We start from the raw sequence: 72,089 nt of genomic DNA on the forward strand, positions 1-72,089 counted from the left end.
CAAACAAAATTGCTACGTTCTCGACAAGATATTACGCGTTAGTAATCAACATAAGGTGAAACAGCTCATAAAAAGAGAAGGTCAATTTCCACAACGCCTGGTTAAAAATGAACATGCTCCCAGGGCTTGTCAGGAGATGTAATTGGGATCAAGCAAAATAGCCCCTTTTTCTTTGTTTTTGTCCATAGTTTTGGTAATGACGTGGTTCCATCTTGTTAATCCTTGTAAAGGCTTTGTTTAAAAAGTTGCTGACCCTGTCATTCAAGAGACATCAGTGAAAATCAAGACGGGAAAATTCATATTCATAACATATGAAGCTGGTAAAAAGGTAACGTTTAAAGTATATGGATTCAGAGAATTGAAATAGTGCATAGCTACTGAAAATAAAGCTTTAAACCCATCATTATGATAAGACAGAACTGAGTTGATTAAACTAGTCTTGTTTCCGATCAAGAGAATGGCTGTAGTTTATGACAATTTACTTCTTCGTAATTTTTGTTGCATATTATCAAGTACAGTTTCTTGTTGTCTCTTAACCTTTTCTCCCGTTTTTCCTCTTTGGAATTCACCCCTAAGGGTGAGAGGTTTAAAGGCAATACGAGTGTTAAGCTTGTTAAAACATCCTATACATGTATTAACAGCAAGAGTAGTATACAAACTGGGGGTTCTGTCTGGACGTACACCACTAGCAAGTGAATTGTAAATCAGGACCAAAATGTATATATTGGCAATAAAACAACACTTTATCCATGAGAATGTTATAATGTTGACGAACCGAACTCAGCATTACTGTCGAAACTATATACAGAATAATAATGATCGCGAAACAATGTTGAAAGACAAAGCCACTGTCCCTGTAACGTTAAAATTTACCACAAACGAGAAAATAAGTTTTTAAACAGACTTTTAGCAAAGCATGGGTTTATCGTCATTCAACTTCATGGCTGATATCAGTTTATTTACCTACGTAAAGTTTTGGCTTACATCATTCTTTCTGCATGAGAGAGTTATTTATATTTTTTATTAGTCACCCAACAGGCGAACCCTATTACGAAAAATGTTAGTTTGTTGTCAAAAATCCGCATTTTGATATTTTTTTTAATATAAAAAGTTATGGAAACCGGTTAATACAGATTAATGCAATGTACCTTAAAGTGCTTAGGGGTCTAGACATAGGCCTACTCATGCTTTGCAACCTGAAAATTCTTTTGAATTGTACATGGACGAAAACCTACATCAGATTACATCTGGTGCATTATTGAATTATGTATCCGACATAAATTGGTGAAAGTTTTGAGTCCGTAAACAGTCAGCGCGAGAGTCTTCTCTCTAGAGCAACACGAGTTTTTTCTTAAAAAAAAAAAACAAGTGCAGGTACAGACAGAAACCCTATGACTTAAACATCATCACAACACTTTTCTGGGGGTCTGCTTGTACGCGTGAGTACTCATTTTTGGAGCATGTAGACTAAATCAAGTTTACGCCTAGGCGCTGTCTTATTTTTGTGAAAAAGCGATAATTTTTCTCCGGACCCCTGCACGGTTATAATATGGTCCGGTGGCCATTTTGAATTTTAAATATGGGTAAATCTATTTGTTTCTCTAAAACCAAAATTTGCGAGGTAACTCCCGATTTTTATTCATGAAGTTTTGAAAGAGAATGGTAGATTCCTTATGGGAAGTTTGAGCAAAAGTTTGCGTCTTTCACTTTCGAGGCGCATAATGACTTAAGGTAAAGGGCGACGAATTCGGACGCGCACACGCTTTAGAACGTTTCTGCGCAGATTTAACTCCAGCCTGCCGCAAATGGGTTATTTTGTAGCGCATGTATTTAACACCACCTGTCATTGTTGAAATTGAGCTTTTTACCAAATTTTTTGACCCAGTGTCTTAGAATACATGTACCTATAACCTTGTCATATTTTGACCCCTAGGAAGCTGGTTTTTATTCAATATGAGCGAAAAATTAACATTTCTCTCCCATTTATATGGCGCAAATTACCCATTCACCTGGAGATATTGTAAAAAGTAGCGTGGTGACACCCTTTTATTAAAAGTGTAAACTAAATGGGTATTATGTCAGGAGTTTATTCGCCAAGTTTGGTCAAAATGACACCATTCAAAGCGACAGGAAGAAAGTTCGAAAATTATGTAGTGATATAATTTCGATATCGTCATTTTGTAATCGATACTTATGTTAAAATTTCTTCACAAACATCATGAAAACTATACATTCGATAGATATGGATCTTAAGTCTTGGTATTTATTAAAATTAACTCATTTGCTAAGCGTTTTATAATTGCTTTCTTTAGTTTAAGTGAATTATATCATTTTTATTTATTTCTAACGACGCCATTTTAACGTCCGTTTCCATGGAAACAAGCTTGGTGACCCCCATTTTTTATTTCATTTTTGCACTTGCACAACTTCCAAGAATATTTGTGCAAAGTTTCAAGAAAATGACACCACAACTTAATTTTGACGTAATTCGTAGTACTTCACCTTAAGGTTACATTTATGATAACAAAAGCTAAGGTGGACAATCATCAAACGTAACGCTTCTTGAATCAAGTAGGGAGACTGTCAAGCCATGGTGGTATTTACATCATTTGACGCCTGCTCACAGTAAGTCTATGGTAAAAACCGTTACCTTTCACGACATTGTGCAATATATGCAAAGAGTAGTCCGCATTACATGTGCAATATGTACATGCAATGCGGACTACAGGCCTACTTTTCAACAATAGCAATCGATTTGCGCTCTGAAACAAGGACACTATCATTATTTGGCCCAATGCATTTATCTCCCAAAGTTCCTAGACTTGCATTATTAGGTCAAATAATGTGTCTTTGTAGTGTTTCTTATAACATCAATATTACTTTTGAAACAACAACAACACAATAGTTATGTTCGTTGAATTTTATTGGTCAACAACAACAAGACTAATATAAAAGTACACAATACTGTAAAAAACAACAACAACAACAACAACAACAACAACAACAACAACATCAGTGGGTTACGTGTGCTGAGAATAAGCTTACGCTTATAAGCTTAGGCCTTAGCACAGTTACTTGTGATCGGTCTATTCCGCTCGGCGTCTATGCACCCATAAACGTGTGTACACACGCCTTTCTCAAGCATATGTACACACGTCTATGGGGGCATAGACGCCGAGCGGGATAGACCGACCACAAGTGACCGTGCATTGTCGTATATCCTTACCCCACGACAGGCGGTAGTGAACCTCAGCCACCGGGCTGTACACTGTGAACTTGTTGATGTATTGTAGGTACGCGTGGCAAAATTGACGCGTTATTTCGTTCATGACACAACTTCTCACCCTTTTCAGGGTGAAATCAAGAACGTGTCACTGCGCAAGCGCATTAGGCATTTAAACATGGCGGACGGCAGGAGTCAGCTTTCGGTGAGTAAAAAGAAATTTGGTGTTTTGGGGCAAAAATATCCAACTAACATATTGTCGCCCTGTGACCAGGCTGGTATAAGTGCTCTGGCTGCTATATATCAAATATATGACACATTTTATGTTTAACAGAAGAGAATTTCATCATACATGACGTAAGGCCGTGGACATATGTGTCACAGTCATGTAGATGAACTCGTACAATACAGGAAGTTGTGTACTACAATTATAATGTGTGTCTGTGTGGACATCATAGCGAACGGTATGTTTTCGCTAGACTTTGTGTGATCGTTGGAATTCTGACTGTAACGGCATGCTGCATTCAAGAGAAATTATGTCTTTCTGTTACCGGTTCGATCAGATCATGGATGTACAAAAATCCACGATCAAATCATTGATCAAAAGCAACCGCTTGTGTATGTTGTTGAAAAATTGTAGCTCTACGGTGAGGCGGTCGGTGAGTTTTGGTTTTTGCGACATCGCTCACCAGTAGAGCTACAATGCCGAAGCCCCTGTAGCATACAAAATAAGCACGCTGCACATGGCACGGCATTTTGATGTAAAATCCCATATATTTACTGCATTTGGTCGTACCGATTTATCACTACTGAAGACTAAACACTATACTACACTAACCTTGTCGTTTATGGGGTTTGGTATTTGTTCAAATACGTCGATCGCGTTCCAAAACATTTCTTGGAGCCGCCATTACCAACTTCCGGTAATGGCGGCTCCCAGAAACACGCTCAATGTTTATGGAACGCGATCGACGTGTTCGCGCTAATACCAAACCCCATAAACGACAAGGTTAGTGTAGTATAGTGTTTAGTCTTCAGTAGTGATAAATCGGTACGACCAAATGCAGTTAATATGCGGGATTTTACATGAAAATGCCGCGCCATGTGTGGCGCGCTTATTTTGTATGCTACAGGGCCTTCGGCATTGTAGCTCTACTGGTGAGCGATGTCGAAAAAAACAAAACTCACCGACCGCCGCACCGTAGCGCTACAATTTTGCAGCAACCGCTTGTGTATGTTGATACACAGTCCCTCTATCCTGGATAGAGGGACCGTGGTTGATAGCTTCATGCTGGTGTTGAGAGCTACGCCTTGATTAGCAGCAGTACTATAGCAAACCGTCTGACCCAAATACCCAGGCAACCCCTCCACCTACAGCACCGCAGCTAGGCGTTGACATGCATGATCATGCATGGACGTAATTTCGTAAGTAATAATTCTGATATGATAATACCCCTGGAGGTAAACCCCGGATCGATTGGCAGAACCACAGTCCTTCCACAAATGTGGAAGGACTGTGACGGAACATTGGGCAGGCTGAAGCGTCCAGGTGTAACAGCAGCCCTCCCCACATGTACTGCCAATGGGTTTAATTAGGCATAACTTGAACTTGAGGTTGCCTATAGGCCGACTGCGACCTCTGTCTGTGCATGGAGGTAGCTCCATGGTCTGTGGTAGTTTACTTCAGCAAATCATATCATGGAACCCTGAAGGTATTACCAAGGGTATGATCTCCACGATCGAGCTAAATAAGAGAGCTCCGGAGTCACACTATCTATTCTCTTTCTCTCTCCGACAGGTTGACTCCGGCATTAGTCGAGTCCTAAGAGAGACCATGGAACACACAGACTTCAACTCAGCTACAGACAACTGCTCTCAGCCGATTCAAAAGTACTTCCACCAATGTGTGGAGACATCAGTGCAATATGCTGGATTTTACACAGGAATAATTTCTGTATTTATATGGTTGATGGCACATATAATGTGAGTCATAGGTTACGTATATACTATGCAGTAGTTGCTTATTTCCTTCCTCAAGGAAAATCAGGAATTGGCATTTGAGTGATTCCAGCAAGCCAGTGTTGTATCAATGCTATGTGTGTTGCATGGGAAATGTGTACCTCAGAATTCTCCTTGACGTTTGTGACAAACCTTCATCAGGTTGTAATAGTTCATGTGTGACCTCTCCCTGTATTGAATGTGATTATGTGATGTTTATCACTTTTCAAGAAGTCATAAGAGTAAAGAGGCCCTGAAAACTGAGCTCGCTAAAGTAGTTCTACAGAACAGCACCCTCAGTGTTCACTTTGGAAAGGGTGAATGTGGTTTTCCATGTCATTGAATAATTCAATTTTCTTGATATAAGCAGTGTCTTGACAGCTTCGCAGAATGGTATCCTTTCATACAGGTGAAAATGTCTCAGACGTCAAAATTGTGAAATTTGAGAAGGTGAAACTAATTTCCCGCTAAAATTAGTGATTTTCTAGCACTACCTTTTGTTATGGCCTTATATGTCCAACATTAAAATTTCAATAATTCTGCACACAAGCTTAAACCCCAATAGCCCCAACATTTGTTGTTGTAATCTTTTTTCTCTGTCACATGATTAGTTTTTTGAAAACGGCGAGCAGAAATCAAAAATGATGTAAAAATATTGGAATTTACATGACACTTTCGACATTTATGATAGTGCTATACACTTTTTCAGTCTTTAATGTGTCTTATTCAAAGAAAACTCTTGGAAAAGTGAGGGTATTGGAGATAAGTTTACTACACATTCACAGCATTTGTGGCTTTAACATTTATATCAAGGGCTGAACAAAAGGACATCTCATTCTTTCCTGATATTACTGTTGCCATATATGATGTTTCTTTGCTCCTTTTATGCTTTCAGATTATTCAGAATACGCCAGAGCGATGCAAACACAAGTGCAAAATCTTTTCTTTATCTTGTACATATGACTGTGGCAGACATATGTAATTTGATGGGTGCTATTTACACAAAACAGCTGGGTTCACAAGTGAGTATTGCTGAGATCGACAAGTGTACTGTGTACACTTCTCTCTGTCGCAGTGTTCGTGCTGGCATTTGCCACACTCGCAAAATGCGAATAAAACTGTCATTTGGTGAAAATTTCCTGAAGGTCATAGACCACACTTGCGAATTGATTTTTCAACCTGAAAGTGATTTGGACGTATCGTCGGATCAATTTACCTCAGATATGAAACTAAAAGTTGGAAAAAACCTGTGTATTTTCTGTATTTGGTGCATTACTCACCAAACACTACTACTATTGTGAATATAAAGTTGCTATAGACAGAGGTAAACTGGAGATGCATTTTGTGTAAATGGATCAAAAGACTGCTATGATTTGATTGAAAACTCAACTGCTAAACTTTTGCAACATGCACTGTAGCTTTCACTACCGTTATAAACAAAATATCTTTAAGGTTGCTTGCACCTTGAAATAGAAAGATTTGATAATGTTTGCTCAAATTTTCAATAAGAAAACTTCAAATGATCTCTTTTTCAAATGAAGAATTGCAATGTTCACTGACTCTTGAAAGTCAAAATGGCTGTCATCAGTTTGTTAGCTCAAGGTAGAAACACTAAATTTTCAATTTTCACAGAAACAAGCCAATGAAAGTTTTCATTTTATTCCGTGGACACCAAAATGAGCTCCCATGAGTGGTAGACTCAAATAGTATTGTTACAATGAAAGTTTGAGAGTCTGAATATCTGCCCCCCCAAGATGCATTCAACCTAAATCCTTTGAGTGCCAAAGTCAATTTTTGTCACCTTTCAAAAATATAATGCAGACAATTTTTTCCAGATCAAGACAATTTTTTCCAGATTTTTCCTACCATTTTGATCATGAATTGTAGACAATGAAAAGTTATGTCCATTTGCTCCAAAATTATCATAATAATTGTGAAAAAAAATTGGCACTAGAATTTTTTGGGGAAAAATTACAGTACTCAAAGAGTTAATACAAAAAGCAGCCATGTTGTCAAAACTATTCGAGCCAGATCCCCTCACCCCTCATGCAATTTCATTTGCTAAGAGCAGATATTACTAGTCTAAGTGTGGCCTTTGCAATCCTGTTTTTCTCAGCACTGATATGAAGGGGAGGACAGAGTTTGCCTATGGCACAAAAGAAAAAAACCTTGGTAAGAGATCACATACGAAACATGTTAATCCTGTACTCATTAAAAATCAACACATCAAGAGGAGACATTGATATTGGATTAAGCTAGGATTTTATCATGGCTTTCTAGAACAGGCTTTGCCTAGGCTGAATAATTGAAAAGCTGACATTTTTGTAATCTCTCTCACTCTTCTTTGTTTCCGACAGATTTTTACAGCCGGTTATTTTATATTTATGGACGCAGTTTTCTTTCTCCAGTATTTTTGCGTGAAGTGTGGCTGCTACAATCGCTACTTCAACACATGCAAGGACTCATGCGGTGAGCAAAAGACTTACAGGGACATAGTCCTTCATTTTAGCATAAGTTAATTACATTATGATAATATATTCTGCTGAATGAAACATGTATCTTCTCCAAAATCAGTGATTGCCTCGAGTACTGTACATGTAGGTGTAGAGATAAAAAACGAAGTGTTCTTCCTAAGGTTTGGGAATTTGTGGTAAATGGTTTCAGGAATCTTAGTGACAATTTTGTCATTCCCTTAAACGGGACTGAATTGATACACAAGTTTAGGATCCTCCGTAACATGACTTCTAAACCATGGTAAAGATTGCAGGGAGAGTTGACTGTACCCTTAAAGCTCAGTTAGCTGTGACTTGTGATTCACTTTCTATTATTTTTGTTGTGTGTGTAAAAAATTACATCGTCTTGTTCTAAACTCCCAGTCATCATGAAAATCATAGCCTTGAACTTGTCAACACAGCCTCTACAGGTATCTGTGAAATGTTCAATGTTATATTTTGGCAGCTGGATTCTAGTCCAGACAGCAATTCATTTGTTAGCGGTAACATGTCGCTCATCAATGATAACACTGTGTACATGGTGTTTTCAAGACCGCGTTTTAGCTCTGTCTAAGAGACAAGTAAAAAAAGCAAGCTGGTTTTCAGGAACAAACGTATTAAAAATATCGTCAACAGTAAGAGCTATTTTTCCTGGAATGAAAAAAAACATACTAGCGCCAGTATGTTTCAAATGAAACTTAATGTGACAGCGCCATAAACTTAAGTTGTACAGTGTGTGTAGATATTATCGCAGGATATATTTCAGCGTGGACATACATGTACCAGAAGACAGTGAGAAAAGCCGTAGGGAGGTTTTGTTCAGTCTTAGCTTGACGTGAAAACATTAACATCATATGCCAGGTGTGATTTGTTGTGTCATATTACTCTCAACATCTTTCAAACATACACATGTACGTGTATAGCCAGAGTGACTGCTCATGTAACAGAAACCTGACCAATATATTCCCAATTATGACTTTCTCCCGTTTGTTGACCAATGTATACACAAGTTAATGTTGTCGCCTGGATTTGTCTGATTGAGTGAAAAATCATGTGAGCAGCCAGAGAGGTGTGTTGTGGAATGGATTAAATAACAGCATATATGCCAGTAGCATCTTTTCCAATGCCTCTCGGTCTGCAATTTTTATGCGGACTGCATGTGATGTCTCTTCCACTGTGTTTGATTGCTGATTTTTTGGAGCTATTCCCCGATGAAAGTTTTCACTACGTAGTATCACTTAACACTCTGAGTCTGTAAAAACTTTAGAAATTGGAGCATGCATCGTGCCATGCTGCAAGTGAGAAACAGCGCCCTCTGAGGTAGACTTGGGCATGTACCACTACAAGCCAGCAAGCATCCTGTCTGATCCAATACATGTAGCAACACAGTTTGTAGCATACTCCCTTCAGTGTTCATGGTAGATCAAAAATATTGCGGAAATGACCATTAATCTTCTCTTAAGGTACATGTATTAAAAGACAACAATGATTTTGTTTAAACAATCAAAGTATAGATATTCTCAATAGATTTTAGTTCTGTGACTTTTACCAATAGCAGAGCATATCAGAAATAGTACATGTACCTTAAACCTTTCACATTCATGGTTTGGCCTAAACTAATTGTTTTGACTGTAATGTCTACACTAGGTGACTGGGTGGCATACGTTGTGAGTTCAAATCCAATCAAAAATTTACTGAACTGATATGTTGACCTATGTGTAGGGAATTGGATAGCAGCTTTGCTTTGCATTCTGGTAATAAACTAATATGTATTAGTTAAAATCATAACAGGAAAAATCCATTTTGTCCAGAGATCAAAAACGAAATCATGTGTTTGCCATTCAGCAATGGGGTAATTTTTAACATGTTTGCAGTTATGTTCTGTCTTCATTTTGTACACTGAATTTACGCAAGTACACGTATTCCCTGTTTTCTTAATATTACAGAAAGGTGACAAATTTTTCACCACCTTTAAGCATGTTAATTGCTAGTTCTTGGTTTACACGTGGTCCCCATAGAAGCATCCCACTTTTCAGGATGTCAACAGCGTCTGCACAGTTATGTTAAACGCTGAGACGTTCTTCACTTTTTCTAGTCCAAACCAAAACTCACTTGTCAACAATAAAAATGCAGTCTACACATGTACAGGTTATTGTATCTCAAAATGCTCCACAAAGTAGAGTACACTTGTACAGGTTATTGCATCTCAAAATGCTCCGTGTCAACTGTAGTTTACAAACAAAACAGAAAATAATGAAAGCAATCATGAAAAGTTATGGCTACTGGCTGTTTAACCCTTTGAGTGCTTTAAAAAATTTTAGTGTGACATTTTACAAATTTTTATGAAGTTCTGTGTAATTTTTTTGATAATTTTGAATTAATTGGACATCACATTTCATCAGCTACAGTTTTTTACCAAACTTTTGGCAAAAATCTGAAAAAATTTGTCTGATGTATATTTTATAAAGGCGACAAAATTTTATAAAGGCGACAAAAATTGACTTTGGCGCTCAGATAGTTAAGGTAGTTCGCACCTCGAAAATGACAGACAAATAAACTTTTGCTCAAAATTTTCGTTTTAAAGCAAATTGTCAACCATTTTCTTTCAAAATCATTAATAAAAATCAGGGGTCACACACAAATTTTGGTTCTAGCGAAAAATATTTTACTGATTTGAAAATCAAAATGGCGGTCATCCCTGGGTTATCTTATGGGGGAAAAATGAAATTTCCCATTTTTACAAAACTAAGCATCCAAGCGAAAGCTTTGTTTACTCAATAAGCATCAAAATGAGCCCAGGCAAGTGGTAGACCTAAAGAGTATTGTGAAAAGTTTGAAAAGTTTGAAAGTCTGAATATCTGTCCCCGAGGCACATTCTACCTCAACGACAAAGCAAGACAATGTTTGCCTGGGATATGAGTTCAAAGCTATATGCATTTCTTCAAAGTGCATGCGTACAGTACTTAGACTGAAGCAAGCTTTTATCTTTGCATCCTGACAGCTACAAGCCTATGGAAGCGAAAACGACGGCAGCAGAGCGAACAGGTGTACTGTTTTATTATTCCCTGGATAGTTTCCGGGATTTACTTAAGCAACACCATCTTCCAGGATTATAGTATGGGTAATCAGCGTGTCCTTAAAACAGGGCGGGTTTTGTTGTCCCTTCCAGAGGTAAGGATCATAATTTCAAAGTATCTATTATTCATTGATCCAGCTTCTCTACTTTGTGCATGCATATGACATTTTAAAGAATGAAAATTTGGCTTGAAAATTAGGACATATGTGTACTATGATAACTTGCCGCTGAAAATTGTCATCTTGCGCTCATACCAGTACTTTGCTCAAGGATACATTTAAATTAGCTTCTTTCCTAATCAAGGATAACAAGCAGGACTCATCATGATGAGCTCCAGATTGAGGAAGTCAATAAGCTCAAATTTTCACCAATATTCTAAATTCAAAATGGTAACTATTCTGTTTTAGCTGGAAGAGAAAAAGATTAAATTTTTAATTTTCCATGTAAACGATATAGCAAACACTCAAGTTTCATGCCAGCTGTCAAATCCAGTCCACTCAAACTGCCGACTATTTGTACAAAAGAACTCTAGAAAGTTTAAGATCCAACAATCGCATTTTGCCAGAAATGTATCGGCTTGCAGAAAGTACAATAAAGTTATGGGAGAAAAGCAGTGACTTCATAAAGTTTCATTTAACCCACATGGTCATGAAATCACCATACGGAATTTAGAACACCTTATTCCGTTTCTGTTGCAGGGAGAAAATGTGAAAATTGGGTACGTTCTAGGAGCTATTGCTGCCATGTTCTATTGGTTGTCACGGCTACCAACGATATGCGAAATTGTGAGTGTCGGGCAATTGTGTTGTTTGTGTGATGCCTGCTTTGTCACCCAGAATGATCAGGTTGCAATTTGCGCCCACTTGAAAGTTTGAACGTACATGTATACTGTAGCGCACAGTCAGTGAACATGTAACTGTTGTAATGACTCTCAGGTTGTGTATTTCGCCGGCACCTTTCTAAGTACAGTGTTCAAAAAATACTAAATGATGTGCAGATACAAGAGAAGTACAACACTGTACATGTACACGACAATTTAAACATCAGACCCTGTGACACCTCACACCTGCCAGCCACGATACCTTGTAAATTCATTGTCTCTTCTATAACTTTTTTTTTTCCAGTATGCCGCTTCTACTATACCAACCTGGAGCAGAATATTTTTTCATTTACTGTGCATGGTAGGGGGTGTGACATACAGCGTAGCAGTCGTCACGCAAAGTCTAGCGCTTGATTTTGTACTGAATGCATTGCCATGGTTACTCGGCTTGTAAGTAGACCGTTGTATTACATTCATGGCTTGTTAAGTACTTGAATATTTGCAAATTGAAGCTCTATGCAAAACCTACACCAGTCGCCAAAGCTGGACTCTTTTTCTCTCAATGTAATTTAGCTCAACAGTGTACAATAGAACACTGATTATCCGGGAAATAATTACCCAATATGTTCTGTCATCCAACTATGTCTTCCGGCATTTATTCCTTTGATCTGGAAATTCCTAACAGATACATGTACAATGATCATAGATCCAATTAGTTATGATAAGAACTAAACAAGTGACCTTTGCTGAAAAAGTTAAATCATATTGAAATATCAAGTCACTGACTCCATTCCATGCCAGACTTAAGGTAGCATGCACCTCGAAAATAAAAATTTATTCCTTTTGTTCAGACTTTCCTCAATGTAACCTTTTTCTCACCGAATCAAGAATAAAAGGGATCACCATACAAATTTTGGTAATAGAGAAACAAATAACGTGTAACTTACGGATATCTGAAATTCAAAATGACTGCCGTCCCTGCATTAACTCTACAGAAGAGTTTTAAAAATTTCGATTTTCAAAAAACTAAGACAGTGAAAGTTTTATTTCTTCAAGTGCTTTAATATGAGCCCCTACAAATGGCAGATCGGAAGATAATTGTAAAAGTTTGAGAGAACGAATACCTGTCCCCAAGGTGCATTCTGCCTTAACGTTGCTTGCATTGTTTACCTTTTCAGACTTTGTTTAGCTGGTCTTGATCTTGGTGTATCCTTTATTTTGTTGTCAACAACTCTGTGCTATGTTGTAAGCCCTGTACAACATTTGCAGTAGATCCAGTATCCAAGCTATGAGGTACATGGAAGAAAGTGCCTCTGGATTTTGTCCGATCTACGTTTAGGGTTCAAACAATTAACAATTCACCACCATGCTACCATAGGGATCTGTTGTTTAGGGATTCTCTTTGTGGACAAGGTGGCCAGGGCTCGATGCAAGGTCAAATCATCCACTAGCCCGAAGGACTAGTAGCAGTTCATTTTTAGTAGTCCTAAATGAAATCTACTAGTCCTGCTCAAGCAAAGCCAAATGTTGCTCTCATGTTGGAAAGAGGTGTATATGACCATTCTATATTTTTTTTCACAAAGGTTTTTAAACCCAATAACCAGAGGTCCATGTATCTTTCTTTCACGAATGTGACTTTGTTTGTGTACCGTCTATTTACTGTCTGTTCTGTGCTGTTTTGTGTCTATGTTTACAACTATTGTCTTACAAATTCTGACCTAGTGTTATTGGATTATGGATTGGTATGATTGCGATTATTTTTTCATGCAAGACTAGCACATTTGCTTACTGCAAAATGTTTAACTTTGAATCATATATAAAGCACTAAAATGACCTGAATAAAATATCTAGTGTAGTAGGAAAGGTCATGAAAATAGCCTATTGCCATTAAGAATAAAATAAGACGTAGGGATTAATTTGTTGGAAAATTCTTCATAGCTCAGGTAGTGCACCACTAATTGGCAAAGAACATGTTTGTTCATGGTGAGGACAGATTTGTTTCACCAGAACTGAAATTCGTACAGCCATTCACAAATGTTCCTGTGGAGTGCCTTCATATTTTTGACATATATCACATTTTAAAATTGACCAGCTTGTGGGGAGGACCTCTCATTTGTAATAATGGTTTGTGAAAAATTTAGTTTTTAATTGTAAAAATGTTGCATTTTACCATTTCATGTGCTTGTGTCTTTCATGAGTTTTTGCCAGTTACTGGTAACAAAATGTGATTAGCAATAACCAATGACTCCCAGAAGTCTGATACACCCATTTCATACGTTGTTTTTTCACTACTGTTATAAGGTTCACTTCACTATTATTGCCCCAATAATTTACACTTTTCCACTAAAATGGCAAAACAATAAGTTGCTTGCACCAAGTTAGTATCTGAGAGGAATTCCCTCACCTGTACAAGCAGTAGCAACTTGCCATAGCACTGTTTTGGCAAGCTAGATGGCTCTTTTTAAGATCAGCTTCAATCAAGCTAGGGGGTCTTGACTATATATGGAGGTCAGCATGTGGAGACATTCCAAAGCGGGGTCAAGCTGGCTACGAACGATCGGAGGTTGTTTGGGAATGCCCCTGAAGAAATCTTGAGACAAATCTTCTTTGAAAGGCAAGGATGCAGTGTTTGAGCAAAATTGTGGGGTTGCTCATGTTTTTAGGCGAAGTGATGAGCTTCAAGCAAACCAAAATGCACGACGTGCAGACAATTCTGTTTGATGCACAGCGTTGAGCCATGTTTCCCGGGACCATGTTACTGGCATGTACCGTACAATTTGATTCTACGTAGCAGGTAAACTGTTTCATTTTAGTGTTGGTGATCAATAAAGTTTGCTTCACTGTTTCACTGTCCAATTTGTTTGGGTAAAAGTTAGTTTATTTTTAAAATGATTGAGGCTTGGTTCATTCTTATCGAATGAGTGGCCCGGCGTCCCATGAGTTTTGTAGCGATAAACTTTCCTGGACTGCTATTGAAAAATTGCACTAGTCCGCAGGACTACCTCCGACGACATTTTTACTAGTCCTCTTAAAAATTTACTAGCCTCGGGCTAGTGGGCTAGCGCTTATGTCGAGCCCTGGTGGCTGTTTGGAGGACACATAAATCAGGGCACTAATTAATGTCTTGTCCCTATAACTGGAAGGGTTGTCGAAACTTTGTTCAAAGGTCTGAGGGACCCCTGTATGACTAACGTAAACACCGTATCCTAGGTACATTGGCAATTGATTAAAGTTAAAACATGTTTGTCATAATGTGCGTGGTAAAATTTAAACGATGCAGCTAAGTTGACTCAATGCATCTTAGATATTGTGCATGCAATATGTTGTTTGTAAACAGGAAGGTTGCCCAGGTGCACTTCTGACGCCCCCTTCCCTTTAACCTTTATTGTGCCAAGTTCATAGATGTATGTCACCATCGAGTCAAGTTGGTTCAAATCAGTGAGGCATAGCATGTCCCATACATGTATGTTGCATTTTAAAAGAGACTTGAGTATTTAAAGACCCATGAATACAGAGATACCCTAGACACAATTTTTACTGAATAAGCCTGATACAACATACCATAATGAGTAGGTGAAAATGCATAATCTGATAAAATAGCACTTTTTACTGAGCAGCCACATAAGAAAGTAACAGACCTGACAAGATTAGGGTTATAAAAGTATTTTATCATAGCAGTGATTAAAGGTATACAGTCACCTGTAATCTAAAGATGCCCATATATGGTCAAAGGGGCGTTCCTTGGTATTCAAAATGCCCATTTGAGGGCGATGTTTTTAAAAAGCCGCCATCCTCTTAAAATCTGTCATTGGTTAGATTTTCTCTTTCCATGGTACCTGTAGCAAAATTGGAACAGGTGACAGTGTACCTTTAATGTGATTGGTTCTCCGAAAACAACATGAAAACCACACATGCAGTGAACCTTGACTCTCGCAACTCAGATCGCTATCCAAATGATCGTAAACAGGACAACCGACAACAAGAACACGGTCAGTAACGTCATGTCGCTGCTGAGGGACGACGACGACACCGAGAGTGGCGCCGGCGTCGAGGAAGTGAACGCGGAGTGGATCGCAGTCAAACCAATGAGCAGCAAGTACCTGAAGAAAAGCCGGAAGTCTGAAAACTTTGAAATGGAAGAGTTGGAAACGCTGCGGAAAAAGACGAGAGATAAGAAGGTAGGCAAGCTTTCAAGTGTCAGTGTGATTTTGACATTTTATTTATTTATTTGTTTATTTATTTGTTAAGATTTATCCGACGTAAACTAAATAAAAAGGTCTACATAGGATTGGGTGACCAAAACAGGTGCAAAACACCTATACAAAGTCAGTCCCCCATAACACAATACACAAAGAGCAAAAGAAAAAGAGACGTATGACCTTGCATCCTGGTATGTGGAATTAATGGACTAGCTTGATCTGATACTCCCACACCAAGAACTCCAGAAATTTAGATTTTGTAGAATTATGAAGAATTATTCAAATTGGCTTTGATTATACAGTTTTTTGTAGCAACATCGCACCACACAGAAATGCTCAGGATGAAGTTAATAATTACCTATGCTCTTTACATATAATGTAAGAATTTGTGCTATTGATGTGTAAAGCTCACAATGGTAAGGATGTCACCAACCAAATCTGGAGTATGCAACCACTGACTTCAATGAAAACAGCCACAAGTTAACTGTAATGAAAGTTTACATGATTTAAAAAAGAGAAACATATAGCATTTAATTATGTACTTATATATTTGTTCACTTATTTATAATAATTAATTTATTAATTTATATGATTTATTTATTTATTATGAACACCAACACAGATGTGATACAGTTAGAACATAATCAACAATCACATTAATAAGGGTTTAAGTAAATCAGAAAAAAAAACAGTGTGACAACGTAGCTAGATAAAACAAGTGTAAAATAGCCTGGACAAAACATATGGAATATATATGATCTAAAAGTGAATTGGCGGTAATTTTAACTCAATCCCACATGCTTCACAAAATGTTCTGTTTGGTCAAGTTGACCACCTAGGAATAAATTGAAAACAGATTTGTCAATCAAGAACAATGTTAAGTTGGTACGTCAGGGATGCAGCCAAAATGTTAAAGCCTGAAAGGCTTAGAACAACGAAATGCACAGTATCGTGGCTGCCGAATTTCAAAGGCTTCATCTGTGCATGTTTACTAATAAGTCTCCCCACAGCCATGACAGAAGGGATATTTGTGTCAGGGCGCCCAGAAAATGGAATGAAAATGTCGACCAAAAACAGTGTTGCTGGCTTTGAAAAGAGATACACATGCTGCTCATCCGTCAATCTCATTTTCAGACAAGATACATGGGCTTCAGAAGGAAAAACGTTTTCATGGACATAGTTCACACTCTTGACAGTGTTAAAGTTTTTTGCCGTCAGAAATAAATTAATTAATCATGGCACAGGATTGAGAAAACAAAAGAGATAGCTTCTTTATCAGTTCAAGTAAGAATTACCTTTTAATCCTGATGCAATAGGCAAAATAGCATTTTAATATAATCCCACATTTAAGGATTACAAAAGATTAATATGCTTCTAGATTTTGGAAAGCAAAGATGTGTGTGAATGTTTGATGAGATATCATTAATCAATATTTATTAATCAATATTTATCTTCATGTTCTTACATTTGGGGATTAAGAGAGATTACATCCTGATAGTTTTTATGTCAGCAAAGATTTATGTGAATATTTAATGAGTTGGTTACTGGGTCCTACATATACCTTCAGAAAGTACTTCAAATGGATTCTACGACGGATGTAGGAAGCGAGTAAGAATACAACCAAATGCATTAAAGTGTATCGAAAAACTGATAAGAACAACAGTAAAATCAAAGCAGTACAACACTTAAATCAATGTGGTCAATGATTTTTTAATTGCATTTTATGAGGAACGACTGTATCATACACATGTTTTACACTGTCAGGTGCAGTTAACAGCTAAGCGGTAATAGAGGAATCTGCAAAAGTTGAAAAATTGTTCAGTAGGAGGTCAGATTAAGTGAAAACAAGACCATCAGATCAACAAACACCGACACTGGCGTCTGACCTCCTGATAGACAGTGTTTCAACTTTTGCAGATGGAGATGATTAAATTATAATTTAAAATATCGTTTATTACATCAATTTTGGTGTTTTACCACATTGATTTTGTTCTCCTTACCATTTTATCGATACACTTAAATGCATTTGGTTGTAACGTTTACAGTCTGATATCTGATTTTTTGACAGACTGGCCTGCTGATTGACATTAGCCATGATGACGGCTATGTGGCAGAGCGGGAGGACTCGGAAGACGACGAGACCGTCCTCCTGCAGGTGGACCGGGAGCCCAGTGACGTTGAACCAAGGGTAATGGTCACAGATTATGTGTATAACTCTGATTCTACCGATAAGTCACAAGACAATACCGACCTGGAGGTTTGTACTGCTGTGTTGTAGACTTTGCAAGAATCATTCCATCATACTCAACAACCAAAACAAAACAAAACACAAAACAAGTACACTATATATCCTTAAAAAAAAAGAATACACAATGCTTACATTCCATGTAGTCTAGAATGCTCTTTGAGACCATCTTCCACGAAAACGCTCAAAATTATACATAAAATATCGTCAATGTTATAGTCTCACGCTAAATTAAAATAAAAACACATGAAAATTGTGAAAATGTGGAATAGTGCGTTGCATAGTTTACATGGCATAGCAGCAAAGCAGAGTTCCAAGTTGGCTCTTTTTTAAGGGGACTATCTCAAGTGCTTGGTAAGAATACATTGACTATGGGTGTAGCAAGCATATATAAATGGTGCATGTGTGTTGTCTGTAAGGTGAAATTACCCTTGCTGTGTTGTATGTGTGTTTATAGAGAAAAAGGAAATTTTTCGATCGACAAACAGTGATTATTTTTGTTGTTTGTTTTATTTTCCTTTTCACACTCCATTGCTGTGTTTCTCTTAAATTTGAGCTTCGCTGTCCAGCGTATGCAGAGCTTATATATCACATGTACGTCATAGGTAGTATATTCCATGTTGCCCACCGTACATACATGTAGTTATCTCTGGTCACCTTTAATACAGTATGTCAATATTTTCTGAAAATCAGTACGGAGTTCTCCTTGTGCTTTTTGTTTGATTTTGTACTTGTAAGGTCCCCAGGAATGATTCTGTTGTTCAAATCTGATATACATGTAACTGTGAAACACTTGGCATCTCATTCTTCAGATTTTAAAATATTAGTCACTAATTGCGGTATCCCCTCATGATGTCACAGGTCAAAGGTCAGAGTTTGAAGAATAGAGTTTTAGTTTGCAAGTTTCATACCTTATACCTGAGGCGCATTCAGTTGCGTTCTGTGAGGTGCCCTTAACCCTTTGAGTACTGTTATTTTTCCCACCAAAATTTTAGTGAAACTTTTTGCCAGTTTTTATGAATTTTTCTGTAATTATTTTGATAATTTTGGACCAAATGGACATCACATTTCCTAGGCTGCAGTTTTCATCAAAATTGGGGCAAGAATCTTAAAAAAATTGACTGGGATACATTGTATAAAGGCAACAAAAATTGACTTTGGCGCTCAAAGGGTTAATGATATCAAGACGTACACAACTGGGGCATAGCAGGGCTCTGAGGGATGTCACTGAGGGAACAAAATGGCAGTCAGAATAAACAAAATTTCAGCCAGATATTAAAAAATTTAAAAAGTTTTTCCCAGTTTATTTTTAGACATTGCCATTATGTCACAAGAATCGTGATGTTTCAGTGTATCATTATCAACAGAAGTTCAGCAGTGCAGCCGTCTTTTATGAGAAGGAAAGTCTTCAGCTCGTATACACAGAGAATGTTGACTTATGGTTAACCCCTCGGTACAAAGACTTTTACATCACTTCCCAGTAGAGAGATCAAGATTTGAATTTATCTGACAAGTAAACTTTTTGTTTTGTATCGTATGATGATATTACAACAACTTCAAAACATGTTTCGTAAATCAGATTTTGATAATCGTCATGTCATACAAGCTGTTGTCTGCCATGTTTATTCTGCAAGTTGCCCATGCTTCCCCTGTAAGGCAAGCAAGGGCAGTGAAAACTGTCCCGGGATACCCCAACAATTACATCACATGACAATCAAACAGAATTCCAAGTCGCCTGAGGGCGCCTCAAGGAAGATAACGGAACACACATCTGGTATTCTGAATCAGATGTCTTCATATTGTATAATCATACTCACGCCCAATTATTTATTCCCCTGAAATGGCACAGATCAAAACTCGTGAATTATGCAAAGATGGTTTGAGCAGCCCTGAATAAATAATAATTCATAGCCTGTTCAGTCTAGTATGTGATGATTAGTAAATAGTTACTTTGCAGATCTACTGCTAAATATTTAAAAGATGGCATCTGGTGTACCCAAGTAGAACAATTACAGACAACGTGCTTCATTAGGCTAGAAGAGGACTAAATGATTTTTGCAAACTTGAAAGGCGGAAAAATATTGTCATTAAATCTTGTCCTGTTTCCTTAAAAAGATCAGGACTGTGACAGGGTTTGCCATGTTGCAATGGATCTGTGTTTCAGAGCACAACCAGAGAAAGCATACTGTAGATGAATCCTAGTGAAGGCTGACAGTGCCCGTAGGGAGAAAGCAATTACAATTGTTCATCTGCCATTTTTTTCATGTGTTGTCTGACATTTAGAGCTTTTAAACGTTAGCAGGTTTTTTCTTCTCATCAGCAATGAGAAACTACAGGTCGACGGAGCAGATTGCACTTACCAGTAATATCAGTAATGCCTCTCCATTCGGCCATTAGTCAAGCTTCAGCCATTTTCTCAGTGTGTGCGTTTCGTGGTTAAGACTCGGCATAGGGTATAGTACAGACATTAGTTGATAGCATGCCATTTTGGTAAATGGCTTGAACGGCATGATGGCCTTGCGTATGCTGTTAGAACTAGAGAATCATCCTTCTCCGTACCAATTTTAAGGCTTGCACTTCATATATCACCTTTTTGTCAGCGTTTGCCAGAGGGAATGAACCACTTCAAAACCGCTTTGTGTACATGAGGTTAATCACAAAACTCCACTACAAAGGGTGGACGTTCTTTGTGTAGCCGCGGCAAAACTCTGTGTGTGATGTGGGCGGCTCATGTTTGTACAGATTTAATACATAAGAGTAACTGCGAAAATTGAAGTGGAGTAATTTAGAGTTGTATTATGTATGATTGATAAAGACGTGGTGTGCCAATGAATGTAAATACAGGTGTTATAAAAGGGATTTTTAAAAGATGCTCAAAGTGTCAGGTAATTGGCTGCAAATTCAAAATTGCTGAAATGCCACCGTAAAAGTAATTCTACAGTGGACATTACCTCCCCATGAGCTCAGTTACCTAGGCCTACAAAGTAACACAAAGCGGTGATCTTAAAATGAACAAAACTATAAACAGCTGAACTTTGTAAGCTGAGCATTGCAAATGATAAAAGTCCCTTCTTTGCATGGTATTTTGTTATTTTGGCTTCATCAGCAAATAATTTTTTTCTTTCTGATGCGAGTGTACAAAAAGCATTCAATAAGATAAGAGTACGGCTAGTCGCTTGGCGGCAGATATTCAGACTCTCAAATTTTTTATGATACATTTCTGGCCTACCATTGTTGGGCTCATTTTGAAGCTCTTGGAGTGAATAACATTTCTATCATCTTGTTTGTGAAAATAGAAAATTGTATTTTTCCCTGTAAGGATGGTGGCAATTTTGAAATGTCAGTAAATTTGGGTAATTTGTTTCTGCAGTGCCAAATTTTGCAAAGCAATGCCTGATTTTCATTCTTGATTCCGAAAAGGAATGGTTTGGAGTTTCCTTGAGGAAAGTTTGAGCAAACGTTTAAGTCTTTTAATTTCGAGGCACAAATTTCTGGTCTGATTCCCAAAGGAAATTTAATGTAACGTGAGACTTACGAATTTACTGTGAATGTGACTTACAAATGGGTAAACTAGTTCTTCACATTGTGTAAGGAAAGACATCATTAGAGTATGTCTTTTTAGCCTGTGAGCGTACACAATTTAGAAGATAGAGATGCCGTCCCAAAGCAAGTCTTCTGAATAATGATTTTAATGACTTTTGATAGAATATAGTTTTTATCCCTTGGGGAAGGACAGGTTTTATGACGTAAAGTCATGACCATTAATTCATTTTTGCGATGGTTTCATTTAATTTGTCTAAAACCTGGGTCGAATATATATTCATGGTCACCAATCCATTCAGTATCTTTCAACATGTCAAACAATATAAGTAGTATCTCGTATCAAACAAAATTCATGAAAAATGGCTGACTTTGTCCCTTTCACTGTAAAAGTTTTGGACAAACACATTGCTATTAAAGATGACTGTGGACCTAATTATTGGGAATGGCGGTGAACAGCAAGGTTCAAAATGTTGCTCTTTGGTGCTATGTATGTTCTTATCTATATTAAATTATTGTTAATATTGGTGAAATTGTGTTCAAAAAGGTCACTGACAGGTAACTCATTAAATCTGGTTGATTTTTGATTGCAATGATTGTTTGACTTGTGTTAGCTCTCCTCTTGGTAACTTATCATATAGTACAATGATGATATTTTCACAGGCACTCATAATTAGGGTTAAGTTCTATTCCTGGAAATTCACTTTAGTTTCTCGTAAGAACTGTGTAAAGTGACTTGATCAAGGTTGAAATCGTTGATAAGCTTGTATGTAACAGGGTTATGATATATTTTCCATCTTCCAATGTATGTGTACTTGTTATCTTGTAAAGTAGGTTGTTAATGTTAGAAAACCTGTAGTACTGGTACCTGAAAAGGATGGCTTTCTAGACCTAATGATATAGTCATCTGTCTTGTAATGCATTTTGTCCAGGTCTTAGAACACCTAGGTCATTGCAAATGACATCATGGTAGTTCGCATGGGTATATTGCATGGAAGTGTAATTTTGAAATCATGTGACATGCTTTGATCTGGTCATTTTCCACACGTATTGCATATCAGAGTGACCCTGGAAAAACAGTGGAAGAGGAGAAATCTCCATTTGCTGAGTTGTTGTAGCGTAAATATTTTTTTTCTGTCAACTTTTCTAGTTCTTTTCATTATCATCGTATTTATTTCTTTCATTTTACCTGCAGAATCTGTTGTGTGTGTGTGTGTCAATGTACCATGTGTGTATGTTTGTGTATGTGTGTGTGTATAAATGATCTGTACCAGTTGCAGACATGTTGAGGGTTGGTACATTGTCATCAGTGCATGTCCTACCTGGTCCATGAAACAAGTATAGATGCTTCATACATTAACTCACCTTGCTGCCAGGGATATGTAGGAGCTATACAGATAATAAACTCACTTTACAAAGTTTCCTTTAACAATAGTGGTGTTCGTATTGATAGCTTTGCTTGTTTAGTTGCCGTTATGTCAAAGTGCTTGCTTAGCAATCTTCTCAGTTGATACCAACTTGTAGGGACTGCTGTTTCTGGCCGATGTCTAGATAGTAAAGAATGCTGTTAGCATGTACCTTTACAGTGATAGCAGTAACAAATTAAGAATGGTATAGAACATGAGGTCTCCTCTCCCTGCCGAGTAATAAATACCGGTTTTATTAATTAACTTTTTTTGACATTGTGTGTTCGGTTACATTTCTGTTAATCATTCACTGCAGTGGGAGGATTTCCAGAGTGCCCCCGCAACCCTGACTGTGCACTCCACGACTCACGACACCAAAAAGTGGAGCAGCGACGAGGTCCAGATGCCGGACTTCGGAAGCAGCACCACGGAAGCGGAGAAGAAATCGTTCGAAGAAGAATGGAGGTCACGGCCAGAAGCTGACTGGGATTTTTGAGTTTCCAAGTGTGCTACAACAGCAAAATCAAGTTCATTTTGAAAAACATTGTAACAACAATGACAAATACAGTCAAGTTTTTTATCTCCAAGGTCAACTTGACTGCAGATTTTATTGTAGATTTTTAGAAAAGTTTAGTGCCTACTTAGCCAATATCATCTCATAACTTACCTCACTATTTATTTATGATGAAAGGGATATTAAGGTAGCATGCGCCTCAAAACTGAGAGACTTAAACTTTTTACTCAAACTTTTCTCAGGAAACTGGAACAGTTGCTTTCAAAATAAACAAATCAGGAGTCAACATGCAAATTTTGCAGTCTGAAACATATCACAGTTTTAAATTCAAAATGGCCGCTGTCCATTTGTTACGATGGAACTCTATAGAGAAATATTAAAATTTAGATCTTCACAAGAAATGACGATGAAAGTTTCATGTATTTCCTCCATGGGCTTTGAAATGAGTCTTCAAAAGCAGCGGACCAGATGAACTGTATTGTACAAATTTGAGAGTTGTAATATCTGTCCATGAGGCACATTCTACCTTACAGCAAGTAGAATACTATCATAAGGACACTTGGCGTAATATTCTTCAAATGCATCAGAGTATTACAAGTCACATGTATGCAAATCTGTCACATCACTTTTTAGGTGTAAACATTACTGCCATTATGTATCTTGAATTTCAAATGTTCGGCATTTGCCTTATGTCAGTATCAATAGGCATTTCAAGTTCAAAGTGTAAGGAGCATGTAGTGCATAATACCAAGGTCAAGTTGTATTTTTATTACGTTTCAAGATGTACAGTAATGTATATTTACAAAAAACTCGTGTTAAAGAGGAAACCCACAACCAGTATCTACTTGTGTCTAAGCCACATGGACCAATAATGAGATGAAAACAGAACAGCATCAGTCAATGAAACATGGTCACAACTCAAAACAGTGGGCTGATGTGCAGAGTCTCGGAAGCTGTTATCCAATTGGGTGGCTTAATCTTACCGTTATAATTGAATAATAAAAATAGACTCCCTAAGTTGCAGTGAATAGTGACAATCAACCAATCAGATATAACCTTGTGAATATGTTGCACATCCGCAGGAAAATATCAACTCACACGGTACAGCGCTTTGAAAAAGGACGCAGGTTTATAACTGAAGAGTACAATCATTTTTGACTTAATATTGAAATACAAAACAATGAAAGATCTGAGAAGGTCACTAAATTATGAAAGCAGAAAAAAAATTATGATTCTAATACATGTATAACAGAAAAAAAAACATATTTTTACCTCTATTTAATGAAGAAATTTTATTGACCAAATGCACTTGACAACTCTTACAAATAAGCAGTTTCCACAAATACTGTTTGTTTACCTATCGAGGAAAGACTTGTGTAAAAATATTTGCTCACAAAGTGGGTACTTTTAACAGCTCAGATTTTTATGCACCAGTAGATTAGAGTAGACTGAGTGATCGCTTAATGCAGAGTTTCATGTTATAGTGATTCATATTTGTTTAGTTCCTGCAGTGTCGGGAAAAACTTCTACAATGTTGGCAGGGTGCCAACTATTTGTGCTTCTTTTTATTTAATATCATCACTTATGTGCCAATTGATTTCATTCAAACTTGGCACAAGGACATTGTGCCACAGTATACATATGCATGTCAGTTTGTTTTGTGATATGATCCAATATGGCTGGCTGATAGGCGACCATTTGTTAGTGTTTTTTCATGTCTGTAGCATTGACTCATTTCTGAGCTGAATGTGTTCAAACTCGGCAATGTATTTTTGAACGTGGTACACTGATATTTTAGCAAAGATGTGAATGTACATATTTATCAACATATTTTTACCTGTTCGAACCATGACTGAGACATACCTGAATCAATATCAATCAAACTTTGGGTGACAAACATAAACACATCAGTTTGTTTTGCTGTGTGATCCAATAAGGCTGCTATGCTAGACTGTGAAACATTGCATCACAATAGTACCAGTATTTCTATCAAAGTCTTTGAGTTTAAATTGTCCTCACTTTGATACAACTCACTATTTGGCGTTTCACACGATACATGAAATTTGTATTCAAGTCTTAGACCTGACCCATTGACTTTGCGCACATTATACAAATTTAGATGAAACCAACCAAAATCGTGATGATGTAAAACAATGCTATTTTAGCCACAATGTTGTGTACATTTTCAGTGCATTTCCAAGCTGCTGAGCAAACCTTGGTAGAAAAGTCACTTTTCCCAGTGCCCAAACTCTTTTTTTTTCCTTCACAACAGCTTCTTGCCAAATATGAATGACAAATTCTCATCGGGGCTTATGACTTTGTTGATAATTATGATAATTGTCCTGTTTTTGCATGGGCAAGACCTTGTACAGTGCATCACTTCACCAATGTACTCCAGTTGGTGCTGAGATGTCATAAACCATTGCTTAGGCATCCAAGGTAATATCAAGATCAAAGTATTTCGAAAAAACAGGTCATAGTGCCCAGTGACCCATCATCATTTTCATAACATTTTGTAAATACTTTGTAGCGTTACTGTGTTTAATGCTGGTATCAGTATTTAAACTGAAAATTACATCATGTTTCCGTGCAAAATTTAGAGAGAGTGGGCAAGATATTATTCAGAGGATTTAGTATAGACTATTAAAGTCCCCTATACCAGGTTTTTGGATCTATTGCCTTAACCCATTACATAGTATTTATTGTTAGTAAGTGCTGTATACACTGGATTCTTGCCTGGCCAGGGGTATATTTTGACTCTTAAATTTTTAAAATTCTTTTCTGATCTTCCACTTGTGGGGGCTCATTTTAAAGCTCTTGTAGAAAGAAAAAACTGTAACCGTCTTAATTTTTCCAAAACCAAATGTTTTTATTTCCCTTATAGAGTTAACAGGAATTGCAGCTTTTTTGAATTACAAACATCGGTAAATATTAGGTAAATTTGTTTGTTTCTCTAGTACCAAACTTCACGCCATAAACCCTGATTTTTATTCTTGATTTGGTAAGAGAATGGTTGAAAGTTTCATTGAGGAACGTTTGGCAAAAGCTTGTCTTTCACTTTCAAGGGGCACGCTACCTGAAACACAATCACCCTCCTCCATTGATACCAGACGGCATAACCTCTTGGTTGTACAGTAGGATTATTCCCGCAACTTTACCATCATACATATGAGTCTGTGCCAGTCAATGCTATAGCTTTTCCATGACTTTGCAGCACCCACAGCAGTGTTTTTCCTTTGCATATTTCATTTTGTGTGGTACAGCATTTAGCAAAAGATTGATTGATTATTCGACACATTTTTGTTGTTTTTTTTTAGTCTTAAGTGATTTTAAATTATGCCATATTATGGCACATGTACCAGGTATAGACATTCAAAATGGCAGTTCAAGAGTTTTAATCGTGTGCTATGTCAGATAAGCTTCACATGTTTGTTTTTATAGATAATTGACTTTCCTGCAATTATGCATAAGATTCATCTGTTTTACTTTCTGTTTGAAAATCTTCAACTTGTGTGATAAATGAAATTTTAGAGATTGTTGCTACTAGCATGAAATGTCTAATCTGTCCCTCTATGTACATGTAGTTTTTTGTTTGAATCTTAGTTTCACACACCTCGCATTAAAGTAGTTGGCACCTGTCCTGCCTTCAGTGAACCGTAAAAAATATATTTTGCATTCAGTTTATTAGCTACAACATTTATGTGGCACATGGTAGCTCCGCAGAGTCCTCGCCCTTGCTAAGCAAAGCAAGACCGACGAAGACAGGGTAGTTAGAATTTTCGGAATGGATCGTGGTGATTCCTGAAATTACAGATATCGGAAACCTGGCTTGTGGTTTCCTTTCAGCAATCTTATAGCAGGAATAATTGCAACGTTTTGTTTTATCTGGCAGCAAGATAACATCCTATTCAATCGATCCAAATTGGTAGCGCGTTGGAGCCGGCGAAGGCTGGTATTCTGATGTTGAAGGGGGTATAAGAAAGCCTGGATGCAGCGAGTACCATAAATCTACAAAACAAAATAGTGCGGCACCTGTGCAGTCCGTATATCGCTATAGGCAAAATCAGTCCCCGGCATGGAAAATACGAGAGACCACGGTATTGTGCTTAGGGCAAATTATAAGTCAAATAAATGCAAAGTTGCCCAAAGCATGATTGCATCAATTGTTTGACAGCAAAGTGAAGAGTTTTAGTTGGTTGCGTAAAGGAAGGTCAACGTAATTGACATGAAGTTTGAAGCCGTAAAATGCCCTTGTCCAGTGTGTGAATGTCAGAGTGACTGAAACTGTTGTCAGTGTAGGTTTTGATGTTACTATTCTGTATTTTCAACCATGCTGTTTCTTCATCTACTCAGATCAACATGCGGAAAGATCAATATCAGGTTTAGAAACACAGACTGTTCATCCTATTGTTTGCATTGTTATAATTTTCTCCGTAAACTTGAGATGAATATTTCAACGATAACAGGGCACTGAACATAATTAGTACTTTGTTTACCAGCCGAATATCGGTTCAATTCAACGTGGTCCGGGGATAACAAAACATGGTTCTTTCGGAGAGCAAGCTCATGGTTGATTATGATGTGTAGTTTTGTTCATAATTAAGAGTGCTCGTGATGTCTACAACTAAAGACAATACCATGGTGTCACTAACGTCATGGAGAAAGCACTTAATAAAATGCCAAAACTAGACATGGATCGCATGGTGATTACATCATTGGCTGTTTCTTATTATTATTATTACACTTTATTTACAGAGGGTAGTCTGAGTTACAAAGTAAATATTGTAATTTACATCAGAGCCCTCAAAGTACAGGGAAAAGGAATAAATACAAAAAATAGCAAATTTTTACGCAGTAAGAATACATGACAAGTCTCAAAAAGGCTGAATAATACGGAACTCTAGTCCAGTGAGGAGCCTTCGTTAGTAAATTTAGTGTGTAGAAAGTTACGTAAATGAACTTTGAACTGTGCAAGACTTTCCGTATTTCTTATGGAAGAGGGAATATTATTCCAAAGGCTCGCTGCACGATACGCAAACGATCTTTGTCCAGCTGCTGGTTGAAAGAAGGAACATATAAATTAGCATTGCTAGCACATCGAGTGTTAAAATGATACATCTCAGATACGTAAGAAAACACATTTAAATAATCGGGCGCAAGACCATGTAGTATTCTAAAGGTTTGGACTGCAATAAAATAGTCAATTCTGAAGTCTATAGGCAGCCAGTGGAGAGTTGTCAGAAGAGAACGTGAAGAAAATGTTACATCAACTCCTAAGATCACTCTACCAGCTCTTGCTGAAGTTTATAAATTCGTTGCAAATTGGTTTTCGAAGTGTTACCCCAAACTGTACAACAATAGTCAATCACAGAAAGAAAAATGGCATTGTAAACTAACATAAGGGGTTCAAAGGTGTCAAAGGTCGCAGTTTTCTTAGTACTCCTATCCGCATGGACAGTTTCTTACACAAGTTGTCTATATGTGCATCCCAAGTTAGAGTACTGTCAATCTCGATTCCAAGAAGGGAGTGAGTAGATACATTAGAAATGCAAGTGTCATTGATTCGAATATCAAGAGTGTCATTCTCATCAGACAAGTGATTGATTTTCGGACGAGAAGCAATAATCATACATTTTGTCTTGGTAGTGTTAATTGACATGGCATTATTTGAAACCCAGGTGGAAATTGGTAAAACATCCTGTTGAAGTTTCGTACCAACCTCATCAATAGAAATGCCTGTATTGGCTGTTTCTTATGTGTATATTATTGGGATAATAGAGTACAAGATGGACGAAGAATTGTCCAGCTCCGGTAAAGGGTTTAGATCTTTTATCCCCATCCACATCAAACCATACCATCGGTGTTGGCACTTTTAACGGTTTTGCCCAAGCCCACAGTTATCAAATAATGAGGATAGGTTTGGCATTTGAATGCACTAGGTTAAAGGTCGGACCGTCCGTAACCTGAACTCCATACAAACAGTGGCGAATGCAGAGGGATGCTCTTTAATGGCGAAGTCTTCATACATTGTGACCAAAACCTTTTACAATAACAAACAATCTCTCATGACATCGAGCAAATAGAACAGTTGCAGTAGCAGTTTATCTTAAGTTTTTTTTATGCAATTTGAAGCTTTAGAGATTCATTTCATTTGTATCCTCTGTGTGCTTTGTTAATATAAAATTTGATAGCACCACTGGAAGCTACAACGTACTGAATGGGATTCATACTCAGATGTAATTGCTTACAGTCATGTCAAAACAATATTTATCCGATAACTACAGCCTAAGGCATTCAAAGCAAAAAGACATTAAAAAAATCAAGGGTTGTGTGGTTTCCATCTTCTCCGCGGCTGAAATGGAACTTTTAATTCTGTCCATACAGCGCGAGAGCACAGGAAAGGAAAAGACCCTTCCACCTCCTGTCTGCATCTAAGTCGGTAGGATTTCGTCGCTACGATGCCACATGGGATACATTATGCTTCATATTATGGAAATGTGATTGGCAAGGCAAGGGTGAAAAAATCTAAAACGTTAGTGTCCCTCACTCTTTCTCAAGTCCAACAGATATAGTACTAATGAAACGACTCCCAACCCCCTCCCCCATTATAAAACAGATAGCTGTCCACTCGCCTTCTTTCGGGTCATAAAACAAGTGTATAATGTAATAAAGAAAGGAGATAAGCTTACATTTGCAGATTAAACCGACATTACTTCACCATGGTCTCCTCTGCTTCACAGGTGTCTCCTTATGTCTTTAAAAAGTTTACTGGTATGTTGCGGCCTTTACGCTAAATTTGTAAATCTTAAGCAATTTAAGGCCAATGGCATTAATCTGTATTGACCGTTTTCCATATTTTTATGTTAAAAATATCAAAATATGCATACTTGACAACACACTGCTGTAATATTTTTCGTAATCGGGTTCGCCTGTTGGACGACTAATAAAAGTAATAAACATAAAAATAAAAATAACTTCTCATGCTGAGAGAATGAAGTAAGCCAAAACCTTACATCAGTAGAACACGATTGGAACTAATTTGGGAATATTGTATCATTATATTTTTCAAATTTCTCAAAAGTGTTAGGTGCCGTATAGCTGAATGTTGCAATATTACAAATTACTCATAAAAACAAGTGTATAATGTAAAAAGGAAAGGAGATAAGCTTACATTTGCAGATTAAACCGACATTACTTCACCATCCATTTATCCAAAATTAGTTGCAATCGTGTTGTATGCAAAAAACTTTTAGGTCGGCGTAAGGACTTAGGCATTTTGTTTCTGAAGTTTAACCATTTTCTCTGCAACTGTTTATTGTACAAAAGGGTCAATGTATCTAAGTTCTGAGAATTAGAATTTTTGGAAAAAAAGAATCCTTTAAAGATACGGATCGTAGAACCATGCAGTGTTAATGCTTGTGGCAATGTTCCAAATATATGGAATACAACTGACTACACGAAATGCCTCGCAAGTCTGATACGAAATCCATTAAGGTTTTTGCCTCACATTGTGAACCATCAGGAAGAGCAGAGCAAAATTCATTCTTAATATCATTGAGGTCGGGATGACATTCCAAAAATCACTATGTAATACCTCGGTATGGGTGTCTGATGTCGTATCACGATGCATGGCATGGCTTCCATTTAAACATAACCCAAGGTGAGAGAGCCATACCCACCAATTTAACATATGTAGTCTTGCGACTTTCAAAAAGGAACAATTTTAATGAAATCAAACGTCAGTTGTACTGAATGTTTCTGGAAGAATTCATTTTCCCATAATACATTTTTGGCAAAAATGCCCGGGTTAGCACTTAAGTCTTCATTTTACCCGTACTTCAAATTTCAATAACACCTGGCAAGTTCTGTTTTTGGCAATAGAATGAAGAATTTAGTATCCTATCAGTCTCAAAGATATGAGACAGATACGTACAATTGGCTGCATTTAAAATAAATCTTGCCAGAAAGGAAGAAAAGAAAAGAAAATCCCCGGAAGTATGCAAGAGAATACAAAATAATGATTATCAACACACGCAGCGAATACCACAGGGTATCTAGTTATGAGGATGCGGCCTGTAGGTGTCATTTAATGAAGATATCACTTTTCGTTTCCCAACAAGTCTTCTGGATTCAGTGATCTAAGATTGACTCTGATATTTCGCAGAGAGAGAGAGAGAGAGAGAGAGAGAGAGAGAGAGAGAGAGAGAGAGAGAGAGAGAGAGAGAGAGGGAAAGAGAGGATAACATACACTATGCCACGCTTTTAGACCTTGGTACTGATTTTTAAGACGCAGTTTCGAGCGAAAATGTTGATACTCTGATAATTCATGTCATTAAAAGTTAGTCTTCTCTCATCTTTTACTAGCTGAAGGGTGCGTTTATAGCCGACTGAGATTCTACTCGAACAAATTATAAAGCAACGTTACCATAGATGCATTTTGTGAATGCTCAAGGGAACGCCCTGCAGAAAAATTGTTAAATAATATTTAAATACATTTTTAAATTTGTTTAAATATTGTTAAATAATATTTAAATACATTTTTAAATATCAGTAAATGCACACGGTTCTAGCGTACCATCGTGAACCGTGATTTAAATTAAAAGAAGTGATTGCCTTGGTGACAAATACATCGACATGAACAGCCACAGGAGAGAGCAATCCTTGATTATTTCGTATTTATGCAACAATTTTGACTTTTTTCTCTTTTAATAATGCGTAGCTCCTGTGAGATACTGACTGAGCCTCGTTTGAGTGAATGGTTGTCATTCATAGACATACATATATACATACATACATACATACATACATACATACATACATACATACATGCATGCATGCATGCATGCATGCACGCACGCACGCATACCTACTATACCTATACCTATACACACAATAACATACAGTACCCAGTGCAGCAGTATGATTAGTGAATCGTGTAACACAGTAGACTCTAACGATACTGTAATTGGTGCTTTCAATACAAATTTTCTTGAAATTGCTGACTCGCCAAACAGAACAAGTGAAATAATTTCTCGTCTCTACTGGCTCAGTCCATCGTTTTAATTTAACTCTTTCAACTTTTCGAAGTTTGCATATAGGGAAAGTATTACATTATTCTGTATAACGTAAGGGATCGTTGGCACCGAGTACTTTAATTGCCTGAAGAGACACTTGAAAGCCTGAGGGATGGGAATCGCTATCTTTTACCACCCAAATCACCAAAGGCACCGACTCAACAACCCTTTTTTCAGTGAGTATGGCCGGCTTCAATAGGGTGTTTAACCAAACCGAAATGCGGTTAAAACAGGAACCCCAACGTTGTAAGGAAAGGTAACGCATGGCATGAAAATGGTCGGTTTTTGACATGCTTGAAAAGGAAAGCTTAAAACGATGGAGACTGTACGGATGTAAAATACCTTGATCAGCAATGAATCATATATCAGTGCACTTTTGTGTTGACGCACAACAACTATATAGAATCTGCATATTTTCTTTCAAATATTCGAGCTATCAAGAAATGCAGGGATTACATTCAATGGAGCACAGATTAAATAAAATTCGATTCATAAAAGTCAACTAAAACTTATCACAAATATTCCATCAGATAAATGTTTTAATCTCTGAAATTTTGGGTGTAATAATGGCAACTTTAGTCACATAGATTTTCATTTAGTCTTTACTATTCAAAGTTTAACTTTTGTATTATTTTATGACAAGAGTCCCCATCTTTTCTTTACTATTTGATTATTCTCATATGCCAGAATTCAAAGATTCCTGTCTTTCATGTGTTACTCTCTGGCCTGATCTTGTGTACAAGTATGTTTCACTGTCATTTGACCCAAACTCTTTCTTCAAATACCAAGTACATCAAAGTCAGAGCTCTATCACTGCTCAGGTATGCAGTGACAGTGACACCGTAATAGCAGGGCGGTACCTGATGGTGACACTGAATTTGCGCCATTAATACGGGTATATATATATATATATATATATATATATATATATATATATATATATATATATATATATATATATATATATAGGTAACATCAACGCAGCCTCTCATATCATTTTATCAATCGATAATCTTTGAATTACTACTTTTAAGTTCTGTGCAAATGTGTTTGAATTTCCATTTACAGGGAAGCCAGAGACATGTTGGGATAAGACACTGCTACAAGAAAAGGGATTGTCACACAATAAATTCTACATTCGATTTACTCCAACCACCATGAATATTAAAAGTACAGCTCCCCTCTTCTCTAAGATGTTGATAGTATGAATAAAGTCAGACGTTCTTCTTCTGCGCAGCAAAAACAAAATACGTACCTTATATAGTGTAATTTTTTAATCACACATGAGCTGATGTTTGTATCTCTCTCTCTCTCTCTCTCTCTCTCTCTCTCTCTCTCTCTCTCTCTCTCTCTCTCTCTCTCTCTCTCTGTTTAACTCGCGCTGGCGCGATATCTCTCAGAACAGCTCATCGGATCAAATAAAATCTATCTCATACTTTTAAACTGTTTATGTAAATGAAAGGAACAGTTGGCTTTGACTTTGTAGCTTGCACAGTTAATGCTAATTTACATATTACAGAAGTAAGACGCTCTAAGAATGACTGCATTAGATCTGATGGACCTGGCCATACACATCAATCATGCAGACATGTGGCAGTTGTCACGAGGAAGGGACGATTTAATGTAACTTCAACATTCCATTTTGTATAGGCTTCAGCGATGACTCATAGACGTTCAAAATGTTTCCAATGGGAGTGGTGCCTGCATCGGTGTATTGGCAAAACTTTGCGTAAAGTAGGATTTCAGCCGAATTCTTGATAATGTCGGCTTTGTATTTTGCCTCAAGGAAGAAAAACGAATGACATGGAGCCCAACAAATCTATTTTTTGTAGTTTAACTTCACAAAGACTTCCGATTTGCATTTAAGCATTGTGACGGTGCGGTAATGTATTTTCTATTCTTTTGTTGTCCCCAAGGCTTAACTTCTAACCACTGAAAAATAGGTTAATATTCGATATCAAATCGCTCTTCGCAATCTTGATTCAGCTCTTATCTTTTCACCGTTACTATGTACATTATATGAATATAATACGAAATCGTTCAATATTCTTGTATATTTTTTTTATACAAGAAGTACGTAACACATCTGAAGTCATTTTCAAAATGATGGATCCGCACTCCTGGGAGGAACGACACACATGTAGAGCCCAACCCCGCACGCGTCGCCAACGTTGAGAATTTCAGCAAGATCAAGAAACAGGGCGAGAAGCTTACTCTAATAAATGAAGATTTGACACCAGGCACGTGTGGACAGTGCTTTATTTTTATTCGGTGAACACCAAGAATATTTTTACAATGTGTCCATCCATGTAACATCCCAAGACTTTCAAGAAAAGAAGACGACCAAATTGTCATTTTCTTGCTTCTTCTTATGATATTTTATGTCGACCCTAGTGTACCTCTACGTTTCCATTGTAAAGATACTTGGATATCTCGGTTATCCGTTTCAAAGACGAAAGAAAATGTTTCTTCTTAGCTTAATGTACCCTCGCTGCAATTTCTGAGGGAATAAGAAATTAATTGAGGCACGAGACAGTTTGGTAATACAAGAATCACAATGATACAGATTGCAATGTTTCTTTGCTAAATATACGTTTCTTCAGTGCCATCGAAAATCGAACTATGAACGCGCGAAATGTTTTCGGCAAACTTAAAGTTGATTCTACGAGCTGTGAATATCGTACAGTTTTCTTATTGGAGTGTCATCCCCTCTTCTGTTTTCTCGTTTTCAGTGAGACTTTTACGTCAAAACTGTACAGGACTTAAGGTAGAACGCGCCTCGGGGGACAGACATTCGGACTCTTAAATTTCTACAATTCTTTTCTGATCTACCTCTTGTTGGGGCTCATTCTAAAGCTCTTGGAGAAAGAAAAACTTTTGCCTTCTTATTTTTTCCGAAAATCTGAAATTGTGTTTTCCCCCATACAGTTAACACAGAGATGGCGGCCATTTTTAATTTCAAATATCGCAAAATGTTAAGTAATTTGTATCGCTAGTTCCAAAGTTTGCACGGTGACCCCCTGGTTTTATTGTTGATTTGTATAATTGGTCAGAGAATAGTTGAAAGGTTCATTCAGAAAAGTTTGAGCAAAAGTTTAAGTCTTTCACTTTCGAGGCGCATACTACCTTAATCATGATGATGATGATGATGATGATGATGGCAGCCAAAACGACTATTGCTACTGCTAACACCCCGAAGGCAAAGAAATCGCTGATAATCACAATTATGAAAATACTATATACTTCACGAAAATGATAATATGATACGATATTAAATCAAACATTATTAGGTTTTTCAAAATGTCTTGACATATCACGATACGTAAAACTTTGTACAAATGCTGTTTTAAAGTTTCCTTAACACCTGCATAATTGCTCGTCACACCGTTATCTCTTTGAAAACATGTAAATTGGCGCTGAAGCAAAACGCCAGAAAAAGTATTCTAGGCAAGAAAGACAACTTGCCTCATCAACAAAATGAAGTTCAAAAGCTTCAGGCCTGCGATGTGCTGGTGTTTGTGGTGACAGTGCGCACAGTCGTGCCTTCTTGCTCGCCATGACTTGACGAGTTCGAGTTAATTATACCCCTGCGGAGCGTTCCGATTATCTGGGCATACGCATCTCTGAACCTGGTGTTCATGACGCCGTAGATGATCGGGTTGACGCAGCCGGCTACCAGATACAGAGCCGTCAGGTACAGGTGGGCGTCCGGCGGAGCGCTGTGGCTAGTGTCAATCATGCGGAATATCGGATAAGGCAGATAGCCCAGGAGGATAACCACGAAGACTACGGCGGTCATCTTACAGAGCTGAATTTCGTGCTTGCCGATGGCTGAGCTACCCTGCCCGTGCTGTTGGATCTTAAGCCTATTCCAGTGCACGTAGATAAATATGCGGCAATAGAGAACGATGGTGATGAGGCTCGGCAGTGCGATCAATAATACGATCAGCAATAACTGTTGTTTCATTCCCTGGGGTGGGAGGAGGGTGCAGCGGAGAGAGGAGGTTGAATAACCGATCATCGGCGTTGGGCTGACGAAGGACGGTATGAAGATCACTATAGGTAAAACCCAGGCCACCAGTATGGCGCCGACCGTGGATTTGGTAGTGGTCAATCGTTTGTAAGAGTTCTGCTGGACGATACGGAGGTAGCGGTTGAAAGATATGAAAGTGACGTGCCACAGCGAAGCACCGACCAGCCCTGGATTCAGGTAAAAGTGTAAGGCGCATAGCGTGTACGGCAGTCGCATACGGCAGTGGAGGTACGAGTCGAGGATGGGAATGATGACGCAGGTGATGAAGACGATATCTGTGTACGTCATGCTGAGCACGAAACTGTTGGCCAGAGTCCGTAGATTCTTGGTCATCAGCACGGCAAAGTTGACCAGAACGTTACCCAGGAGACCGATAATCACGAAAACGCTGCACAGAACGACCACCAATATCCTGCTCGGCGTTGAGATGGTGCAGGTGTACACCCCCTTGGCCGCCACGCCGTCGCTGTCTTCACCGCCGAGGGTGGAATTCTCGAACGTGCTGTTCATGTTAAAAGCTGGCTGTATGAACTTCTGATATGCTGTATGACATCAATAAATCATCTGTATCAGAGAAAGCAGGTCATCCTTTTTTATAGCAGCAGGCAACGGATATATAGTTAATAAGCTGACTTGGTGTTCTCATCGTTTCGCATAATAAAGCAGTATCAATAATGCATATTATTGGCTCATACGTAGAATACGCCCGGGGATTAGGATCCTCAATTTTTTTACTTGGATTTCTGATCTACAGCTTTTGTTTGCTGATTTGAAAGCTCTTGGGTAATTACAGTTACCACTTTGCTTATTTTGAGAAAATCGAATTTTTATATTTTTCCCTTCAGTGTTAACACAAAGATGGTGGCCTTTTGATTTTCAAATATCGGTAAACTGAATTGTGGTAACTAAATTTGCAAGGTGACCTATGATTTTTATTTTTTATTTGATAAGAGAACTGATGAAAGTTTCATAGTTTTGTTAAGTTTGAGTAAAAGTTTGTCTTTCACATTCGAGGTGAATACTACCAGACGAATGTCGTGCGGTTCTTTTTCTTCGAACTGACCATACACGAGAGCGTTATTAGTTAAATCTTTATTCAAAGTCATCCTCACTTGCCGATAGAAACTGTTTAAATTTACTATATATTCTTGACTATCGTCACGCACTGAGTACATTCGGTGAAATTTACTCAGTTCCTGTTGGAAATCGCATACTTCCCTTAAATCGACCAATCCCAGTCCAAATTATTCCGCACAGATCTTAATATGATGTCACAGACGATATTTTGGCGTTTGAAGCTGGCAAAAATGTAGTATTATCAAAGAATATGACTGTGAACTGATGTGCCTTATTAACTTCATACCGTCTCTTTTCCTGTAGGTTAAGAGATTTATGCAATATTCGATGGGCGTCCATTCAAAGTCACGTGATACTACAATTCAATCATTGCCACAATTTATCGAAATCTCATTATGGACCTTGATCGACAAAGCGGTCATACAGCAAATACTCTCGAAGTCGTATCATTTTCAATTAATTTCAGAAGATTGCTCCAAAGTTATCAACTCATCGTCCGTGACGTCGCGAAGCTGTTCGCAGTTCACAGCAGCAATTGGCTTTGTTTATGAACATGACAAAACGCTGAGTAGCTTATCAAAGTATCCGTAACTTTTCGTTTAAGCAGACGGCATGCAATGAATCCAATTCATCAGCCTAGATTTGCTGTCTAACCTGACTTTTTGTTTGTTTCTTTAAATGATACCTCGTTGCAGTATTTTTATAAATGCCATGATTGACGTCAACAGTTAATATGCAACTACGAAATTATAGGCGGACCAGTAGCCCAACAGAGATTGTGTCAAAACTTGATCTTTCACGGACGTGTCTGATTTGATCGGCGGCAATTCGAGGTGTGATATCGTTTACTCAGGCGCCATAGCCTTCTGGTAGGGCCTCGTCAATATTGCAGTAATAAGCACCATCTCTTTGGGGAGCAATGAAAAATTGCGATCTGACCCTTGCTATCACTTGTTATTATTCAACTAGAAGCGCCGCCATAACTAAAAGTTTAGAACTCCTTCGTCGTAGCTCTGAATACGAGGCCATCATTTTCGGAACTTGTAGGGTTATTCTAATGCTAACTTCTATCAAAATAAGAAAAAAGCTGTTGGATTTCATCAATTTCGCGATATCCGCTCATGATTGCCAGATCACACTAGCCCCTCAATGAAATATTTCAATACAAGTAATTGATCAATAGTATCAAATAGATGAAATTGCATACGTATTACCAACTGGTCATTAACTGGTCATAAACTCTTTACTGGCCATAAACTCTGAACAAGGCATACTGTATGTCGTTTGCTCACATGACAAGTCACATGACCAGCCCGGCTAATGGAAAAGGCCTCTTGAAATGCTATTTTCATCAAGCAAAATTGATACTATACAATATTGAGCACTGTAAGCCTGAAAAGTTTGTACGACGCACAGCGATCCGAAAAAAGTTGCACGTGCTTTTATCGAAAAGGTCATGGTGCTACTTGTACAATCAATCACGAAATGCTCGCATAACAAGTTTTATTTTTTGTAGCGTACACGGCACAAATAAGTAGTCATCTTCCCGAGGTTATTGTTTTTCGGTAATGAGTAAAATTATTATGTTCGTGAAACCCCAGTGGATGACCGTCTTGTTGGATTCGATCGTAAGGTTTCATCTGCCATCAATCTCAGGAAGCATCACAAGTTAAACAACCGGGCAGTCCATGCATTACCTATGTCACATAGATATAGCGCAACTACTGAAAAGAGTCGGGGTTAGATGGATCGCATAGCTGACGTAAGTCTGTTTCGGCTCAACTTACCCGGTGAATCGTATGTTAGGCACGACTCGGACGCACTTTCACGAAAACGTTTGTACAATACCAGCTACCACGTTCTAACTAAGTTTGTTTCCGTAAATTAATGCTCAGCTTTCGATACATATAAAGTTTTGTAATAAACTCATAATATTGGATAGAATAGCGTATTGCGTTACTCTTTGAATGCTTTAAAATATGTCATTTCGGCCATTTGAAGAAAATTCTTTGTTTGCCGTGCTTGGATTTTTGAGAAACCTACCAGCCAGCCAAGGAAAACAACAAGCACAGACAAAAAACACACGTGTATTAACATAGAAGCTCATTTTTTATTTGGTTTCTTTTCGAAAAATTATATAATACTTTTATTTGTTATAGTGTTAACATTGTGTTTGTTATCTTAATTTTCTCTGAAAACTTGAACGCGGACGGCAAACAAAGAATTTTATTTTAAGCGCCTCACCTACAAGTCCATGCCCTGTGTTTGGAAGGTCTGTGGTACAGATTCAAATTCACAGGTAAGGTTAACGGTGGGTGTAGAAACGCAACTGTCTGTGGCGGGGTAGGCTGCGTCTATGCGGATCATAAAAAGGTCAACCCCGCAACGGACAGCTGCGGGTCCGCCTTGGGTAGGAAAAATGGGTAAATTACGACGACCCAACTTGGGTGGGGACTTTAAATGGCAAAATAAACCAAAGTGAAATGTAATTCGGTAAAATGATCCATACTTGCCTGAACTCTGATTTTTGCTCATTCTCTAATTCCTTTTGTGAACAAAATCTCAGGTCAAAGGTCATAGAAAATTCTGAAAAATAATACTTTAAAAAGCTTCTTCTCGAAATTGACAGGGCCTGTGACCTTGAAACTTGCCACATAAGAACCTGGCCCCTATGGTCTAAAAAAAATTTGTAAATAAATTTAATTGATAAATTTTAATAGGTATGAGGTCAACTTTAAAGTTGAAAAAAATCTGAGATGGCCGTAAGAGAAAGGGTCTAAACATTATTGATATGGATTGTGACACATAGGGGAGGGTCACTGTTTTCTGCTAATGGAAATTGGGGAGGGTCACTTTTTTCTTGCAAACACTTTTTAAGGGCCACTATTTTCAAATACACCTGCTCTCCCTCCCTATAAATTTTGTCCAGTCCCTTACTGTCATAACCTAGGCGCCTACGTGAAGAATCCTTAGGCACACGTATGGCGGGCCTCTAAGTCGCAATGGTGATTTACCTGTGTATAAATCGATAAATTAAATTCCATTGAAAATGCATCTGTTTCTAGCTTCAACTGCAGAACAAGAATAGAGTATCTTGAATCGTAAAACGTGAATCGTGGCACTTGAATGCTTGAATTTGGCTCATCTGGACTGTATGAGCGTCACAATGCAAGCGACCACATCAACCGCATTCTTTCGTTAATATAAAAACATAGAAATACGTTCATGTACATGGTGTACGTACGCTCATCGCGACCTGCGCTCCGTCGTCCACTTAATGTTTTGATATATATATATATATATATATATATATATATATATATATATATATATATATAATATATATATATATAGATTTCACGCTCGGATGATTAATAAGTGACTTTAATTAACCTGATATATATATATATATATTATATATATATATATATATATATATATATATATATATATATATATATATACACATCATTCTCACGCTCGGATTATAAGTGACTTTAATTAACCTGCATGTGTTACGGCGATGAATCAGTATTGTTTGCTCTCAACATTAATTTCATTCTAATTGTCGCTTGATGCGAGTTTCATTTTGTCTTTTACTTCCAACGCGATTGGAACTAATTTGGGGAGAAGTGGATCTTCATATTTTTCAAATTTTTCAAAAGTGTTAGGTGCCCTGTGGCTAAATGCTAATGTAAAAAAAGCGGATAAGAGTACGTTTGCAGATTAAATTGACATTAATTCAGGATCCAATTATCCCAAATTAGTTCCAATCGTGTTTTTATGATCAGATATCTAACAAAGCACTCTTCTATGGGGTGAGAACACCGCCAAAATTATCTTGAAATATTTATTTAAACTTATCTTATCATTATTATTCCATTTATTTTGGTGATTTTGTGATAATTATGTAAATATTGTGCCATTATTATGCAATTGTTTGATCATTATTTGGATATTATTTTGATATAATAACAAACCTATTTGGTAATTCGGTTGTTGTGACATTATTTGGCATTGATGTCTTGATTTGGAACTTATTTCACAATTATTATGCCATTATTTGGTGATTTGGTCATTTTTATGTCATTATTTTGTCTTTATTTTTCGATTATTTGGTCATGATTATGACATTATCTTGATATTATCTTGACATTATTATGAATTTATTATGTTAATTCGGTTATTTTGCCATTATTCGGCATTGATGTCTTGATTTGGAACTTATTTCATCATTATTTTGCCATTATTTGGTGATTTGGTCATTTTTATGTCATTATTTGGTCTTTATTATGCGATTATTTGGTGATTATTACGACATTACCTTGACATTATTACGAATTTATTATGTTAATTCGGTTCTTTTTCATTATTCGGTATTGATGTCTTGATTTGGAACTTATTTCATCATTATTTTGCCATTATTTGGTGATTTGGTCATTTTTTACGTCATTATTTGGTCTTTATTATGCGATTATTTGGTGATTATTACGACATTATTATGAATTTATTATGTTAATTCGGTTCTTTTTCAATTATTCGGCATTGATGTCTTGATTTGGAACTTATTTCATCATTATTATGCCATTATTTGGTGATTTGGTCTTTTTTATGTCATTATTTGGTCTTTATTATGCGATTATTTGGTGATTATTACGACATTATTATGATTTATTATGTTATATCGGTTCTTTTTCAATTATTCGGCATTGATGTCTTGATTTGGAACTTATTTCATCATTATTATGCCATTATTTGGTGATTTGGTCATTTTTATGTCATTATTTGGTCTTTATTATGCGATTATTTGGTGATTATTACGACATTACCTTGACATTATTATGAATTTATTATGTTAATTCGGTTCTTTTGCCATTATTCGGCATTGATGTCTTGATTTGGAACTTATTTCATCATTATTCTGCATTATTAGGTGATTTGGTCATTTTTATGTCATTATTTGGTCTTTATTACGCGATTATTTGGTCATGATTACGACATTATCTTGATATTATCTTGACATTATTATGAATTTATTATGTTAATTCGGTTGTTTTGCTATTATTTAGTATTTATGTCTTGATTTGGAACTTATCTCATCATTATTATTTCATTATTTGGAGATTGGGTCATTTTTGTGTCATTACTAGCCATTATTATGCGATATTTGGTCATGATTACGACATTATTATGACATTAGCTTGGCTTTCAATTATTTGACCTACTTTATTATCTGAACTCATTATTTGACCTGCATTTGAACCCTACCCAGAAATCATTGCACATCACAATGGCGGCTGTGATTTGGTCGGTCTCCTCGGACAGAGAGAAAAAACCGGGCATTGCGTAAGTTTTAAAGCGCAGCTCAGCATATCGCGTATCTAGAATAGTTGGGCGTGCTCGAAAACAGAGGTCGACCACGATTTCGGATTAAAAATCGATTGTTTTCGGCGGCGGAACTGGGCTGTGGTGGGGGTAGCCGACGGTGGCATGTCTCCATAGCTATACCTATAGGCTAGGCAGTTACTAGCCCTGCGTACGATGCTGTGTGTTCCGCTACGGCTAACCGCCCCGCTCACCACAGCCCTGCAAAGACCCGTACGTAGAGTTGGTGACTTCAAATCCATTTTTGGACTTGACGTAAAAAGCCAAATTACTGCCGAAATTCAGCGTTCTTGGGCCCAAGTCGTATCCCTGCCTACCTCAGCTACTCGATCGCTTCCAAAAATGCCAGTCTTTTATTCACTTTTCGTAAATAACCGTCGATGTCGGCAACTCTCTCGCTAGCCCTGCGTACGTACGCAGTGTACGCTGTGTGTCAGGAACGCACACAGGGAATGCACAGCGTACACTGCGTACGTACGCAGGGCTAGCGAGAGAGTTGCCGACATCGACGGTTATTTACGAAAAAAGAATAAAAGACTGGCATTTTTGAAGCGATCGAGTAGCTGAGGTAGGCAGGGATACGACTTGGGCCAAGAACGCTGAATTTCGGCAAGAACGCTATTCGCAGTAATTTGGCTTTTTACGTTAAGTCCAAAAATGGATTTGAAGTCACCAACTCTACGTACGGGTCTTTGCAGGGCTGTGGTGAGCAGGGCTATTAGCTGTAGCGGAACACACAGCATCGTACGCAGGGCTAGGCAGTTACTAGCCTAGACTCTCCACAATCGCTGTGCCTTGTTTTGTGCGCGCCGCGATGGGCCTGCATTCGAAGGCTGCGCAGCTGTGAGCACGCGCTGCCAGACACAGCGACTGTCGGTTCTTGCAAAGATATGAATATTCATAAGGGTAGTGACGTCAAAAGAAACACCTATCTAACGGGGTGGAGAGAATATATTCTAGAAACTGGTAGACCTACATACGCAGTATGTTTTTATTTTTAATTTTTAATTTTATTTGGCTATGCTACTTGTCATTTGTTTTGATTAACGGGTGTGTGGCGTTCTATAAAGTACCCGGATCAGGCAGAAATCCGACCGGTCGCTTGCAAGAACGTCCAGACCCTGGGATTCGCGTCGCGTCTCTGAAGGGCGCGCGCGTGTTCCAACAGGGAAGAACGCGAATCGCAGGGTCTCTGCCAGACTAGGCACTTACTAGCCCTGCGTACGATGCTGTGTGTTCCGCTACGGCTAACCGCCCCGCTCACCACAGCCCTGCAAAGACCCGTACGTAGAGTTGGTGACTTCAAATCCATTTTTGGACTTGACGTAAAAAGCCAAATTACTGCCGAAATTCAGCGTTCTTGGGCCCAAGTCGTATCCCTGCCTACCTCAGCTACTCGATCGCTTCCAAAAATGCCAGTCTTTTATTCACTTTTCGTAAATAACCGTCGATGTCGGCAACTCTCTTGCTTGCCCTGCGTACGATGCTGTGTGTTGGCCGCATACAGCTTTTCTTTTAGAGTTGCATCTGTATGCTACAGTCTGAAAAGCCGGTGATAAGTATCAAGGAAATATTCGTTCAATGAAGATGTCTTATCATACGTATGCCACATTACATTTTTGTTTGTCAGGAACTATTCGCGAACATATGTTATTTTTATCGTAAACTCATAGGGGCACGGTCGCTAACCTAACGACTTTTTATTGCGTTGTTTGTCATGAAACTTTATGACTTTTCCCCCGTAAAGAAGTATGTTGATTCGTTGTGAGGACTCCAACCTTTAAAACTGTATTGTCTCCCTATGCACGATTTTGATTCTTTCTTTTGTTTTCCCTTTCGATTGTGCGATGTTGTTTTTCTTCCGCAGAGCGCGATATTAATAGCGAAAACAATTGTTTTTATCAAGTCCACACGGCCGAACATGCAGTCGCTGTTTCCTCAAGCTGCAAGTTGTACGTATTTTTTGCTGTGTTGATTAGGCAAATAAAACATACTGCATACACCGAAGCATCGCCATACACATAGCTATTGTGCCGTGTCTTGTACAGTATCACTATCATGACATTGCAATTATTAAAACAAATAAACATTTACTGCAAGGAGTATTTTTGAAAATAACATGTCGGGAAGGACGGTATGCGAGGACTTGAAACACACTAGTACTCAATTTTTATACCACGGGCATATAGGAAGAAATTAAATATTACCTGTAACCGTAACTTCAAAGATGCATCAGTTATGGAAAATTCTTGGAAATGTACGAATATATTTTACCTTTTGGAAGTTTTATATTGAAATACTCACGGGAATTAAAATTTCCTCCCTGCTTATTGTTGACATTTTTGCAACCGACTCTGTCCATATAAATTGTTTGTCAAATATTGTACGATATCATTCCTGTTTGTTAAATTTATTTAATTTTACATATAACATCGTCTAGAAAAATGATTTCAAAACCTTACATCTCAATATCTCGGCTATAGCATGTATAGAGACGCGTTGTACTCAAGTACAAATGAAAGATATACGATCACCGGCCCAACTCAAATCATATTGAAAAACCGCAATAATTTCTACATTTGGTGAAGCCAGTTATGAGAAACGGATTTCTTTTAAAACGTTCAGAGACTATACCAAGAAAATTAAAAGTAAGTTCTGATAATCGGGTACAGTGGAAATCGGAAAGTTCCGCCCTGTTTAGGCCTACATCATGCCATTCTAATCACCTATAAATGATTTAGGCCTATTGTAATTTAGCATAATATATATATCACATTGATAAATCATGGTTTATATATTTCAATTACAAAGGTTCGACGTTTTCTTCAAAAAAGGAATCGTTCGGAATCACATTGAAGTTTTCTAAACACAATGTTTAGGACACAATTTTAAAAAGACGGCTCTATTAAAATTGAGTAAGCTCAAAAATGCTGCCTCGATGCGTATAGCCTAGCTGTGGGTCCATAGCTGTGGTGTTTTCAGACGGGATTGCTGCCTTTTACGGGCTGGTTTGACTTTTACTATTTTAACCCCGCCACCACAAAATCGTAAAAGTCAAAACCAGCCTAAAGTTTAAAAGGCAGGAATCCGGTCAGAAAACACCACAGTGGATCGACCCACAGCTACGTATAGCCATGGGTTTCATAGACTCAGGCAGATAGGCGTGGAGGTCGAGGCCCCCACCATTGCTGTGCCCTATGATGTAAACCGTGTCGGGCCGATTTATATGATAGAGTTCGGGTATTAATAACACCTTTTAGCTCTACGCACAGGCACCACCGTAGTTGATAGCGTTTTTAGTGCCCTTTTCTACAACACTAAAAGCGCTATCAACTACGATGGTGCTAGTGGCTCTACGAGAGTCTACGTGGCAGGGCTGGGGCTGTCGACAGCTGCTCGACAGCCCACTGGCTTCCAGTATGGAGCGCCCAGTTCCGCCGCCGAAAACAATCGATTTTTAATCCGAAATCGTGGTCGACCTCTGTTTTCGAGCACGCCCAACTATTCTAGATACGCGATATGCTGAGCTGCGCTTTAAAGCTTACACAAAGCCCGCTTTCCTCTCTCTATCCGAGGAGACCGACCAAATCACAGCCGCCATTGTGATGTGCAATGATTTCTGGGTAGGGTTCAAATGCAGGTCAAATAATGAGTTCAGATAAAGTAGGTCAAATAATTGAAAGCCAAGCTAATGTCATAATAATGTCATAATCATGACCAAATAATCGCATAATAATGGCCAGTAATGACACAAAAATGACCCAATCACCAAATAATGAAATAATAATGATGAGATAAGTTCCAAATCAAGACATAAATACTAAATAATAGCAAAACAACCGAATTAACATAATAAATTCATAATAATGTCAAGATAATATCAAGATAATGTCGTAATCATGACCAAATAATCGCGTAATAAAGACCAAATAATGACATAAAAATGACCAAATCACCTAATAATGGCAAAATAATGATGAAATAAGTTCAAAATCAAGACATCAATGCCAAATAATTGAAAAAGAACTGATTTAACATAATAAATTCATAATAATGCCAAGGTAATATCAAGATAATGTCGTAATCATGACCAATAATCGCATAAGAAAGACCAAATAATGACATAAAAATGACCAAATCACCAAATAATGAATAATAATGATGAAATAAGTTCCAATCAAGTTACAATGCCGAATAATTGAATTAACATAATAAATTCGTAATAATGTCAAGGTAATGTCGTAATCCTGACCAAATAATTGCATAGTAAAGACCAAATAATGACGTAAAAATGACCAAATCACCGAATAATGGCAAAATAATGATGACATAAGTTCCAAATCAAGACATCAATGCTGAATAATGGCAAAAGAACCGAATTAACGTTATAAATTCATAATAATGTCAAGATAATATCAAGATAATGTCGTAATCATGACCAAATAATCGCGTAATAAAGACCAAATAATGACATAAAATGATACCAAATCACCTAATAATGGCAAAATAATGATGAAATAAGTTCCAAATCAAGACATCAATGCCGAATAATGGTAAAAGAACCGAATTAACATAATAAATTCATAATAATTTCAAGGTATGTCGTAATAATCACCAAATAATCGCATAATAAAGACCAAATAATGACATAAAAATGACCAAATCACCTAATAATGGCAAAATAATGATGAAATAAGTTCCAATCAAGACATCAATGCCGAATAATTGAAAAAGAACCGAATTAACATAATAAATTCGTAATAATGTCAAGATAATGTCGCAATAATCACCAAATAATCGCATAATAAAGACCAAATAATAACGTGAAAATGACCAAATCACCAAATAATGGAATAAAAATGATGAGATAAGTTTAAATAAAGATTTCAAGATAATTTTGGCGGTGTTCTCACCCCATACTCTTCAAGCTATTTGCGTTTACGATGATCACGACAGTTTGTCACCTGGTTAAATTTAAATATAATCTACTTCTTCGGAAATTAGTGAATTGCCTCTTAAATGTCAGATCAACTGCTGAATGAGAATTCCTTCAAATGAGCGATGAAAATTCTCTGTTGTCGTGAAATACCGACTGATATTTCAAGGCATCGAACAGGTCGCGTATCGGCACGACATGGACAACACATCAGCCCGACGAAAGACATCGTGTAAAGTAGAACTTACTGACAAATATGCTCGACTTTGCAACGTCATCATGAAATTAGTATTTTCTCCTTTTGACATCGAAGGAAATTTGAATAAGATATATTTCCTTTCCGATTGTGTTCGTCATTAATTGAAATTATTTCATCCCTAATTCACCGACTCTTTGTCTTTGTCGATCGATCAAAGCACTTTTAATCTCAACGTTCTGTCCTAATTTGTCTTATTACTTTATCGTATACTGTAACCTCTTGTGACGTGTTCCGGCCAACGAACACACGGAGGCATGCCAGGCCCAATGCAGTATTTTACACTAAAACGGACAATTTGTGAGATGCTTTTGCGAAACGACGAATAAATCAAGTGTCATTATGCCCCCGGCTCACACCAGGTCATTCTCAAAATGAAGAGAGATACATACTTAAGACAACGTTTGCCTATTTCAAGACGGAGAAGTCGAGACGCTAGCAATGGTGGTAACCATAAACAAAACTGCTTGAATAATTAACATAACATAATTATGTTTTACGACAATATTTTGTCCACGTTAACCTTTACCTTGAGCTGATAATTTGTATCTTAAAAATTCAATATATTTTTTAAATAATTTCAAGTATTTTTCGGAGTAAACTTCCGAAGTTTCCACGAATCATGCCATCATCTTCTCACGTTAGTCACCTCTGGTTACGTGTTCATAATAACTTTAGGCAAACCTCAAAATATCGAAGTTATTTTGTATTTATTTAAAATGTACATCACTGTGTGCACTCGTGGGTGGGGAGGGGGTTCAATTTAAAGATCTTGATGTAAGAAAAAAAATTGACCGTCCTAGATTTTTTGAAAATGGAACATTTATGGCGTCCATTTTCAATTCAAATATCGGCAAATCTTGGTTAATTTGTATCTCTGGTAACAAAATTTGCATGGTGACCCCCCAATTTTTATCCTTGATTTTGAAAATGTATGGTTGAAAGATTCCTTGAGAAAAGTTTGAGCAAAAGTTTAAGTCCTTAACTTTCGAGGCGCGTACTGCCTTAAGGTGAAGGACTACTCGTTGGCCGAGAAGTACCATGGTATGCCATCAACCTGCAGGTACAAGTACAATTTAGACAACTGGACATTGACAATTTGATATTGTCGTTTTCTTGAAACCTGAAGAAATGACCATGCAAGAGAAACTATTTGTGACGGTTGTTCTAAATGCTTCAATTGAAGAATTTGTGTAAAGATAGTATGCGTCACAATTCCGTGGTTAGCAATCTTCTTGTGTCTTCAGACATTTGGAAGTCATTATATAAGGGGATTATTCCGTAAAAGGAAACGACAACAACAATAGTTAAGTATTAATGAGCTCCGTTCTTTGAAGACTGTCAAACTGATGTCAAATTGATGTCAAATTGATGTGTTTCCATGTGATCTATCGCGGTAGTTCGCAACTCGAGGACTGAATTTGGACTTTCAAAATTTTACAATCCAAAATTTCTAGACTATCTCTTTTGAAGCTCGTGAAGTGTATGTATCTTTAAAGTATCGATAAATATATTTCTTTAGAACCAAATTTTGCAGAGTGCTCCCTGATATTTACTCCTGATTTCAAAAAGCTAAGCTTAAAACTCATAATCTCAAAATGTATACCAAATAAAAAGTACTGAACGATGTAATATTATAGGTTATCTTCTGTTTTGTCTAGTAGGCATTGCAATATAATACGCAGAATGGATCTGCCCGAAAGGGTGTTTTATCATTAAATGATAATCACGTCATATAGAATAACAAAAATATTAGATTTCTTACTTATAATGATAAGATGGTTTTTCCAGGCCTTTTAAGCAAGTCAACTTTCATTATTGTTTAGTTAATTCGGGAAAGGTAATTGTTTTACGAGTATTAGTGATCTTTGCAGGTGAAATGGTGGTAGTTACAACAACGATACAATAGGCTTGATTGCTTCAAATTAGCCAAGACGGTGGAAACATACGTCCAATCTTTAAAGAACACTCAGTTCAAATTACGCATGAGAAGGCGATCAGGCGTAAGATATGTTTAGCATATATTGGTTCAACGTCATAGGTAATGAACTTTACAAGAAACTTGTGCCAGCGTTTGTTACAGACGGAATCCTCAGTACACTATGTGGTATATTTTAAGCCCAAGACCGCATCTGTGTCTCCTCTGACTTAAAACGTGAATTATCAAGTTTCGTCGTCGAATTTAAGGGGCAAAATAATATACGATCGACTAAAGGTGGACGCCTCGTGATAAAGAAAACAGTAGGATACAAAGTAAAGAAGTCCCAAATATATAACGTTCACAGTAGATTAAAACTTAATCGATGGACGGAAAATTATCAAAAAGATGACATAATATGCAAGATCTTATTTGTCATTGAGTAATGTGGTGACATAATGCAAATACTAAAACGGTATAAATGAAATTATCTAGTCTATTAAAAACGTACTTTGACCGGGAAATGAAAAAATTCTCTATTGTAAAATGAGTATTATTTTGTATCTGTGTCATGCGCACCAGAGCGCCATTTAGCTCAGACGAAAGCTCTCGCCTGCTGTGAGTTTTTCAAGATATCATAAGTCCCTCAACTAGCATATGCAAGCATGTACTCCCCAGCTGGGAATACGGGAAAGCCAACGACCAGCGTTTCATTTTTGGAAACCATTGGCCACCAAAATGCAAACTGCTGGCAAACAGATCTGAGTTTGTTATCAATTTCGCAAGATACGCTCATAATTTCCAGATCACGAAATCAAATCTTTACATTATTTCAATATACGGGATGGTATATTAATAAAAAATAAATCAATGAAATTGTTAAGGTATTTACAAACTGCAGACAGTTTTCATCATCGCCGTTTGTTCACTTGACAAGTCACATGACTGGCCAAGTAATGAAAATGGCCTCATGAATGATATTTCGAAAGAACAAAATTTATTAAGAATGAGTTTGTATGACATAAAAAAATTGTAAAAGTTGCACATACGTTTATTAAAACCGGTCATGAAACGATGCGATCTTAATTGAGGGGGGCAATGCCTGGCCCTTTTCTGATTTCAAACATTTCATATCGATAATCATGAAATACTAGCAAAACAGCAATTTTTATGAGTTTGTGACACAACGACGTATACATCACCTCGAGGCTGTAATGTTGCGGCTATTGGTAAATTAAATGACAACAGACTGATTATTAACCATTTCATTCGATCCAATCGTATGGATTCAGCTGAAATAAACCCCAGGAAACTACGCAAGTAAAATGATCAGTTGGGCAGTCAACGTATTACATATAGTACTCAAAAGGGATCACATCTCTGACGTAAATCGTCTTCCCTTGCTCAGTGAATGGCATGTCACATTCGATGTCGCTTATATAATCTTACAAAAAACTCTTGTACAAATATTATGGCATCTAAAAGTTTTTGTTTACGAATTTCATGGAATCTACCAGCCAAAAAAGGTTGGTTTGCTGTCTTATACTATAAAGCACCTCAGATTGCACTGACAGTGTTGGCAGCGTCTCGATTTAGACAATATGTCCAGTTCGTCTAATGCCAATGCGTCAACGCAAACCACTGTATACTCGAACGAGTACGGTATATACCTATCATAACTCATAACTTATGTTCACTCATGTTATATCTTGGTTTAATGAAGAATGCTTTCCAGTGGAAAAACCCCTGTCGCAAATTATTCTATGGCACTATGATACTTATAAGTGACTTTGGGTACACTCTGTACCCCTCATACAGCCAGATCACATATCAAGTTTGAGGTGAATTACACAAGTGCTTTGTTAACTACTGATCAAAGTCTCAATATTATCAGTGAACTTGCTTGGTAATTAGCAAGCTTTTCTGTCTGGATAACACGGATAAGCTCTGTAAGAGTCTGAAAGAAAACAAATGCAAGGCCAAAAATTCTATAAAACAACTAAAGTACCGACAAAAAAGTCGAAAACAATACACAGTCATTAACATTTAACAACAGTGAGCAACCAAGTCCTGCATAGCATTATGTTCCTAACCGTCATATAGAAAATATAGAAAATCTCACTAACTTCTCAAGACATGTGCTTGTTGAGTACAAGTTTTAGGCAAAGCGTCACATATTGCAGGTGCTGGGTATGAGTCCTAGTAAGGATAGCGGTCACAATCGCCTGGTCATAGACTAAATGCCACTTGTATAACACTGTTGTAACACTTAACACTTACCGCCACTTGTATAACAACTGTACTTAACACTTAGTGTTACTGGTATAACAATGACCCTAACACTGAACACCTACTCCTACTTTTATAACAACTGTCCTAACACTTAACACTTACTCCTACTTTTATAACAACTGTCCTAACACTTAACACTTACTGCTACTTGTATAACAACTGTCCTAACACTTAACGCTTACCTCTTCTTGTATGACAACTGTTCTAGCGCTTAACACTTAGCCCTTCTCGTATAATAGCTATTCTTTCCACACATGCATAACGATGTCAGAACACGGGTTGGATAAAGCTAGTGGGAGTAAAGTGGAAATCGTGCAAAATTGTGACCAACCTTTTAAATTATTTCTCCCTAGGGTTCAAAGCCACAATTCGTAAACTTTTAAATCCCAAACTTATATCATCCCTTTTAGAAGGTAACCTTTGACCCATTTCCACAACTCCGCTAATTTTTGACGTAATCAGTTTGTGGGCATACCACATCTGGAATGTTGCCCTCTTCTGTAATGTTGCAAAGCCGAGTCATCCAAACACACCAATTTCAAATTGCAGACCTCAAACCACCAACAATAAACACTGTCATAACAGCTCACATAATACGGACTGAATATAATGCCATTTAAACCAAATACTGGCACAACGAAATCACAATCAGGATCACAAAGGAAGAGGAATTGTAATATTGAACAGAACAGATTAAATGTAACATTTGTGGCACAAAAACTTAAACATCACGTACCCCGAGGCTATTATTTTGCGGTTATTGGTAAAGTTAAATTACAACGGACTGATTATTATCCGTTTATTCGATCCGATCATATGGTTTCAGCTAAAATCAACCCCAGGAAACGACGCAAGTAATCTGGCAGCGTGTATCCCATCTCTGATGTAAATCTTCTTCGGTTGCGTAGTGAATGGCATGTTACCTGCGACATGGCTTATACTTTTACAAAACAACTTTCGTTCGATGGCATGTACGTTATAAGTTTGTGTCTATGAATTTCATATATGTATCTACCCGTAAAGGTCGGTCTGCCGTCTTATGGTACATATAAAGCACTTCAGTAAACTCATAATAAACTAATTATGTTATACAGAATAACGTTTTACATTGATAATTGGTTATTGTAAGCATTTTTACATTAAAATTCTTGTCCCGTGTTTGAAAGGCACATAACACAAATTCAAATTCATATGAAGCTTGTGCTTTGTGGTGACAAGGGACGTTTAATCTAGGCCTACATAGTCGTAAGTGTGGTCTGAACGCAGAAATTTGTAAATGGGTAGCAAAGATCAATTATACCTTAGTTTGGTATCAAATAGATAGTAAACCATTTTTTCATTGATGGCTGCTCTATCGTGCCGGCGTCCGAGGCGACCTCTCTAGCACATGCGCCTACCCAGGGGTTAGTGCGCTCTCAAAAGTTGAACTCGCTGAAAACCATAAAGTCGGTCGCCCCTTCCGCCCGCAGAAACGCCCTCGAGAGGATATGGATAGTGTATCCAAAAGCATAGTCTCTAGAGCAAAATTTCTAAAGGGTCTACGCCCGAAGTGACATGAAATGCTGTTACGTGTGCTATAGACGCTATTGGCATCCGACAAAAGTCGGTACGGACGGTATTTTCTTAAGTGACATGAACGTAAATATTTATGAATAATTATAGAAAGACGCCATCTTTAGTATGTTTCAGGTTATAGAAATTGACTGCTCTCAGGAGGGATGGATCCAGAAAAAAGTTGCAGGAGTCAAAGACGCGGGCATCTAAGGTTGCATTTATGGAACTGTTGGCAGGTTTACAATTATTCCAAACTTGTAAAGTGCAACTTATCTATGTCCCTTGCGTGAAGCATTTATTTTTTGCTTGTATTTTAATGTGTTTCGCAATACTGTTGGGTGGCAATAATCATCATTACCCTGCCGGGACTCCGACAGAGCATCTGCTACAGGTGAAACATTAAGTATACAATACAATACCATACAATACAATACAATACAATACAATACAATACAATACAATACAATACAATACAATACAATACATACAATACATACTGTAACAAACTGTAACAACTGTAACAATACAATACAATACAATACAATACAATACAATACAATACAATACAATAATACAATACGATACGATACAATACAATACAATACAATACAATACAATACTTAGGGGTAGTAGTAAGAAATATTTGGCCTTTGGATAAATCTTGTTTTTTCTACAAAAAACATCTTGTTTTTCCTACAAAACATCTTGTTTTTAACACAGGGAACTCCCTCTTACGCACATGCGCGTAAAGAGGGAGTTCCTGAGTCAGCGCTAGCTATGACTGCACCTAACATCAATATATACTAAAAATAATTCCCCAGAACTGCTCCAATATGCAGTAACCCCCGGAGACGGAACGGGCTACCTATCGGTGCGAACTTGTTCACCCGATAGATAAAATTTTAGTAATTTCCTCTGAACTTAAAATGTGACGGAAGACCATTACTTCAAATAATATGAGACGTTTCAGATGAATGGTACTGATATCTAAAGTGTTCACTCTTTTATCTCTACGTACAAATGTAGTTCCTAAGTCATTCTCTACTCTATTCCCTCCAACAAAACATTCAATACTCATTTCATTGCGATCTTTATCGATACTTATAATAATATCACAAGTTGTTCTGTTATCTGTTTTCATAGCATAATATCCAACCAAATCGTCAAATTCATCTCCAGTAGCTAACTTTACACATCTAATGAGAACTGTACCATGTTGAAGTATTTTCATATTATCTGTCATCTGTTGATTTACTGTCTGTAAAGTTAATTCAGCTGCCTCATCACCAACACTTTTAAGACCCAGTTTCTTTAAAGTTGTGTCCCAAAATAATCTAACTGGAACTCCGCTAGCTGTATACGAGCAATAATTCTCCCCCTCGTTTATCCACCTTCTTAGTGTATTATCTGCCTTCATTATTGTATTAAGAGGACTAATTTTAAGGTGAATCGGTATACCAAGAAGTGCAATGTATGGATTCGTAGGAGTAAGCCAACTACGAAAATCTAGCAACTTGTACTTGTTAACATTGCTATCGAAATAAATAACATTTGGAGTTCCTGGCAGTTCAGCAACTCCACCCGCAATTTCACTATCCAAGATATCCAAGATGTTACGTGGTACATTATAAGGTCTGAATTTCTGACTAACCGAATCCCACGTCAGAGCAAAAGGAGTAGGATCGTTTGAAGCCTTTGTAGCGTCAATTACAGTTTCATCGACGTCTTTAAGTTCAGAAAATTCTACAGAATGTATGTGTTTCTGTGCTGTCGCTGGCGATAACACGAAATGTTTCTCGCGGTCTTTATAACGAAAGACATAATCCTTATTATGATTACCTGCTATCTTAGTATTATTGTTAATTTTAACATCACTTAAATCTTCAAGCTCAAGATTTTGTACATGAATTGTACCTATACCGAAGCCACTTGGATCAGACATAATTATACTATATACAGTGAAAATTAAAATAATACCTTGTAATATACACAACCATGGCTTCAGCAATAGGAATGACAGTTCTCGGTGCTGTATTAAATGCAACGGCATTCACAGGAGGAAATATTATCGGACAAAAGCTTTCTGGGAATGGTGACTCTCTTATTGAAGAAAAGGTCCGACATGATAAAGCATTAGAAAAATTTGAACATGATCGCAACGTCTGGTCAGAGAAGAGATTACTCCAGGCTGACTGGGAAAGAGAAAATCGGGCAAAGGATGCACATGCTGCGGCTGAATTAAGAGATACAGATGCAGAAATCTTGGAAGAAGCGCAAGCCAACTCTACGTCAGGCGAAGCAGTTCAATTCTCAGATTATTATCAACCAAGTCAAGAACAAAAGAAATATGAAATGATTTATATTGCTGGAGGATTGGTCGTGGGATGGTTTATGTTACACCGGTAGGGGGCTCCTTCAGAACGTCTACAATAATTCAATACAAAAGCTAGTTGGCCAGTTATTGAAATCGATCATGTTTCCATCCTGATCTGTTATCCAGATACGAATTGAATTCATGTAATCTCCCCCTTTTCTCAATGGCATAGAAATTGCTCCGTTTTTAAAATCGTAAGTAACCTTTTCACTTATTTCTCTCGTATCCCGGATGGGAAGTATTTGTAAACAGTTCGATACTTTCCCCTGTATGTATTCACCCGAACCAAATGAAACATAATTTCCAGTAACATCGACTACATCTGAATGAACTATATATTTAGTGACTGTTAAGAAATCCACTCTCTTCGGACTAATAGTACTTTTTATAACTGGGTTGTCCTCAGGTTTATCTGAAAAACCAACGACGTTGGCAAAGCTACCTGTGGCATTGAAATAAACTTTAACATCTTCAGCCAAAGTTAGATAAACGTGGTTTGTCGGTAGATGTTTTTCAAAATTAATTTTTTGCTTCAACCCGATTGCCTTGTTTAACGTATCAATATTGTAGTTACCCGGACGTATTGATTTTGTTGTCTTATTTTTTGGGTCGTTTCCTTCTTGATATTTTAGCACATTATTCGCCCTCGTTATGTTATGCCATGAATTATATAGTCCACACTCTAGCAGTCTTATCTTCGTAAACTGTGATATGTCAATGCAAGGGTAAAATTAACAGTAACCGGTTCACCTGTTTTGCTTACAATCCAAATGATCATCGTTGTACGTTGTATATATTACTAAGTATAATTTTTTTGATGAATAATATTCCGAAGGTGCCCATTACAAAGTATAAGGTTCTGCAGGAATAATATTTTTCTGTTCAAGAAGATCTTTTGTCGCAACCGCGGCAGCAGTCGCACCGCCTAATTTTGCCAAGCGAGTTAAATTTGGTCGACTTGGATCGCCAACCTCTATTTTCAGAAATTTGCTGGAGATCATTAGATATCCCATCGCTAGTCCTGCGATTACAATACCATCGTACATTGTGTTTACAACTGTTTTAGTATCCATGATTGCTGACTAGTATATAAATAAAAAATAAATAATTACGGAGTTAATCCATCTCATACAATGTAGAGGAGCTGGATCCCCCCTCTCCCTCCCCTCCCCTCGGAACCCCTGTCGGAACTGTTCCGGAGGGAGCCGCTACGGGCTCTGTTTTTTTCGCTTTCTGGGGAGGATCTTTCCGGAGGGGACAGGGGTATGCCGAGCACGCCCCCAATATAGTCCTAATGCAGTCAATGAAACTCCCACAATTCCTAAAACAAGATAACATTTATTATACCATTTATTATCGCGTGAGCTATCACACTGTTGTGGCGGTACCCTCCCCTCGGAACCGTTCCGACAGGGGTCTCGAAAGGGACTCGCTACCGCATCACTCCCCTCCCCTCCCTCCCCCTCCATTGCTTGGCGTTTCTTCCACTTGTTTTCCCTGTTCCATTCCACTAATTTCTTGCCCGCAGCAACTCTCCCTGGATGCTTCGGCGGTAACGTCACTTTCTCTATGTTGCGCTGTGTCGGAGTCGTTTCCGTTTGCGGTGTGGGGGTCGTCGTCGTTTCCGTTTGCTGAGTCGGTGCTTGAGAAGTTGAATCCATTTATTTCAGGTATTATATTAAACCCGATTTTTTTAAAATTTAAATGTTTACCCGTAATTAAACCGGTGGAAATTAGAGCAATCACGGGCCCCCATGTGTAGGCTATCCGTCCTGATAATCGTTTTATTTCACTGTTTAGAATAAAATCCTTTTTAAGATCAGTGGCATAGTTATCTCGATCATCGATTGGAACTACCTGACTTATTGCACGGGCTCCTAGATCTATGAAACTTTGAGTGATGGTATCACTTATAAGAGAACTGTATTTCGCTTCGTACATTTTGAAGGCTTTATCCACCGTTTTATCTCTCCATTTTTCTACGTCAGCAACTGAAATCTCCTTACCAAAAATAACTTACTTTGACCACTTGCGATGACACAGAGTATTTTTTCACGTTTCGTCTCTATTATGGATCGAGCGTCCGACGCTGCGGTTGGCCCTTCGGAATGCGCTGTCGTATTTGCCGCTGCCGATGACTTTATTAAATTCTCCATTGTTTGCAGTATGTTATCTATTCTTAGTAAAAAATAAAAAATTCGTTTAAACCGAATCCGAAATAAAGTATTAACATAGTCTGGAATGTTAGTACGATTCCGACAGGGATTCCGGGAAAATTCTCCTCCATAAAATCTATATGTATATAGAAACACAAATAATGAGTACAGACCTATTCCCAGTTGCTTTTCAATTGAATAAGACGAGCGTACCGACAGTACAGCATGCTGATATTCCTTCCAAACCGAATGGAGGAATAAAACCTATTCTCATGGACTTAGAAATATATGTAACGCCGACAGAAAAATTTACTTTTCATCCTCGGGATATATTTAAAGATAATGTAATCACTCATCGATCAGCTAAAGAAAGTAATGTCTGGCTGGGCAGCCCGCATATGAAATATTGGGACCAGCAACTGAATTTCGCTGTATGGTGTAGCACTACTGGTTGTGGTATATCATTCGCCCATCTCTTTGATAAGAAATTTCCTCCGCAAATACGATCATTCTGCCGTTTTCATGTTTATTTTACAATACGTCGGATCCTTCACGAAATGGGCGTTGCACTTCCAGACGATACCCCCACCTTCAAAGCGGGCGACAATCCGTACAATCTCGTCCAATATGAACTTCTCTGTACAGAATTTGGAAATATAAGCCCAACGAAGTCCGACTTTCGTTATCGAAAAGGTCAAAATAAAGGTCTTGGTTATGGATATGAATATTACACTAATCGTGGGCCTGTTCGACAGCCAAAAGCGATATACAACGGTCATGACTTTTTCCTCTCCGCCGACGGAGGCGTTTTCTATACACATACCATTTTTGGAAAGAAAAAACATGTACTGTCCGACAAAGAACGACCGCACTACTATTTCTTCCGAAATGATGGATCGGAGGGACAATACAATAGTTTCATTCCTCTGAAGGGAGACTCGGGATTGACAAAGGCTGGCCTAGCCCGCCTCAATGAAAGCCTTGAAGCCTACGTATATTGCATACTCGGCGCACAAGCAAATATTCGTAGTACCATTGTGGGCGATACTGGCAGTGCAGAGCAAGTAAGAAAAGAATTCGGCGTTCTCCTCGAAGATGAAATTCGTAATACCGACAAAGTAATCAGTTATAGGCGATATCAAGACACAATAATGAATACTGGTGTCAAACTTGATATGGCAGTCTCACCAAATTTACTTCTCTTACCGTCTGAGATGGTCATCCTTTTGGGGCCCGGCAATCTCGGGTTATAATAATGAATTGCAATATGCAACTGAATCTATGTCCTTCGGGGTGAATGGTGATATAAACACGGAAGTTCGAGAAAGTGCTGTACATGAGATGGAAGGAGGGGAGGATCCTGTGAAGTGGCAGGACGAGCGTAAGGTCGGAGGAGCGACTGATACGAGTCGGGGACCTCCCCTCCCCTCCCCTCCCCCCCCCCCGGAACGGGCAGCATCTGCAACACTCACCGCAGACCCTATTCACGAATTCGGCAAAATTGGGTTGTTATCTTTAGCAATATTCATTACATTCATGTACAGTATATAGATCCGATCCGATGGCAATGTTCGCAACCCCACCATTCAACATGATTATAACTGGACCGACATATTCTGGCAAAACAGAATTTATGTTGGACCTCCTCACCGGTCCGTACTTAAGGAAATTCGAATATGTGATATTCATTTGCCCAACATTCATGAATAATAAAGCGTATAATAGAAGATTCATTTTCACCGATGACAACGTGTTTATATTTCCGGTCGGACTCGATGCTGTGGATGATACACTAGCCTACGTGCATAAAGAATGGGCCGGTACAAACACTTTAATAGTACTCGACGACTGCGCCTCGTCCAAAGATATGAAGAAGCGCAGTAACGTTTTAGTCCAACTTGGTTTCAGCGCAAGACATGACGGATTATCTGTCTGGGTTCTGACTCAACATATACTAGTATTAGTAAACCATTCAGGGAAAACATACAGATGTTAGTACTATTTTACACACCGAACAAGATAGACAACAAAACTATTATAAAAGAATATGGAATGGAGTTGTCAGAACGGGAAGCCGTGGGCCTAATCAAGCAATTGAAAAGTAGGCCATTCAGTAAACTAGTATTTCGTTTACGGCATCCGTACGACATAAAATTTTTCGTATAATATAGCAATTATGGAAGCTGAAGGCTCTACCGATAGGAATCCCGAAGGAACTCTTAGAGAATTATATTACAACCCGAAAACTGGTTTTGGAGGTGTACAAAAATTATATGACGCAGCACGGGCCAGCGGACTCCTGTCCGTTACTAAGAAAGAGGTGCAGGACTGGTTAAAAACTCAGCTAACTTATAATCTACATAAACCGGTACCTCGTACTCGTGGGGGTGGTTCGGGCGGGAGGCGCGTTTTCGTAACATCGGTGGACGAGTTTTGGCAGGCTGACCTCGTGGAATTCCCTCCCCCGTTCGCAAAAGAGAACCGTAACATTCGATACATGCTAACAGTAATCGATGTACTCAGTAAATACGCATGGCCAGGCCGATACAGTCAAAAACGGCTGATGATACGTTACAGGCGCTACAAGACGTGATTAAGAAATCCGGGAGAAGGCCCGACAAACTTCAGACAGATGAGGGGCGGGAATTTACGAACCGAAAAATGCAGGGATGGCTCCAGGAGTTGGGAATTCACTGTTTCACACCTACAGTGACAAAAAAGCTAGCGTCGTTGAACGTTTTAATCGGACGTTAAAGACGATGATGTGGAAATACTTTACATATAAACAGACACGTTCCTGGCTCCCCATTCTACCAGAACTTCTGAGAATTACAATAACACCGTTCACGGAAGTATCAAAATAAAACCCAGGGACGTAACAGAGGAGAACGATTGGCAGGCATTTTATACACTATTCGGTCCTGAGTTGGCAGCCGGGGGAGTTAACCCTGAATTCAAACCGGGAGAACGGGTTCGAATTACAAAATACAAGACCACTTTTAAGAAGGGATATTTACCAAATTGGACAGAGGAGATTTTCGTGGTTTCAAAAGTTGTGTACGCGGCTGGACTGGGAACGCCACCAGTTTACAAAATAAAAGATCTGAATGGAGAGGAAATACTTGGCACTTTCTACTCCGATGAACTTCAGAGCGCCCTTTCGGAACGGGGAGCCGACGAGCTGTACAGAGTAGAACGAATTTTGAAGACGAAAAAAATTAGAGGAAAGAAATATTATCTGATAAAATGGCGCGGCTATCCAGAAAGTTTCAATAGTTGGGAGCCGGAGGAAAATGTTATTAGAACTTCGTAAGTACTTCGTAAGTTCCTGTGCTGGTACTTGTCAAGTACTTACGTAAGTACTAACGTAAGTACTAACGTAAGTATTTACGAAAGTTATTCAATAAGTACCATGGGAAAAGTCTTAATTTCTTGAAAGCCGAAAGTGTCAGTTTACCACCTCGCTTCCACCCCCCACCTGGCCAAGTATTTATCATGTACTGTCGTAAGTAATGTTCACTTATTGCATCTTTTTCGGCAGTATGTGGATGTGGTGGTACCTCGGTTCCTGAACATATTAAGTTTGCAAGATCTTCAAAGCGACTTCTCATGTTGCCATAGTCCGTTCTTTCGAGTCCCCCTTTTTCAGCTTTATCGATAAGTTCTGGTTGAAGTATAATGTACACAACTGACATGAGCCATAGACAAGTAACTTCAAAGTCCCCCCTTTTCATCATATCAAGTGCCTGCAAGTCAAACGGAGCATTATAAGCACACACAGATTCACAAGCGTTAAGAAGTTTGTGTAGGTTCTTTAGTGAGACTCGAGGTTGTTCTAGTTGTTCTTGACCAGGTGGGAAGTACGCTTTTTCAAGTTCCTCCTTGCTGAAACCGTCTATTAAAAATCCCTGGCTGCCGCCGCTCCATGCAATTCCAAAGTCAAAAGCTCGTGGATATTCTACTGGTCCGACTGTCTCTGTATCAATTGTTGGATTAAGTATATTTTTGAGAACTTCAGGCGTAAGAGCGTTCCGAGTTCGAATTACCAAACATGGAAGCCTGTAGTCGTGGCAAATTTCAAAGAAAGTCTGTTTGAACTTGTTGTGAATCTCTTCTAGTTCTTTTAAGGCGGTTATTTCGTACGACCTGGCTCGAGTCAACACATTCCGCCTGCAATAATCCCAAGGCATATCTTTGAATATGATAATGAAACTATGTAAATGGTCAAATGCTCTAGAAACAATCTTTTTTTCTTCCGCTGCCATGGAAACGCCCCGGATTCTAGAAAAAGTCAGATGTTGAATTATGGAAGAGTCACAAATAATGTACCCGTAGTTGGCTTTCCCAGCCTGACATTGTAAACTAAGAGTATGTTCTATAAACTGATTCTGAAAATCAGCAATAGAAACGGAGCGTCCATTATAAAAGTCAGCAATGTTGCTGGAAAAACTAGTGTCAAATTCTGGTACGTGACACGGATCCAAATTTAATGCATCGTAACTCTTACCACTTCCAGTTGGTCCATTTATGAATATGTATGACATTTTGGGATACTATATCATAGAAAAAATTTTTTTTAAATTATTTTTATTAAGATATATACGATAAGACAATGACAATCCTTTCTATTTCAACTGCAATAAAAATACTTGAAACCGGAGAAGAGAATATTCAAATCAGTGACGGCAAACTCATATTTGGGAATCTTTGGTAGATCCTTTCATATACGTAGACAGTGAGCTAGAAGTATTTTTCCCATCGGACCTAAGTACGGTTCTAAAGATCCTGCTACATGCGATGAAATGTGTGTCCGTTGGCAACCGAGTCTTCAAAAGTTTACTGATTTAATAATATTCCGTACCCTAGGTGAAAGTTTCGATGCAAGCACTGCTAAAAGTTGTGCTGCAAGTCTAGCCGCTCACTCCAAGAATACTACTGGATTTTACAATCCATCTAAAGTGTATCAGAAGCGAGGGAGCGAGGCACAGCCAGTGGCGTATTTTAAATTTCGGTTTAAAAGAGGGGACGATTTCGCTACATGTATTGATATGGTTCAAGAAATTGACTGTGCTTTTAAAACAGTGAGCCCATTGCCAGTCCGAGAAAATCCTGCTATTGTACCTCGTAATATCCGGAAAGGTAGTAAGATAGAATTCTTAGCATTTAAACCGCGCTTAAGTAAGCGTGCTCTTTCTTTCACTGTTGAGAGGTTATTTTGTGCTGCGCCGAATAAACCAGAAATTCAAGATGCGGAAGAACTAGTCGACTTAGAAAGATTAGGTGAGATATATAAACAAATAAATGCTGACAAAAATATTATAGTGGATTTTGAGACCTATCATAGAATAATTATTTTTTCATTTTAAAAATTTTTAGGATAGTATATATCATAAGATTATTATGGCCCGTCGATTACATACAGCATTCAAGGGAGCAGTTTTACGAAAAGAATTTCCTGAAGTCAATCGAGTCGAGGATATCGGGGAGCTGGTGGATATTGAAGGTATGGCCAAAGAAAGAAAGATGTACTCTGTTTATACTGAAATGGAAGTCAAATTATCGGATCCGAAAACTGGTAATACACAAAATCGTACATTGCCTGTTAAATTAAAAGATACATACACAAAAGATGTAAGAGGGGCGGATGTGGGACAACAATTAATAGATCGCTACGACCTTATGCTTGATACAATTGAAAATGTTGAGGGTTCTGGCCTCGTTCTCGAGGAGATACTTAATTTTGAAGTAATTCTAGTAGAAGTTTTACTCGGTGCCGGGGCTCCTACGGGAACGGAACGAGTCCAACTTCCCGGATGGTTAAAAAATAAGCATTGTGTTAGCGAACTTATTCTACCGGTGGGGGCTGAGAATTGTTTTCAGTATGCCGTCGTAGCAAGTATAAAGTTGAGCGATCCTGAGTTTCGCAAAAAGAAATGTGGTCAGGTAAGGAGAAAATGGAATACGTTTTACAAATTTATTGCTGACTACTGTTGGGAGGGAATACCCACGCCCACGCCCGCCGATCTGACTGTATTCAGGCGCTTCGAGCAGCAAAATCCGAGCACGAAACTTCAAGTGTTTCAGATCTACGAGTCCGATCCCGACCCGTCAGACATAACTGTGTTATATAGCGGAGCCGAGGGACCCGTTCTGGGAGCGGATCGGGTTGCAAATATATTACTGATAGTTGGTGGGGAGGGCGGGGGTCACTTCGTGCCAATTACTTCGTTAAATCGTCTTCTTAATTCTCATACTAATCGAAAGAATGAGCACAGACGGAAGTGTATTTGCCCGGTTTGTAAAAGAGGTTTTAAGTCAACAGAAGAATTAGAAAAACATCAGGTATACTGTGGAACAGACGCCGCCCAGCCAGGTTTTCCTAAGGAAGTATGTCAATTTGAAGGACATCGGAAGAAGGTCCCCGCCCCCTACGTCGTTTATGCAGATACTGAGGCAATTTTTGAGAAGGGGACCGGTCGACACATTCCAATTTGTCTTTCGTATGTTATGGTGGAACGGTGGGGACTGGGCCCGGGCGGCGGACCAAAAGTTTATGGTAAAAGAACATTCACGGGGCTGTCTTGTGTTACAGAATTTCTAAAGGATATGAAAAAACAGGCCGAGTATTATTCGAAATCGTATTATTGGAAAATAAAAACCGATGAAAGATCCTTCTAATTACAACAATCCTTCTAATTACAACAATCCAGTCTGTATTGCATGTGGAGAGCCGGCAGGATACCGAGTAGTGAAGGAGGGGGCGACTTTTATTGCGAAGGATGTCGACCGTCGAGAACCATTCCTATCTACTTTCACAACCTCAAGGGATACGATGGTTCTTTTATTTGAAAGAATTACATGAAATAGATGATGGGGGTACCGACCAGAGCCTAAAATCATAGCTAAGACGAGCAATGGTGGAATTATGGGTCTCTCCAAAACATTTATTTTTCACGCCTCAGTTGTTGTCGGCGGAGAGTGGCCAAATAGGAAGAGGGAGATAAAGAAACGTTTCTTTTCTATAAAGTTTATGGACAGTGCTCAGTTGATGATGGGGTCGCTCGCGAAGTTGGCAAAAACTGTGCCGGAGGATGGGTGGACGGTACCACTTTCGTACCCGGACATTCAAAGGGCGAAAGGTTTCTTCCCCTACGAATATTTAGACTCGGTTGACAGACTGGGAGAGGAGGAGCTCCCGGAGAGGGGGGAATTTTATAGCGAATTGACGGAAGAGGGGATTTCAGAGTCCGATTACGAACATGCTTTGCGAGTATGGGACGAAGTTGGATGTAAGACGATTCGTGATTATATGGAATTCTATTGTGAGACGGACGTTCTACTTCTTGCAAATATATTCGAAAATTTCCGTGACACATGTTTAGAAGCATATAAGTTAGATCCAGCCCACTATATGTCGGCGCCCGGCTTGACATGGGATGCTATGTTACTTTATACGGGTAATAAATTTGGGCTCATTCAAGATGCTGAGCAGATGAATTTCGTACAGAGGGGAATTCGAGGCGGTATCAGCCAGTGTAATATTCATTACTTACAGACAAATCATCCTGCTTACGTCGCCGCCGAGGGGGAAGCTGGTGGGAACTGGGATCCAGAGAAGCCGGTGACCGAAATAAAATATCTCGATGCAAACAATCTCTACGGCTGGGCAATGAGTCAGGCAATGCCTACGGGCGGACTTCATTGGATGACGATGGAAGAGTGGGACGAATGGTATGCCCGAGACGGCGGAGCTGGCGGGGCGTGGGGACCTGGCGCCACCTTTCCACCAAGTTTTCTAGAAGTAGACTTAGAATATCCGGTCGAATTACATGAAGAACACAGCGATTTGCCATTAGCGCCGCATCACTATGAATTTCCGAGGCAGGGCACTCGACTGATTACAAGTGTGTTGGACAGAGAGAGATACGTCTTACACTACAAGTTGCTGGAATTCTATCTTCGGATGGGAATGAGATTGAAAAAGATTTATCGGGTGCTTGCTTTCGATGAGAGGGCATGTCTCGCGAAATATATTGACTTTAACACTAAAATGAGGGCAAACGGGAAGACAGATTTTGAAAAGAATTTCTATAAGCTGATGAATAATGCAATGTTCGGTAAGACAATAGAGGATGTTCGAAAGTACAGAGACTTTAAATTTGTTTCGGACTGGAACGGTACGGATAGTGGCCGTAAAAAGATTCAGAAGTATAATCCAAAGACGAAACATATAACTTTCATAACTTCCGAAGAGGATGGCGATTCCTGCGACAGTGCCCTACTGGAACTGAAAAGGATGAGCATAGATATGTAAAACCAGTTTTCATCGGCGCCGCAGTACTGGAACTTTCTAAGCTGCTTATGTATGAGACGCATTACAATTACTTTCGGGCCCAGTTCCCTGGAATACGATTAGCCTACATGGATACTGACAGTTTTGTTTACAGTGTACCGATACCCTCTTCCAAAGACGTAACTTTCAATGATATAGTCCGAGAAGATGTTGAAAAGAATGGTGAGAAGTCTATATATGATACTAGTGGGATGAGTGGGCCCAACTTTCCAAAGATTAATAAAAAAGTGATAGGTAAATTTAAAGATGAGTTGAATGGTGAACCTATTCTTGATTTTGTCGGCATACGCTCGAAAGTGTATGCTTTTCGAACTCCCGTTTCCGAGACGAAAAAAAATAAAGGGGTTAAAGATGTTTGTGTTAGAAAACATTTGAACTTTGAAGACTATTATGATCTGTTTAAAACTGGGAAGGAGCCCGAGCAGGCACAATTTGTACAGTTTGTACGGAAAAAGGCTGGAGAAATCCGTAGTGAAAAGCGTAGTAAAATCATGATGGCGCCAAATGATATCAAACGTGTGCAGTTATACAATCTGAACACGGGCGAATGGCTGGCAGAAACACGGCCGATAGGAATGACGGGTCATGGTTAAAATTGTAAAGACTTTAATCTACTATTTTCAACAGATACCTGGGCATCGCTAATAACATAAACGTGGGCAAACATATTATGATCGCGAGCGTCTTCGTTAGCGTCGTCGCCATCCTTAATTGAAGTGTCTTTCTTCAAGATTTCAAGCTGTATTCCGTCCTTTGTGTTCATTACTTTTAAACCATTTCCATGAAACTCAATATCTTTAAAACTACGCAGATCGATAAACAGACAGAATTGACTCACCAAATAACTGGCTTCACCTAAATCAATTTCACAACAATCTTTATCTTCAGCAAAATACCGTCGTGCCTCTCGCCAAAATTGTCTTGGTATCATCTTCTGAGCGTACACTTTATTTGCAATGCCTTCGATTGATACAGACACAGATTCAATGCGTGGATTATGGTAAAGTTCAGTGTCCGCAAACCTAGGAAACTGTTGATCAGTGAATAGTATCGCGATACCTCTAATGCTACGTCGTGGTACATTTATATTTTCATTGATAACCGTGGTTGATTCTTTGAATGGGATTGTTCTAAAATAATGTATATGCTCGTAGAGAAAACTTTTCCCACTGTTGTAATAACCAGCAGTTGACCTCGCGAGTTCGGGGTCAGTTATTGTTTCGTATTCCATTTGAATGTTTTTTAATTTATAATTGGCGTTATTAGTACCAGTGGTATGGACAAGTACTTGGGAGGGTGGTGACAATGTAATTTCCCATTCGATATGACTCCCTAACTCTTTTGGATATGCAACTCCATGGCCTGTTATGAGGGGATGAGTGAGACGAATAGCATATTTTGTTTTATATGTGTCAAAAACTAAAAGATCGCCTATTCTTGACCTATCGTCATTTGCATCGGCCGCGCCACTTCTCAATTTTCTTAGATTTTCGCTCTGAATTCCGTACAGTATCATATTTGCTCTCTCCTTTTTATGTTTGAACATATCGCGATAACATTCAAAAAGGTTATATTTATTCAAATTGAAAAGTTCCTGCCCCTCGAATGTGAGTTTCATACGCTCCACCAAATTTTTTGCAACATTTTGTACTACACGGGTATTTCCACCTCCCATTACTTCGAGATCAAAAACTAGGTCGAAAGTATCTGGAACTAGTACTACTCCGCTTTCTAACTTCGGACATCGTATGATAAGTGTCTGGCCTGGATCTGCCTCACTTGGATTATGGGCAATCACATGATGAGTTCTTTCTGACTTCGTTCCCTTCGGTATTCGGTTGCTGAAAGTCGGTAATAATGTTCTATCGTACCCCATTTTTGTGTAATGTATATAGTAGAAGAAAAAAAGAAAATTAATCACATCTTAAGTTTCACTTCGTGTATATAATGACTTAGAAGAAAAAATTCAAATCACATCTTTACATAAATATTTCCGTCTGCCTGAAAGATAAATCGATTGCCTGTGTCGCGAATCAATCGAAGAACCCAATATTCTTGGAGATGTTGGACTTCCATTTCATCATTGTCAATCTCCTGAAAGACGTTTATGAATTCTAGTCGCTTAAAGAAGTTAGTCTTTTGACATTCTTTAATGAAAGCTAAAATGTTATGATAAAGATTATCATCTTTGAGTCGGACACCTGGATTTGCTCGAAGGATATGGCGATTTACCCGCCGAAGTTTACACCATTCCAATTCGACAGAGAAACCAAACAGGTCTTTATTTTTAGAAAGAAACTTTGCAATATTCTTTTCACCAAACATGCGGGGCCATATATTAATACATAATTTTATTTATAATGACTAATGTTAATCCAGTTAAAAATATCCATAGCTGTTCTCCAACAAATCCGACCACCGATCCTGCTGTTTTTAATAGAAAACTGACAAGGGAGCCGATTAAACCTGGTATTGCAGCAGCACTTTTTGCAGCCAAGGTTTTTAACCATTCGCCAAATTGCTTTACAATTTCTTTCGCTTTTGTATATACTTTGGGCGGACCTGAACCTCCTGTGTTTGCTCCAGTTCCTGCTCCCCCTCCTCCTCCTTTAGTTACAGCCAGGGCAATTGTTGATATTGTCATTCCAAGGGCAGTCAGTATTGCAGCGATTGTAATACCATTTCGTTTAAATAACTCTGTCAGCTTCAGCCTGAGTGACAATTCTGGATCAGAAATTACATCACGAAGAGACCTAGTCGACGCCAGTCTTTCACGTGCCCCGCTAATCTTACCATTTTCGTATTCAATTCGATTGTCAATTTTAGCTTCTCTTGTTATGAGTTCAGCTAGTAGTTTCTCGGCTTTTTCTTTTCCTTGGGTGTGTTCTTCAGGAATTTCCTTTAACTGTTTTTCAACTTCTCTTTTCTCTAGCCTTATTTTAACTTTTTCATTGTTAAGGTCGCTAATACGCATATTCGCAATCTTTAATTCATCATTAATAGCTCTATATTCTGGGTTTAGATTGTTCCATTGTTCGATTTTATTTTCAAAAGCTTGTATTTTATCTGCATTACCAGAAGCATCTTGTCGTAAGAATGTCAGTTCATCTTTGTATACACCCATGTCTTCTGGCGTCATCTTCTCAGCCGGTATTTTATCATTTTTCACATCTTCAGAATACAATGTACGACTCACATATTCGGGCTCTGCGCTAGAGCGACCTCCGAATACATCTCTCATAAATTCATGTCCTCCTTTTTCTCTCATTAATGTGGTGAGCTTATAAAATCCACCTCCTCTATCTTTAGACAGCTTGAGGTTTTTATAATACAGCTTTCCATCCTTAATCTCAGATTCCATAGCCAATACATTTAGTGCATCCTGATCAGTAATTTTATTCTCCTTTAAGAATTTATTAACCATTCTTAATTTTTCATTTGCTCTAAGTTCATTCAAGCGATCAACCTTCGGGCTAGCCAGGAAAGGATCGGCTTCTGCAAGAGCATTATCATCTTCTATAAAGAATGTTTCAGCAGTAGCGTCATCATCATCATTTAAATTTGCATCATCGAAATCCTGGAGTGGTATATTTTCTTCTCCTCCTTCTGCCATATTGTCTTTCTATATTACTACAATTATTTTTTATCCCCTTACATATACAGTAAAAAAAATGCACATCTCAGTTGTTGAAAGCGTTGAACAATTGGCCGACTATATTGAAAGAACTAGCGCTGCATATCGTCGCAGTTATAAATTAATGGGTCGAATTGATATGGCTCTTAATATTACTAAAGGAATTCTTGTAAGTTCTGCTGTAATAGCGGCAATTCCGACAGTTCCAGTTCTTTTAGCTTTAACTCCTATACCAGGTGTTATTATTGATGTGATACAAGGGAAAACGGGTGTAGCAAAGAGACGAGAGAAATATAAACATTATTATGTGCAATATAAACAGCTGCTTACACAAATACAAGAAAAAGGCGCAACAACAGAAAACGGGTCAGAACTTATTCAGAACATTTTCAAGCAGGCATTAGAAATACAAAAACAAGAAGGATTTAGTCCGCCGCTGGAACGATACCTACGATATTATGGATTAAATGGATATGAAACCTAGAATGTTTCATCTCAATCATGACATCACAAGTTACTAAGCAACCGGAACGGTATTGCGAAAGTCCCACTGGAAAGTCCTTCTGGAAACGTCCCGATAGGGGTATTGCGCAACATCCCTACGGTTCCGGTAGGGTATGTAGCTGCGCACTGTAGAGGATGGATCCACTGGTCATCAAATATAATTCTACCGGTTCTTTCAGTGTTGGTTCCAATAACTATATCACACACGCCTAATTCGCTCATTCAGAGCTGCTGGACTCCGTCTGTAGAGCTTGAAAGTGCCAGTCTGTGTTGAAGAGTCTCCGTCCATTATTGAAATGTGACTATTTCTTTCTATACAGATGTTGAAATACCAGGAAAACACTGACGTCAGTTTCCGGTAGCTATTACAATGAGTAATCTGTCAATGAGTGACGTCAGTGCCGACTGTCCACGTACGTGAGGTCATCCTCACTTAATGTAGGGGACCTACCAGCAGCTTTCATGTCTCACTGGATTATTTTTAGATAACCATCTGTTAGCTATATCAATGACAAAGCCCGTTCCGTCTCCGGGGTTACCGCATATTGGAGCAGTTCTGGGGAATTATTTTTAGTATATATTGATGTTAGGCGCAGTCATAGCTAGCGCTGACTCAGGGAACTCTTACGCGCATGTGTGTAAGAGGGAGTTCCCTGTGTTAAAAAACAAGATGTTTTGTAGGAAAAACAAGATGTTTTGTAGAAAAAACAAGATTCATCCCAAAGGCCAAATATTTCTTACTACTAGGGGTTATTACACGAAGTTTGGGCGATACCGCGTCGTATTCGAGTGATGTGTCCGTATTTTGACGAGTTGCGCAGCAACGAGTCAAAATACGGACACATCACGAGAATACGACGCGGTATCGCCCTAACTTCGTGTAATAACCCCTTTATCATACATGCATGCTTTGGTTATGACTGTTTTCCTACATACGCTCCGAAATTAGCGACGAAATCAACTTGAAATCGACCTTGCTTCCTCCAGGCTGTACTTATAAAAAGTTTGTTGCTAAGGAGTGATGACAACC

At 38.2% G+C, this 72,089-nt stretch overlaps 2 protein-coding genes across 5 annotated transcripts; one reads left to right on the forward strand and one right to left on the reverse strand.

Moving 5' to 3' along the window:
• Positions 1–3,272: 3,272 nt before the first annotated feature.
• On the forward strand, positions 3,273–25,416 carry LOC139137063 (lysosomal amino acid transporter 1-like). 4 transcript variants are annotated; one of them, XM_070705021.1, is made up of 12 exons: positions 3,273–3,428; positions 5,022–5,206; positions 6,117–6,243; positions 7,579–7,690; positions 10,715–10,884; positions 11,488–11,574; positions 11,914–12,059; positions 12,788–12,815; positions 15,551–15,787; positions 17,877–17,996; positions 22,655–22,712; positions 23,316–25,416. In XM_070705021.1, the coding sequence occupies exons 1-11, from the start codon at positions 3,402–3,404 to the stop codon at positions 22,709–22,711; spliced, it is 1,296 nt and encodes a 431-aa protein (XP_070561122.1). In that variant the 5' UTR covers positions 3,273–3,401; the 3' UTR covers position 22,712; positions 23,316–25,416. The 4 variants fall into 4 exon arrangements, with proteins under 4 accessions (XP_070561122.1, XP_070561119.1, XP_070561121.1 ...); XM_070705018.1 differs by lacking the exon at positions 22,655–22,712 and having other exon boundaries at positions 17,877–18,065; XM_070705020.1 differs by lacking the exon at positions 22,655–22,712 and having other exon boundaries at positions 3,274–3,428.
• Positions 25,417–36,080: 10,664 nt separating this feature from the next.
• On the reverse strand, positions 36,081–37,130 carry LOC139136388 (protein trapped in endoderm-1-like). Its single transcript, XM_070704112.1, has one exon. It carries the CDS (start codon positions 37,128–37,130, stop codon positions 36,081–36,083), a length of 1,050 nt encoding a protein of 349 aa, XP_070560213.1.
• Positions 37,131–72,089: the final 34,959 nt, after the last annotated feature.

Source organism: Ptychodera flava, chromosome 7, assembly GCF_041260155.1.
Source record: "Ptychodera flava strain L36383 chromosome 7, AS_Pfla_20210202, whole genome shotgun sequence".
Classification (NCBI taxonomy): Eukaryota; Metazoa; Hemichordata; class Enteropneusta; family Ptychoderidae; genus Ptychodera; species Ptychodera flava.

Excerpts from the sequence above, each read along its gene's own strand:
- LOC139136388 (XM_070704112.1), bottom strand. The coding sequence starts at position 37,130 with ATGAACAGCACGTTCGAGAATTCCACCCTCGGCGGTGAAGACAGCGAC.
- LOC139137063 (XM_070705018.1), top strand. The coding sequence starts at position 3,402 with ATGGCGGACGGCAGGAGTCAGCTTTCG. Across the intron at positions 11,575-11,913 it reads TACCAACGATATGCGAAATT|TATGCCGCTTCTACTATACC; the intron begins GTGAGTGTCGGG and ends TTTTTTTTCCAG. Across the intron at positions 15,788-17,876 it reads AAAAGACGAGAGATAAGAAG|ACTGGCCTGCTGATTGACAT; the intron begins GTAGGCAAGCTT and ends ATTTTTTGACAG.